The sequence below is a fragment of the Chrysemys picta genome, chromosome 1 (assembly GCF_011386835.1).
Source record: "Chrysemys picta bellii isolate R12L10 chromosome 1, ASM1138683v2, whole genome shotgun sequence".
In the NCBI taxonomy this organism is placed as follows: Eukaryota; Metazoa; Chordata; order Testudines; family Emydidae; genus Chrysemys; species Chrysemys picta.
The window spans coordinates 37,775,349-37,847,437 of NC_088791.1; the positions used below are offsets into that span (position 1 = coordinate 37,775,349).

Consider the following 72,089-nt stretch of genomic DNA (forward strand, 5'->3'; position numbering starts at 1 on the left):
TAAATAGCATCTTTTTGCTAAGGTGAAGAGTAACTGAGCAGAGTTAAAGCAAAATCAGTAATAAAGGTCAGAATATTTGCGTTGGCCTAATGTCAGGTTATTCTAATCGCAGAAATGTGGGACCAAATGAACAAACATACTGTATACTAAGAAGTATATAGACCCCAAATTTCCTTTTAACACTTTTATGGTTCTAGAAAAGTCATCTGTATTAATCAAAAATGTTTAACTTGACCATCTTAATTAATATCCAGGTTTTTCAGTTTTAACATCGCAGGCACAAGTATTGAATAGGTCAGTGGGCTAAGCTATATTCAGACCTCTATTCTTTTTCTTTAAAATGTCTTATTTGGATTTTGTTTCAGTCTCTTTACAATAATGCTGCTCTAACAGAAAATCAAGAGAAATATATGGCATTTATTATGTTCCACTTCCACAAAGTTAAACTGAGTGGGCTGTATTTTTAAATAAGGATTTCTATGCCAGAAGAATGCCATGTGATTTAATTTACCTTTTAAATATTGTTTTGTTGGTCTCGGTACAGACCACAGTTAGCTTTAGGGCAGAATTATGGATTATTTAAAGTAAATCTGAGAAAAGCATAAATTATTATTAGAAAAAAACCCTGGTTTTATATAAAAACATAATCCTATCAAAATATATTATTGATTTTTTTTGGATTCTGACACTGAAAAAAACCATCTAAAATTATGGAATTCATCTTTTTTTTTTTTTAAATTGTCTTGCTGATCAAGCAGCATGACCTGATTTAACTATTGCTGTCTCTTTTCCTGCTTATATGCTGCCACTGTCTAGACAAAGCTCTTCTGGTGAGAAGGTAGTTGCTTCTCATGAAGGAAGCTGTGTGTGGTAATACTACTGCCATTCAAAAACCTTGACCCTGGTACCTTTCTAAACATTCTGTGGTCTTCAGCATAATTGTACCTGAAATAGTGTAACTGATGTGTTCCATGTGACCTTGTCTGGGAACTAAAAGACGGTTACTCACCGTTGTAACTGTTGTTCTTCGAGATGTGTTGCTCATATCCATTCCAATTAGGTGTGCACGCGCCGCGTGCACAATCGTCGGAGAATTTTCTACCCTAGCAACACCGGCGGGTCGGCTGTGGAGTCCCCTAGAGTGGCGCCTTCATGGCGCTGGATATATACCCCAGCCGACCCGGCGCCCCCTCAGTTCCTTCTTGCCGGCTACTCCGACAGTGGGGAAGGGGGGCGGGTTTGGAATGGATATGAGCAACACATCTCGAAGAACAACAGTTACAACCGTGAGTAACCGTCTTTTCTTCTTCGAGTGCTTGCTCATATCAATTCCAATTAGGTGACTCCCAAGCCCAACTTAGGTGGTGGGGTCGGAGTGAGACATTGCTGTGTGCAAAACCGCTGATCCGAATGCAGCATCGTCCCTGGACTGCTGCACTAGTGCATAGTGAGCTGTAAATGTGTGGACTGATGACCAAACTGCAGCTCTACAAATGTCCTGGATCGGAACTTGAGCCAGGAAAGCAGTCGAGGAAGCTTGGGCCCTCGTGGAGTGAGCGGTGAGGTGCGGTGTTGAGACACCTGCCAGGTCATAGCAAGTCTGGATGCAAGACGTGATCCAGGAGGATTGGCGTTGTGAGGAGACCGGTGAGCCTTTCATTCGGTCGGCCACTGCAACAAAGAGTTGCGTCGTCTTTCTAAAGTGCCTTGTGCGATCAATATAGAAAGCTAGGGCCCTGCGTACGTCCAGAGAATGCAAACGCTGGTCATGGCGAGTAGCATGTAGTTTAGGATGGAAGACTGGAAGAAATATATCCTGATTGATGTGAAATGGAGAGACCACCTTAGGAAGAAAGGCAGGATGTGGACGAAGCTGCACTTTATCCTTATGGAAAACTGTGTAAGGGGGCTCGGATGTAAGCGCCCTGAGTTCAGAAACGCGCCTTGCTGAGGTGATGGCTACGAGGAAGGCTGTCTTCCAGGATAGGTACAGAAGTGAACAGGTGGCCAGTGGCTCGAATGGAGGACCTGTGAGCTTGGAAAGAACCAGGTTGAGATCCCACGTCGGAACGGGTTGACGCTGTTGTGGGTACATCCGGTCCAAGCCCTTGAGGAACCTAACCACCATCGGGTTAGAGAATACCGAGGACGCAAGTTCCCCTGGGTGAAAAGCCGATATAGCGGCCAGGTGAACTCTAATTGAAGATATCGCCAAACCCTGCTGTTTTAGGGAGAGGAGATATTCCAATATGAGAGGAATAGGTGCCTGTAACGGAGACGTGGCACGTTGTTCGCACCAACAGGAGAACCGCTTCCACTTGGCCAAGTACGTGGTCCGTGTTGAAGGCTTCCTACTGCTCAGCAGAATCTGTTGGACAGAGTGTGAGCATTGTTGCTCTGCCTGGGTGAACCATGGAGCAACCACGCCGTGAGATGGAGTGATTGCAGGTCGGGGTGACGCATTCGGCCGTGGTCCTGAGAGATGAGATCTGGACACAATGGGAGCGGGAGCGGTGTCTGAACCGAGAGCTCTAACAGTGTGGTGTACCAGTGTTGTCTCGGCCACGCTGGAGCGACCAGAATTACTTGTGCCTGGTCTCTGCGTAATTTGAGCAGCACCTTGTGGACCAGAGGAAATGGAGGGAAGGCATAAAACAGGTGGTCTTTCCAGGGGAGGAGAAACGCATCCGAGAGAGAGCCCGGAGCACGCCCTTGTAGGGAGCAGAACACGTGGCACTTCCTGTTGGCTCGAGATGCAAACAGGTCTACCCGGGGAAACCCCCACCTCTGGAAAACGGAATATATGATGTCCGGACGGATAGACCACTCGTGCGTCTGAAAGGACCTGCTGAGTCGGTCCGCTAAAGTGTTCTGGACTCCAGGGAGGAACGATGCCGTGAGATGGATTGAGTGGGCGATGCAGAAGTCCCATAGGCGAATCGCCTCTTGGCATAGAGTCGACGAACGTGCTCCTCCTTGCCTGTTGATATAAAACATGGCTGTGGTGTTGTCGATGAGAACTAACACACAGCGGCCACGTAGGAGGTTGAGAAATGCTTGGCACGCCAAACGCACCGCCATCAATTCCCGAACATTGATGTGCAGGGATAGCTGGGGTGCAGTCCACAGGTCCTGGGTATGGTGTTCGTTGAGATGGGCACCCCAACCCAGAGATGATGCGTCTGTGACCAGGTGCAGAGAGGGTTGTGGGGCGTGAAATGGCATCCCCTCGCAAACCACACTGTGATCTAGCCACCAGGTGAGGGAGGTCAGGACCGAGTTCGGGACCGTGACCACCATGTTCAGGCTGTCCCGATATGGGCGGTATACCGATGACACCCAGGTCTGGAGTGGGCGAAGCCGAAGTCTGGCATGCCTGGTTACGTACGTGCAAGAAGCCATGTGACCCAGCAGGGTAAGGCATGACCTCACCGTGGTAGTTGGGAAGGCCCTGAGCCCTTGAATGAGGCTCGTGATGGTATGAAAGCGATTGTCTGGTAGGATAGCTTGTGCACGTCCGTAGTCCAGGACTGCGCCGATAAATTCTATTCTCTGGGTAGGCTCTAGAGTGGATTTCTCCTTGTTGAGTAGGATGCCCAACTCGTTGAATGTGTGCACTATTATGTGGACGTGAGCTCGAACTTGCTCTTTGGTGCGACCGCGTACCAGCCAGTCGTCTAGGTACGGGAACACCTGTATCCCTTGTCGACGAAGGTATGCTGCCACGACAGTTTACATTTCGTAAACACTCTTGGGGCCGAGGATAGGCCGAAGGGAAGGACTGCAAATTGATAGTGCACCTTGCTTACCACGAATCGCAGGAAGCGTCTGTGAGGCGGGTAAATTGCAATATGAAAGTATGCGTCTTTCATGTCGAGGGCGGCGAACCAGTCTCCAGGATCGAGGGAAGGGATAATGGCCCCCAAAGAGACCATGCGGAACTTCAACTTTACTACGAATTTGTTGAGTCCGCGCAAGTCCAAGATGGGTCGCAGACCACCTTTGGACTTGGGGATCAGGAAGTAGCGGGAATAAAATCCCCTGCCCCTTAACTCTAATGGAACCTCCTCCATGGCCCCCATAGATAGGAGCGTGGAAACCTCCTGTATAAGAAGTTGCTCGTGAGAAGGGTCCCTGAAGAGGGACGGGGCGGGGGGGTGGGAGGGGGGGGATGAAGAAAACTGGATAGCGTATCCCCTCTCCACCGTGCGAAGGACCCAACGGTCCGAGGTTATAAGGGACCAAGCACGGTGGAAATGGGAGAGGCGATCCCGAAAGGAGGGGGCTGGATCCTGGGGGATGACTGGGGCGCCGTCCTCGACCGCACCTTCAAAAGTTCTGCCTGGGGCCTGAAGGTGGCCTTGGTGGCCCCTGGTTCTGACCGGGTTGTGGGCCGGTCCATCTTCTCCTACCACCTCGCCCCCGCCTTCTGGCAGAGTCCTGTCTCTGACGAGGTGGAGGGGGGTAGAAACGCTGAGGCTGGGGCCTAAATGGTCTGCGCTGGGGACCCGCAACATGTATCCCCAGGGAGCGCATGATTGTTCTCGAGTCCTTGAGGCTCTGCAGATGAGAGTCTGTCTTGTCCGAGAACAATCCGTGTCCCTCAAAGGGCAAATCCTGCAGGGTTTGCTGCAGTTCCGGAGGCAAACCCGAAACCTGGAGCCAGGAGATCCTCCGCATAGCGATACCTGAAGCCAGGGTTCTCGCAGCCGAGTCTGCTATGTCCAAGGAGGCCTGTAAGGAGGTCCGAGCCACCTTCTTACCCTCCTCCACCAAGGCCCCGAATTCTTCCCTGGAGTCTTGGGGAACCAATTCCTTGAACTTCCCCATAGAGTTCCAGGAATTAAAGTTATAGCGGCTCAGGAGCGCCTGCTGGTTAGCTGCTCTGAGTTGTAACCCTCCGGCTGAATAAACCTTACGGCCAAACAAATCGAGGCGCTTAGCTTCCTTTGATTTGGGCGCTGCGGCCTGTTGACCGTGGCGCTCCCTTGCATTCACTGATGACACCACCAGTGAACACGGCTGGGGATGAGTATACAAGTACTCATAGTCCTTTGAGGGGACAAAGTACTTCCTTTCCACCCCTCTGGCTGTGGGTGGGATAGAGGCAGGAGTTTGCCAAATCGTAGTGGCGTTAGCCTGGATCATGCGGATCAGGGGCAACACCTCTCTGGATGGGGCATCCGCAGAGAGGATGTTCACAATGGGGTCTTGCACCTCCACTATCTCCTCTGCCTGAAGGTCCATATTACGTGCCACCCTACGTAATAGGTCCTGGTGTGCCCGGAGATCTATCGGGGGTGGACCTGTGCTCGTTGTGCCCGCCACTGCCTCATCTGGGGAAGATGAGGAAGATGCCTCAGGTGGCAAGGGATCCAAGGGCGGGTCCTGGTCCAATGAGCCCTGGAGCGGAGCATCACCTGCCCCTGGGTCCAGGACGTCAGGTGGTGCGGGCACGGAAGCCTCCATGCCCCCTGGAGGAGGGCGAGAGATGGTGGACTCTGGGGCCCTTCGCTCAGAGTGCACCGAGCGAGAGGCTGATGGTGGTGGAGCCCCTTGTGCTTGGTGGTACGCCCACGGGGTCCAGAACGACCAGTGCGAAGGTCCCTGAGCGGGATCCTCCGCTACCTCCTGCCAGTGGCCCATGTCCAGTTCATCGGCCTGCCCCTGAGGGGGGTATGCCGATCTCGATGCCCCATCGGAGGAGCGGGACACTGATCTCGATGGCCATGGCGGTGCCGACCGCGCCGAGACGAGCTCCGGAAGGTACGGTGCCGTACGGTGCCGGTCCGGAGATGAACGGTCCCTATGCGGTGCCGGCGAGCGGTGCCGAGATCAGGATCGGTGCCGATGACCGCGTCGGTGCCGAGAGTCCGACCTGGACCTGGAAGGTGATCTCGAGTAGGCCCGGTGCCGGGAGCGGCCCCTCGATGTCGAGCGTCGCTCGTATCGGTGCCGGGAACTGCGTCTCGAGGTCGAACGGTACCGACGATCATAACGGTGCCGGGACGTAGAACGGTGCCGCGACGATGATCTTAGCCGCGAGTACGACCGGTGCCGAGGTGATATTCGGCGCCGGGACTGCGAGCGGCGTGGGGACCTGCTTCGGGACCTGGATCGGTGCCGTGGTTCCAGCCCTTGGGATGGTGGGCGCATCAAGGCAGGTTTCCCCCTGGATTGCACTGGACGAGGGCCCAACGGTGCCAACGGTGCCGGTGGTTGAGGCGGTGCCGGCTCCGTGAGAGCAATCAAGTCTCTCGCCGTCGCAAAGGTCTCTGGGGTCGACGGGAGCAACGGTACCACCGCTGGTCGTGGTGGTGAGCCCACCTGCACCGGACTCGACGGCCTCGGAGCCGGAGTCGACGGTGCCGGAGGCACCTGCTTCTGGTGCTCCGCCAGTGGACGCGGCTCTACCCCCGGCGCCGGGGGGGCCGGCGTCTTCAGGACGACAGTCTCCTGCGCCTTACGTGATTTCTTATGTCCCGGCGATAACGAACGGCGCCGAGGCACTTGCGGTGGGTGCGGTGCCGAAGGGGTGCGGTGCCGCGGAGGCTTGTCCGACGCCACTCGCGGTGCCGGAGCAGTCGGTGCCGCCGGGGCGCTGCGCACCGAGGCGCTTGGCGCTGGGGCTTGACGCGCCGATGGAGCGTCTGGGCTAAGTGCCGCCTCCATGAGGAGTTGACGAAGCCGAAAGTCCCGCTCCTTTTTTGTTCTCGGTCTGAAGGCCTTACAGATCTTGCACTTATCTGTTTGATGGGACTCTCCCAGGCACCTCAGACACGAGTCGTGCGGGTCGCTTGTGGGCATAGGCTTAGCACAGGACGCGCACTGCTTAAAGCCGGGAGCCTTGGGCATGAGCCCGGCTACACGCCGGCGGAAAAAGGGGGAAGAACAACCCCCTTAATCCCCTTTAACTATATAACAACTATTACTAGTGAACTAAACAACTATCTAAATATATACAACTACAACTATAACTACAACTATCTTCAACGGAATAAGCTAGGGAGAGTGGAGAACAGCTATGCCGCGCTCCACAGTTCCAACGACCGTCAGGGGCGGTAAGAAGGAACTGAGGGGGCGCCGGGTCGGCTGGGGTATATATCCAGCGCCATGAAGGCGCCACTCTAGGGGGCTCCACAGCCGACCCGCCGGTGTTGCTAGGGTAGAAAATTCTCCGACGATCGTGCACGCGGCGCGCGCACACCTAATTGGAATCGATATGAGCAAGCACTCGAAGAAGAACTGATTTTTTCTAAAGGTCTACAAATATTGTACAGATTGGCAGTTTTTTTTACATTAAAAACATGGATTCATTGGTAATTTTTCCTGGTTTTAAAACCTTTAATACAGGTGAAAGAGCTGGAGAGCATCCCTATCCTCTGAATTGGAAATAATTAAAATAATACTTATAAGTGAGTGAATCCGAGGCACATGTCAGGCTCCCTGCGCCACGCTTAATTAAGCAAATACACTAATGGGACATAAACTTTCCACAACAGTTTACCTGAAAATGGCACAACTCTTTTAGGGGGGAAAATAAGCAATCAAATGGTACAAATAACTAGAGAAAGGAAGTGGTTTTAAAATGAGGCTTTTATACATGAGACAGAGGACCTTACCACAGATCAAACAAGAATAACATAAAAATTAAAAACAAGTATGGTGGGGCAATAAAACTTTCTCTACTGCAGAATGAATGGTTTACAGTATGAAGAGAAAAAATAATCTGGATTAAACTACTTGTGTAAATTTAAGATCTTAATTTAGTGAAAATCAACACTGCTTTGAGATAGTAGTATTCAAATCACCACAGTCACTGTTAAAACAAGGTAATGCACTAATTTAGTGTTCATATTCTGTATAGCAAAACATCCCTAAATTATTAAAATGTACAGATGAAGGTTAATAAATGAAAATATTAAATTCTGCAGGCATAAGGGTTATTTATACTTACCTAGTGCCAAAGACATGTGTATACCATAGGGCACAACTGAACACAGTTTAGCTGCAAGTGTACACCTGAACAAATTGTTTAGCACTATTTAAAAAACAGTAGCTTAGAAGGGACCTCAGCAGATCATCTAGTCCCACCCCTTGCTCAAAGCGGGTCTAATCCCCAGACAAATTTTTGCTCTAGATCCCTAAATGGCCCCCTTAAGGATTGAACTCATGACTATGGGTCTAGCAGGCAAATGTTCAAACCACTGAGCTATCCCCCTCTATTGAGCTAACCCTCCCCCAAATAAATTCAAAGCTAAATTCTAAATTGCTTTTTTAAAGATCATTGATGCTGTTTCTTCATGTTGTCGCTATTACAGCTCCAGTGGCGGCAGCACTTGTGTGGACAAGCTACCAGAAGCCAATGGAGTTTTAACCATTGTATAATCTAGAGCTGCTCCATTACAGCATTTCCTTATCAGAACTAGCCCCTGGCAGTGTTGTGTGTTACAGCAGCTGTTCAGCCTCAGTTTCCAAGTGGGCTTTCTACTGCTCCACCAACCTTCCAATGTTTTCTGGGTTGCAAAGACTTAGTCTTCCTGCTAGGTCACTTAGAGTTCTACTCTCCTGAGGTATTCACGGTGTGTCTATGTTACGGACATTATACCGGCATAGCACTGACATAGTACCATAGTGCAGATGTGGCCTACACTGGCAGAAGGGGATTCTCTGTTGGTGTAGGAATGCCAGCTTCCAGAACAAATTAGCTATGTTGATATAAGTATTTTCCTTGGGTCCATAAGTGGCACTCCACTGTCTGCAGCTTCTCCATGAATGTTACCAGCAAGTGCAACCTTGAATTATTTTTGACTATGTCCATCAGCAAAGTGTCCTCGAAGATACTTCCTGTATTTGCAATTTGTCCTATATTTGCAACATACCTACTTGTAGTGCACCGTACTTTACATCGATGAAAGCAGCCAAGTATGCACTCACCTAAGTGATGTACCAATTGTGGTGGCTGCACACCAACGTAAATTGCGTTGACCATGATTGGTAGTGTGGACATGACCTGAGCAGGGCTCTGCTTTTTAAGCCCTTCCCTGGAAGCCATTATCTTTCTGAGTACTGAAGTTAAGCTGACTGGTCTGTAATTCCCAGGGTTGTCCTTATCCCCCTTTTTATAGATTAGCACTATATTTACCCTCTTCCAGTCTTCTGGTATCTCTTCCATCTTCCATGAGTTTTCAAAGAGAATCGCTAATGTCTCAGACATGAGCAGCAGATAGCATAGGCAGGGGAGGGCTGTGCTCCCCAAACAGCCCTGTGTGGCCTCGCCCACACTCCACCCTGCTCACTCCTAGTTGGCCCCAGCCCAGGCAGGCTGCGCCTCTTCCGGGAAGCCTGCTGGGGCTGGGGCAGGGGCTAGGGTGGCTGGGACTTCGTGTGGCTGGGGCCGCCCAGTGCTGGGGGGTGCCCCCGGTACTGGGGCTATGCTGCCCAGCTCTCCAGGGCTGGGGGGAAAGAGGGGGTGCACGCTGCCCTCCCAGTGCTCCAAGGCTGAGGGGAGGCACACACTGCCTGCTGGGCACTCTGGAGCTGGAGGCACTTGGGCAGCACGGGGCTGGGGGGTGGGTTGGCGGCCACAGGAGGGGGGCCTCTGGGCTTCTGCAGGGGAAGGGGGCCAGGAGGGACAGGGCCTCAGGCGGAAGGGGTGGGCCAGGCCAGGTGTTTGCTTCCCCGAGCCTGTGGTTCACCCACCGCCCATGGTCTCATATGGCTCCTCAGTCAGCTCCTTGAGTATTCTAGGATGTATTTCATCAGGCCCTGGAGACATGAAGACATCTAACTTGTGTAAGTAATTTTTAACTTGTTCTTTCTGTATTTTAGCCTCAGATCCTACCTTATTTTCATTGGCATTCACTACGTTAGATGTCTGATTGCTGCTAACTGTTTTGCTGAAAACTGAAACAAAAAAGGCATTTAGCACGTCAGCCATTTCCGTATTTCCAGTTATTGTCTTTCCCCCTCATTGAGTGAAGGGGCTACCTTGTCCTTGGTCTTCCTCTTGCTTCTAGTGTATTTGTAGAACGTTTTCTTGTTACCCGTTATGTCTCTAGCTAGTTTAATCTCATTTTGTTGCTTGGCCTTTCTAATTTTGTCCCTACATGCTTGTGTTGTTGTTGTTTTTATATATATTCATCCTTTGTAATTTGACCTAGTTTCCACTTTTTGTAGTAATCTTTTTTGAGTGTCAGATTATTGAAGATCTCCTGGTTAAATCAGTAGGTTAAAACCTACTTTCTATCTTTTCTATACAGTGGGCTAGTTTGCTCTTGTGCCCTTAATAATGTTTCTTTGAAAAACTGCCAACTCTCTTGAATTGTTTTTTGCCTTAGCTTGCTTCCCATGGGATTTTACCTACCAAATCCCTGAGTTTGCTAAAGTCTACCTTTTTGAAATCCATTATCTTTATTCTTCTGTTTTCCCTCCTACCATTCCTTAGAATCATTTATCTTTATCATTTCATGATCATTTCCCCCCAAACTGCCTTCCACTTTCAGATTTTCAGCTGGTTTCTCCCTATTTTTCAAAATCAAATCTAGAACAGGCTCTCCCCTAACTTTTTCCACCTTTTATAATGAAATAAATGTTTCCAATGCATTCAAAGAACTTGTTGGATAATCTGTGCCCTGTTGTATTATTTTCCCAACTGATGTCTGAGTAGTTGAAGATCAAGTATCAGGGGGTAGCCGTGTTAGTCTGTATCTACAAAAACAACAAGGAGTCTGGTGGCACCTTAAAGACTAACAGATTTATTTGGGCATAAGCTTTCGTGAGTTAAAAGTGAGGTTTTAACACTTACTCCTTGTTGTTTGAGTAGTTGAAGTCACCCATCACCACCAACTCCTGTGCTTTGGATGATTTTGCTAGTTGTTTAAAAAGGATAAAGCCTTTATTATTCTTTATAGCTACATCTTTCTCTGTAGGCCAACCCCAAAAGAGTGACAAAATCACAAATACTTGAGAAGGTCTGACATTCTGTCCAGGAGTCTGCTGTGGAACATACATGCCCTTAAATTTCCCACCATTGCAAACACTAATACAATGGGAAATTTTGGGTGTAAACAGAGCCATACACAATACCCAGTACATTACAGGTCTTTGCACCTTGCTGCAATAACACAGGAATCACTGCAGTTTTCCTGATTTTTTTTTCTTATTGACTTTTTACAAGAGTGCAACACAGCAACCTGGCTAAATTAACTCTGAACAAGTTTTATCAATACTTCCACAAAAACTCGTAAAAATATCTGTACAGGAAATTTCCTGATGGTGGAATTGACGCAGAAATTACTGTGTGAAACTCTATGGTCTGTATCATGCAGGAGGTCAGACTAGAAATCTGTGACTGCCCTTAAAATCTGTGACTGTGATTTTTTTTTCTCCTCCATTTTCCACCACACTGGTTTTAAACCCATTCAGTTTCATTGTTAGTCCATCTCTGTTTTTCTCAATCTGCATGATGATTTTGGAAGACATTTATTAAAAGAATACTTGACTGTTACAACTGTCACCCTTTGTACCATAATATAAACCCCAACAGAATGAATTTCTTAACGTCTGCATGTTGCAGGAAACATGAATTCTTAATGAATATAATGATACAAGTATAAACAGATGACAGTACTTTCCAGTCTGCCATGGAAACAATATGTTTTAATTAGGAATAAGGTTTTAATAAATTTCTCACTCCTTGTACAAAAATTAATGGTGATTAACAGACTATCAACAAGCCAACTCTAATAATTTCTGTTTAAATGTTTTTGTTTAGTGTTTGCAGTCACTCTCTACAGGGAATTAATTACTGGAAATGAAAAGGGGGGAGGGAGTTCATGCCAGTTAATATACTTGAGAAAGTGGAAGGTAATCAACTGTATAAATTACAGTGGTATATGCAGCCTTGACTGTGGTCAGAATATGCACAACAGGCCATGGTTATTTTTGAAATTGTTACATTGCAAGGGAGAAAACATAACTATCTTAAACTCCCCTGCACTATGATTAAAACTAGTCAGTGGTAATCTGTCATCAGAATAGCAGCAAGCCAATCTGATTTTTTGTTATTTTACCATAGTTCTGGCTGAATTTAGTTATTACAGTGGCCAGTGGAATGGTGCATGCTTGAATCAGTCACTTAAAATAAACCCTTTATGCTGCAAATAGCTTTTCAAATAAATAAAATATTCAGCTAAGGCCTCCTCTACATGGGGAAATTTGTTGGCATAATTATACCACTATAGCAGGGATCGTCACCTTTGGCACGCGGCCTGCCAGGGTAAGAACCCTGGTGGGCCGGGCCGGTTTGTTTACCTGCCGCGTCTGCTGGTTCAGCCGATTGCGGCTCCCACTGGCCGCGGTTCGCCACTCCAGGCCAGTGGGGGCTGCAGGAAGTGGCGCAGGCAGAGGGATGTGCTGGCCGCCCTTCCCGCAGCCCCCATTGGCCTGGAGCGGCAAACCGTGGCCAGTAGGAGCTGTGATCAGCCAAACCTGCATACGCAGCAGGTAAACAAACCGGCCCGGACCGCAAGGGGCTTTCCCTGAACAAGTGGCGGACCAGCTTTGAGAAGCACTGGTGTAGATGCTTCCTACATTAACAGAAGGGGTTTTTCCATTGATGCAGAAAACCCTCTCTGAGAGGTGGTAGCTAAAGGCTTGTCTACACTTAAAACACGACAGTGGCACAGCTACATCACTGCAGCTGTGCCACTGTAGTGCTTCAGTGTAGACACTGGCCACGCCGACGGGAAAGATTGTTCTGTTGGCATAGATAGTATGCCACCATGAGAGGCAGTAGCTAGGTCAATGTAAGAATTTTTCTGTTGACCTAGGGTTCTCGACACGGGGACTTAGGTCAGCTTAACTGTGTTGCTCAGGGGCATGGATTTTTCACACCCCTGACCAACATAGTTAAACTGACCTAATTTTCTAGAGTAGACCAGGCATAGGTTGACAGAAGAATAAAGTCATTGACCTACTGGTATCTACAGTATAGGTTAGGTTGACCTACCTACATCGCACAGGGTATGACATTTTTCACAGCCTTGAGTGATGTAGCTAAGTTTTAAGTGTAGACTAGGCCTTAGTGTCTTTTCACAGTAAAATTATACTGGTTTACTTTCCTCATGTAAGCAAGCCCTTACTTAGTTTTGCAGAAAACTCTGACAAATAATAGGAACAGCAAAAGTGGGAGTTACTATATATACTCCATTCATCTCAAAGAGGTGTTAACTTTAAAGGTAAGATGGGAAACTTTAAAAGGCAATACTCTGAAGGAAGGCAACTGAGAAAAAAAACATTCATCTGAAGTCTGTCTGGTTATGTCTAGAGTTTTGCTCCCGTTTTACAGTTAATTGATTGCCAGCTAATTTTTTATCTAATAGTTTTATGAGCAGTAATCTAGATACTTCACAACCAATTGAACATAACCATTTGTGGTTTATTCTAGGAATATGTCTACACTACAAAGCCAATACTGGCACAGCTATGCCAGCATAGCTCCCTGGTCTAGATGCAACCTACGCCAAAAGAAGAAGTTTTTCTGTCAGCGTAGGAACATAACCTATCCAAGCAACATTAGTTACACTGAGAGACGTACTCTTCCATCAACATAGCCGGGTTGGGGCTTTTGTCAGCATAGCTATTTTGTTCAGTGGAGTGATTTTTCACACACCATCTGATGTAGCTATGCCAAGATAACTTTTAAGTGTAGACAAAGCCTAGGTCGCTGCCAACTGGCAATCAATTAATTTGAGTTCCAACAGAAAGAAACACCCTCAGCCTGATCTACACTTAAAAATTTAGGCCAGTGTAGCTATGGTGCTCAGATGTGTCCCTGTAGTATTGAAGCAGAATGAGAACTGACCAGAGCTTCCCTCAGGCTCGCTAGAGCTGGACAGCTGGGAGTGGCTAGACTGCTCAGGAGTCAAAAGGAGGTCCTGGCTTGCCACGTCACCGGAACTCCCTCTAACCTGTCCTCCATCCTCATCCTCCTCTTCCTTGTCCAGCACTTCATCCTCAGGGTTCACTGCGGTGGCCAGTGACTTCAGTCCCCCCAAAGTACCCCTGGGGCTCTTGGTGGTGGAAGTGGGGTTGCCACCGAGGATGGCATGCAACTCCTTGTAGAAGTGGCATGTGGGCGGCTTCGCACCAAAGCGACTATTTGCCTCCTTTGCTTTCTGTTGCGTCCTGTTTTAGCCGTTCTCTCCATGCCCCGATTGATCTGGCCGAAGATGTCAAAGTTCCAGTGGCTGGATGGAGCAGAGCTGTGCTTGCACAGCCTCCTCTTCCCATAGACCTGAGAGATCCACCACCTCCGGTGTACTACAGGCAGGAGTGCGTTTGCTGTGTGCAATTTCAAAAGTTCCTGGGGCTTTAAAAGGAGAGGGACCTATGCCTGTGTACCTGGCTACAGGACAGTGTAGTTCAAAATGGTGACTAGTGCGATCAACGGTGGACATTGTGGGACACCTCTTGGAGGCCACTTAGGTTGCCATAAGCAACGCAGTGTCTACACTGAGACTGCATTGCCGAGATGATTTTATTAGGTTGACGTAGTAGGCGAGTTAAATTGCCAGGAAGAGCATTGTAGTGTAGATCCCCCAATAATTAGGTTGACATAAGCTGCTTTACCTCAACCTAACTCTGTAGTGTAGACTAGGGCTAAGGTGCTTTGCAATACATTTGGGGAAAAGATGCTATATATATGTAAGTTGGTTGTCATTGTAAAAAAACATAAATCAGTTTTCAAAATTGTTATTAAATAACAGACGTGTAAACTTGAAATACATGAAGCCAAAATCTATCCTGTTTGCTGAGCGGGCTCCTGGGCCTAAGTCTGCTCCCACTGAAGTTAGTAGACAGGGCCAGCTTTAGGCCAATTCAACCAATTCTCCTGAATCGGGCCCCACCTAAGAGGGCCCCGCGCCCAAGCCCCGGTACAGCTTCCCTAGGGGCAATTTAAAGGGCCTGGGGCTCCAGCACCTACTGGGAGCTTTAAATTGCCACCAGAGCCCCACTGCTGGAGCCCTGGGGTAGGGCTGCAGGGGCTATTTAAAAAGTCCGGGGCTCCCGCTGCCTTTACCGCCCCGGCCCTTTAAATAGCCCGCTGGAGCCCCGCCGCTTCCCCAGGGCTCCGTCAGCTATTGGGGGGGGGGGGGCGGTAGAAGCAGGGGAGCCCTGGGCCCTTTAAAATAGCCCCGAGCCCTGGAGTAGCAGGGGGCTCCAGGGGCTATTTAAAGGGCTCAGGGCTCCAGCTGCCTCTGCCATCCCAGTCCTTTAAATAGCTGCCGGAGCCCTGCCACTTCCCCAGGGCTCCCTCAGCTATTTAAAGGGCCGGGGCAGTAGAAGCAGGGGAGCCCCGGGCCCTTTAAATAGCCCCCAGAGCCCTGGGATGAAGCGGGGGGCTTGGGGGCTATTTAAAGGGCTGGGGCTCCAGCTGCCTCTGCTGCACCCCCTGCCCGCAGCCAGCCCCGCACCCCCTGCCCTGCCTGCAGCCAGCCCGTCTCCAGCCAGCCCCGCACCCCCTGCCCTGCCTCCAGCCCTGCACCCCCTGTCCTGCCCACAGCCAGCCCCTGCCGCACCCCCTGCCCTGTCTCCAGCCAACCCCTGCTGCACTCCCCCGCACTCCGTGCCCTGCCCGCACCAGGCCCGCACCCCCTGCCTGCAGCCAGCCCTGCCGAAAATGTTTGAATTGGGCCCCGCACTTCCTAAAGCCGACCCTGTTAGTAGATGCTTTGTCATTTATGTTAATCGGAAGCAGGATAGTGCCCTTAGTTTGTGACAAAGGAAACGTAGCTGAGGAGATGAATGAAAACAGAGAAGGACTGAATATATTTATAGAGGGCTAGATTATGAATCCTCTGCTCACACCGGTGAGCAGTTACTTTCTCAAGGAGTCCTACTGAAGTCAATAAGACTCCTCATTAGTAACAGCTCCTAGTGGGAGTAACAGGTTCCCAAGCTGGGCTGCAATTTATATGGTATGTTTTATTATGTTAGAATATTTTAAAAGTTACGTTGTATTCAAACTCAATAATTCAGTCATTTTTTATTTATTTTATATAGAGATTGCTGCTATGGAATTTTTAAAGAAAATAGAAGGGCTCTCCTCCCCTTTCTCTATAGAACTCCAGCACTACAATAAGGGGTTTTCATTACAATTTCAGCCTTTCTTATTCATTTTTCAGCTGAACAGCACTTCTTTTGTCACAAACCGAGGGATAATCCTGCAGTCATTACTCAGGCAAAACTCCCTTTGAAGTCAGTGGGAATTTTGCCTAAGAACTGCAGAATCAGGCCCTATGTCAGCACAAGCACTTTGACCGGGAATTGTCATGAAAATGATGACACTCATTTAGAGACATTCAAATGGTTCCCAACAATGGAAATAGTAAGTCAGTGAAATGTGTTTCTTTAAAGTGGTCTCGACATTCAGCTTTTTATTTAGATGGTCCTAGTTAATAAATGTATAATGAACCTACTCTGAGGACTAATTGCTGCAGTTTTCCTATATATTTTTTTTAATGGCTGCAGTTACTGTAAAAGGTGCTCAGTGGAGTATGTTGTGTGTGGGGGAGAGAGAGCTATATTTCCTGGAGACTCAGTGACACAGGAAGTTGGGAACTTCGGAAAAGAACCTTACACGCAAATTTGATCTTGAATCGCCTACTTTTCTGTATAATGATGTTACATCATTGTAACATTTCTTCTGTGTACAGAGCTGGAAAAGTGACATTATTTATTAGCAGTTCTACAGTGTTTCATACATTCTCTCATTTGCAAGTTTACCTGTGAGGTTGATTGAGAAGTAGGGCATCCTTTCAAACTTGCAACAATATGAATGATTTATGGCCTGATTTGGGGAGGTGCTGAGCAACCCAACTCTCATGTCAGGTGGGGTCCTCAGTACCTGCCAAGATGGTGCTCAGCATCTCTGGTGAAAAAACTCTGGTGAATAAGATAAACGAGGAGTGAAAAATCTCAGTAGACTCTGCTGACATTCTCAGGAAATTCTTTTGTCATGGACGTGGTAAACTAGTGTAACTCTTCTGCAAGGTGGTGTCGGCAGCAACAAGTGCTGGTTCACTATCCAGGGGTTCCGCTTAACAATACAAAATAGAAGCAGCTCAAACCTCCACGCAGTAATCTTGGAAAATTAAACACCATCCTTGGGCACCTCTAAGAGGCAATACTTCCCCACTCGCAAGCACTGCACCTGTGTATAACAAAAGAAAAATGTTATTAAAAGGGAAAAGGAGTCCAGCATTACCTTGCAAAAACACCACACCCACCACTCAAAAACATGTAACCATAAGCAAACGTCAATTCCACAGTACGTTGAGCAGTGAATTTTGTCTCGGTTTCCCACCTTGTGGTGTGAAAGTCCAACGACTCAATGTCCCTTTAACATACTGTTGCACCCTACTCACAGTTGGTTATCCTTGGTCAGTGAAGACCCCAAGTTCAGAGGCATGTTCACATGGGTTCATTTACCACCCCAGAAAGGGATGGGGGGAGAGTAATACATCTGCTGCTACCACCGACGCCTCTGCCATTGGCTCACAGCTGCTGCTATCTCTGCCACTGCTTCCTGCAGCTGCTTGTTTGCTGCTGCTGCTATCTTTGCCACCGCCTGCTGCCCCTGCCACCTCTGCCGCCACTCAGTTCTGCCACTGTTATCATTGCTGCTGCTCACTGCCACCTTTACAATGCAGCACTCTGAGGTTCTGTCACTTAACCAAGTTGTTAGTGATTTCAGCTCGTAGTGATTTCACTATGTAGTGGGGAACCCCACTGGTAGTGCAGTCTCTGCCTTGTCTGTCACTGCAGCATTGTCCTCACATCCAGGCTATGACTTAATCTCTAGCCCTGCTCATCAGTGATGATATCAGTTCTAGTACTCAAACAATGTTTCATACAATGGTGCACAAAAATAGGCAAAACCCCCTTCAGTTTTTTCGTAGCATTTTCTGTAATTTATCCCTACCCCTACTCACAGATTGAAAATAAAAGCTGTTATGAATCATTCAGAGTAAACCAAGAAGTGTACTGATCCACCACACACTGGGTTTTGCTTATGGCTTAATCTCAATTTGAAGGTTTAACACTGACTCACCTTAGAAAGAAGTGCAACATAAGAACATGTCCCACTAATTCCCCTATTGCTATGCTATAAGCAGCTTTTTAAATAATGGTTTATGTAGTCAATTAGCAGAGTATTAGCTATAATAGATAGAATTCTTACTAAGACCCTACTAATGGAGCTTAATCACAGCTTATCTGACACCAATATTGAACTTGTATTATTACGTACGCATTATACCTTTGTAGGCCAATTTTGATACAGTAGAACCTCAGAGTTACGAACACCTTGGGAATGGAGGTTGTTTGTAACTCCAAATTTTTTGTAACTCTGAACAAAATGTTATAGTTGTTCTTTCAAAAGTTTAAAACTGAACATTGATTTAATACATCTTTGAAACTTTACTATGTAAAAGAAAAGTACTTCTTTTCCTTTTTTTTAGTAGTTTATATTTAACTCAATACTCTACTGTATTTACCTTTTTTTTTTTTTGGTCTCTGCTGCTGCCTGATTGTGTGCTTCCGGTTCCAAATAAGTTGTGCGGTTGACTGGTCTGTTTGTAACTCTGGTCTTCATAACTCTGAGGCTGTACTGTAATTTTCTTTACAATGTATTTTAAGAAAATGTGCATTCCAAAATCTGAGATATAAAGTGTGCAATAGTTTTAACAAATACCTGGAAGTCACTTAAATTTCTTTGGACATTCAGCTGCAACCATGCCAGACTGCAATACAAATAAATAAATAGTAATAACAATGGATCCAAAAGTATCACATCTATTTTGCATTCTTTAATATGGAGGGACTGGTAGCTAAGAAAAGTTATGCATGAATCACCATATGGCTCTGTTATTGCACCTCACTTCTTCCGTGTAGCACTCACTTGTAATCCTAGTTCTAGAGCTTTCCTGGGCACTTACCTTAACCAAAGCAAAACCCATGGGCCATATGCAATAGAATGATACTTTATGCTCACCTTTCCCCTGGATCATATGGCTCTACCAGTTTTAAACCAAGTCTGTCTTGAAATTAATTAAGAGTTTTGTCTAAAAACAGATGGCAAATGTAGTTCCTTGTAACTTCAGCATGTGCACAAATCTGCTGATCTACAGAAGCCATGCAGGCCTTGTCTACATTAGGAAAACTGGGGCCAATAATTTGCTAGCAGAGTAGATTTGTCAGAGGTAGAGTCTAATGTAGACAAATAATTTTTATAATAATAATAAATGGAGATATTTTATCACCCAGAACTGGAAGGGACCTTGAAAGGTCATCAAGTCCAGCCCCCTGCCTTCACTAGCAGGACCAAGTACTGATTTTTGCCCCAGATCCCTAAGTGGCCCCCTCAAGGATTGAACTCACAACCCTGTGTTTAGCAGGCCAATGCTCAAACCACTGAGCTATCCCTCCCTTGGTCTTTGAAGGGCATGGTCTAAGACCTTCTTCTCTCCTGGGTATATCCTATTTGCTAGTTTAGGCAACTCCCCACTCAGCTTGTTGGGTTCTGTGGAACCCTTTCTTAGGCATCTAATCCTCCCCAGGCATTGTATTGGGAATCTGGATGCCTAACTTGAAGCTGAGGATTCCACTGGGCGGCAAGGCAACTAAAAGTTGTGTGTGGGAATGCTGAGCATTGCCATGCCTATGTCTATTTGTGGATCTAGCCCGAGTGCTTTCCATGTAAAATCAGGAAGACTAGTGAATGTTCTAGTTGGACCTTTGAGTCTCTGGCAGTGTGCACTTTTTGGGGGTACAAACTGTTTGGGTATCTTTTTTGTTTTTTTTCTGCTTAAAAATATGTGGCTCCAGATTTTTTGAACTGAACTCAAACAACATGCAATTTTTACTCCTGTGTCAAGGAAGAGAGTACAAGCAGATATATTCAAATTGGGTGCAGCCCTCTGCTCCTGATCAGGTGCCAGTGTAACACTTGGTGCCCCCAAAGTGTGGGCACCTTGCCTTTAGGTCTTAGTTTTAATTACATGACTTTGGGTCTCTCTTCGCTTAGTTCAACTGCTCTGCAGCACTAATAAAGCAGTCTGACCAAAGTTCAGTGTGTATTTGGTAAATCACCATTACCTAAGGGAAAGACTTAGGTCTGGTCTATACTACCTGCCTGAATCGGCGGGTAGAAATCGACCTCTCGGGGATCGATTTATCGCGTCCCGATGGGACGCGACAATCGATCCCCGAATCGGCGCTCTAACTCCACCAGCGGAGGTGGTAGTAAGCGCCGCCGACAAAAAGCGGCAGAAGTCGATTTTGCCGCCGTCCTCACAACGGGGTAAGTCGGTTGCAATACGTCGAATTCAGCTACGCTATTCACGTAGCTGAATTTGCGTATCTTAAATCGACTCCCCGCTGTAGTGTAGATGTACCCTTAGTCAAGTATATTAGTGGTTTAAAGCACCAGTAACCTTGCAGCTAACTAGTCAGTAATTTAGAACCACAGTGCAATACATATCTGCTTGGATACAGTAACATTAAAGGAACTTCTTTTTACTTGTACAGAGATGGTGACATCAACTGTGACGAAATTAAGCTGTAAACCTCCAGCTGCCCCGTAGGCAACTGATGGCCATGAGCTCATATTTCTGTAGTAGTTTTGTCATTCTATTCATGGGAAAATGAAACTAACAACAGTGTGAAATGGCCACAAAGCTCTGGCACAACTATTATCCCATTTAAAATACTATTATCATTTGTACGTTTGTGTGCTAGAGGAGAAGTTTCTCTCATGGTGATTGAAGCTGAAGTCTTCTCGGAGCAAAAGCCAGTACAGACTTTGAAACATGCCCAGATACTGTAATGATAAAGGCCATCTAAGAACCTGGATACATTATTCCAGCAACAATCTCAAATTTAATATAGAGGATGGCTAAATTGCACAGTTAAGAAACTAAGAACATAAGAACAGCCATACTGGACCACACTAAAGGTCCATCTAGCCCAGTGTCCTGTCTTTTGACAGTGGCCAATGCCAGGTGCCCCAGATGGAATGAACAGAACAGGTAATCATCAAGTGATCCATCCCATCGCCCATTCCCAGCTTCTGGCAAACAGAGGCAAGAGACATCATCCCTGCCCATCCTGGCTAATAGCCACTGATGGACCTATCTTCCATGAATGTATCTAGTTCTTTTTTGAACCCTGTTGTACTCTTGACCTTCACAACATCCTCTGGCAAGGAGTTCCACAGGTTGACTGAAAAAATACTTCCTTTTGTTTGTTTTAAACCTGCTGTGTATTAATTCATTTGGTGACTCCTAGTTAACCTCGACTCTTACCTTCATTTTAGACCAAACCCTCCCACCATCATCCACAAACAAAAATCTCTGACCCGGGTTTGGAGCTGCTTTAAACCGGTGCAAATTTACCACAGTGTGGGCATGGGTTAGCTTTAACTCAGACTAGAACCCACCCACTATACAGCAAGGACACATGCTAAAACATTTGAGTGTTGACTACCCTTTTCCCCCCTGAAGGACAGACAAATTCTCCTGCAGTTGACACAATTGACTGGGAAAGAATCGTAGAGAGTTTCAACACAAAAGAACATGGCATACGCCACCAGACACACATGAGCAAGTGCAGAAATAGTGAACTTACAGTAACATGGGTATGTCTTTGCAGTGAGTATGCTCACACCCAGGCTACGCTAACCTGGATGCACAGATGTGGGTGCCAATCACCTGCATTAAATGTACAGTGTAGACATAGCCATGCAGAGTTGACTATTTTTTAAATTCATGCTCAACACTTGTCCCTTTTTCAACTCATTTAATCAGATTGTTAACTTCCAAAATGGGGTAAAAGGTATGTTGTGTTTTTCTCCCAAGGACTGCACTGCAACAGCTAAACTTATTGTCTATCCTGCATTGCCTTATGAGGTTCTAGAGGTGAAAATGTGGCTCTGTATATGCTCTTAATTTGTCTACTATGAATTCTTTATAATGGAAACTTTTCAAACCTTATGAAATATTTAAGTCCAATTCTGCACCCCTCTTGACTAAAGCTACTTGTCAATGGACAGTATACCAAAAACCACTCTGCAGGACTCAGGCATCATATTTTTCAGAAGATATACTTTAGTTTCACCAACAGAGGTCACTAAACCACCACACGTTTAATGGTTTTCTTTCAACATTTTGGGAGAACGCACCCTGAACAAGTTTTCTGATGACAGTCTACTACATTTTTAAAAGAGCTCTCATTTGCACACTTAAATAAAAATCATTTTGGTTAAGTAACTGGAAAAAACAATACAATAGAATGATTATGCATACAGAATACCAAGGGTTGTTAGGAAAATGGTTATCAGTTGTATTGCAAAAAAGGTAAAATTGATTTATAAAAGTACATTTAGTACATGAAAAAGTTTGAAATCAGAGCTAAGCTAAAGGTGTACATAAATAGGCCTGCTTGCCAGCTAAATCAGAGTGTAAAACTCAAACAGGGTTCTGATGTTTAACAAGTAGAATCTCCCATGATCTAATTAATGCTACTTTCCAGATTTTGCAATGTCAAGATCCAGCCTCATATGCAGAGAGGAGGCAATAAGGAAAAGAGTCCTAGAACAATTAAATTTTAAAAATCAATGCTTAACAGGCAGCAGTCCTGGTAAAACCAAGAGCAGTCACAGATGTATTAGCACACTAAGCCAGTTAATAGAATTGTATTAACAAAGGTCATTTGCAAACCTACAGCTGTAGTATAAACCTGTTTTTGCGAAGAATTATTATTCACTCAGGATATGGTACTCTAGCCATTCAGCTCTCATTAGAACATAGGGGAGTTGCACAGCTAAAGCCTTGTGCATCATTTTGAGAATATACCTTTTATGTTGAACTAATCTCAGTGGGGAGTCAGCACTAACACTGGTGTCCTTTTGACCTTTTTCCCTTTTAATATATTTCGCCTCAGTAGCAAAAGGTGAGAATGTGTTTTTCAATTGCAAAACAGAACATTTCATCCGTGGTTTTCTACAAATGTAAGGCATGGCCTGTAAAATGTACACGTGGAAAATGTTGACAGTCCCCAATTCAGACATTCATTTGACACTTAATAGATTTACAGCTATGCTTTTAGGGTTGCTTTTCTGGTGTTCCTTTGAAACTTACTCATAATGGTAGGCCTCACTGACACCACTCTCAACAGCTGCTAGTATGTGTGAAGCTACTGGAGTGGAAATGTTAATTATCATCAGCTACTGGAATTTCTCTAGGGACTACTTGTGGCCGGACATGTGCTTCTCTAAAGCACTTCAATAGGCCTTTGGAACACCTCTTACAACTAAAAACAGTTGTCTGAACCATCGCAAAAGAGAAAACCCTCAGGTTTTTGCCTTAATGTTCTTTTCATAGTGTATGGTTTGTAAAGTCTCTCAGTTTCCCTGGATGTAAGTTATCTAAATCATGTTATATACTTTGTGTACAAACTACAAATTTAGTTACCTAGTTGGCATGCAAGGTCTGAATTTGCATCTAACAATTTTTTAGGAGCATCTAAATTGAAAGGCAAAATGTACACACATTAGATTATTGGAACAAGAGGTGATATTGAGGGATACACCTGATTTGATACTCTCCTTACTTGGATCAACTGAAATAATTAGAATATCCGCTTTATGGAGAAAGAGCTACTTAAACTCTTCTGATAGCCATTTCCATCACAAAACTGCAAGAAAATGGAGGTGTCCTTCCCACTTTTTCTTTACCTCCTGCTAGTCAGTGGCATTTTGAGTCTAACCTTATTAACCCTAAAGAGCTTGATCATATGCCCACAGGGAACCTAAATATCAGCAGATGAGCTGGCAGAAGATAGAGCTCCCAGGAAGGGAAAATAAAGCTTGCTTGGGGGGGGGGGGGGGGGGGGGAAAGAAAAAAAAAAAAGTAAGTGTTTAAGTCCTGACTTTCACTATTATCATAGGTATTGCATAGTAGTGCTTCAACACAGTAACCTATAACATGGCTTTTATAATGGTGGAATCTTGTAGTCAAACTTTGCAAGCTTCAAAAAGTGGGCATTTCTGCTTCTGTTCACCCCTAATTAACTGATTATCAAATTCAGCCTTCTAGTTTTATTGAATATTCATGTCTGTTTCCATGGCAATCACAACCCTAGGCTTGACTTCACTATAGGCCTACATAATGTGAAACTGGGCTGTCACATTTGATTCCAAACATAAAATTTGAAATAGTAAGGGGAATATTGTGAGTAGTTTGCTAGCTAACTTCTCTGAATCAAAAGCATTCATGTTTCTCAAAAGTGTTTTAATTGAAACTGCCATCATTGCTTGGACTCCTCATTGTACAGATTGATGCACAGGAAATTTTTCCTCCCCCCAAATGGGGTAAGTTTACTTTCCACTACATCCAATTGTGAAATAGTAACCCATAATTAAGTAGAAAAAGGCTTCTTTGTTATGTTTAGGAGGATGTTAACAATAGTTTACGTACCAGCATATTCAAAATCCACAAGTTCTATATAGTAGCACCATTTTTGTTTTTTTGAAGAAATTTCACATAGATGTAGTCAAAGTGAGTGTGCTTAAACAAATAGGAACAGTCTGAAAAGATAAGTTAGAGCCTATTAATTCTCTGGCTCAGCTGCTGGAGCCCCTTAAAATTATAGTATAAATATTTGAAGAATGTAACAGCTTTGTTCCCTGTGTGGTCTGAAATGTAATTCTGAGTACAAGTGAATACACAACACAGTACTGTTATATACAAAAAAAGTTTAATTGAAATACCTGTATAAAAAATATGATCTCCATACATTTCACACTGTTAAACAGAAGAAAAAAATCCAAATCCAAGCTGCACAAATGCAACCAGAACACAGAAACACAGCTATTAAAATAAATTAATGTTTATGACTCTGCCACCCTACCTTCCAGAGCCAATACACAAAGACTGTACAATGTCAATAATTTAAAACCCTTCCAAATAGCATTACTTTACATTACTGGTAGAATACCAGACAAAGGCATACTAAACTTTAAAGTCATTCTATTTCCCTTAAATTAGACTTTGTACAACATTTTCCATCTTCCAACAGAAACTGGTAAGGTCAGAAAAAAAATTGTTTTGTTTTTTTAAACAAAAGTTAACAGGAATGCAGAAAAGAGTGTCATGGGCAAACCACTAGAATTCCCATGGGGAAGGGGGAAAGCAGTGTTGAATATAACTCTAACCAAATAAATTAAGCAAATAAATAGCCACAGTTGAAACTGTGGGAGGTCTTCTAAAACTTCAAACAAATAAATAAAAAAAAATAAAAAAAAACAACTGTATAATACATGGGAAAACCAAATTTACATAAACACATTATACAGGTATGGAAAAAAGTAAAGTCCTTGAATATTGCATTGATTGTGCATTTAACATGCCCATACATACTGTAAGACTCGCAGGTTGACAAAAGGAGATGGGTGAAGGGAGGGCGGGATTGAGAAAGGGGCTTCGCATGCCCAGTGGTAGAGATGATAAAAGAAAACAAGAGTGAATGTTCCTGATTAAAAAAAAAAAAAAGCTGATATATCTGTTCATATTTGTATGCAGGCTATAGGAAATATTTTGGAGCAGCAGAGGTGGGTTTGGGGGAGGGACGGGGACTGGAAGGAGTGAAATGTCTGTGTTCAAGTATTCCATCGCCAGTGGATGGGACTACTTCATTCAATCACCGAACATGTTCTCCAATGCATCATAGGAGCTGCTTCCTCCAGCACTCAGTCTAAAGGGAGCAAAATCCTATAATGAACTGGATCTTCTTTGGACATACACAGCTCAAAAAAGAAAGTCCCACTGAAGCAGCTTTCAAAAAGGCACTCAAAAGCAAATAAAAATCTAGTCCAGGCTCTATGAGAGCAAAAAAGTTTACCATGTATTCAAGAGGTCACTGCTTTCTTAATAAGGTCAGTCTTTTGACTAAGTACTGGCCTGCAACTCCCAAACATCAGCGTTTCCAAAGGAAATTTCTCATTCCAAAGCAGAAACCAGCAAAAAGGGAAAATAAAATCAAGTCCCTCAGACAAAGATTCAACTACAGAATAATGAATGCATTTTTCTAGCCCCTCCTACGTATTGGCAGCAGCACTGTGGTCTTTCTGCTTGTAGCTCCCCTCCCATTGCAAGGTCCTTAGTGTTTCACAGACTCTCATTACTTGAACTTGTGCTAGATACATCAGTATCAAGGGTCCGAAGCCTTATGTCACAGTCCTCAGACTTCACTACTTCAGATTTGTGCAACCATGCATGGTCAAAAATTTGTTCGAGTGTTGGTCTGTCTGAAGGCCTCAGTGAAAGGCACCATTTGATCAGCTGCTGACATTCTGAAACAGATGAAGTAAACAGACAACATTAGACTACAAAGCAAAAAGAATCTCAAACAGAAAATCAGCCATTATCATAAATTAAGTGTTAGTAATTTTTTTGTTTGAACTCACCAGGTGATATTCGTCTCCTGAAGTATAACCGTCCTCTCAAGATCTCTTCATCTTGTTCAAAGGGAATGTCTCCACAAACCATATCAAACAGAAGCACTCCCAAGGACCACACTGTTGCTGACCTCCCATGGTATCTGTGGTATCGGATCCATTCTGGAGGACTGTACACTCTCGTTCCTACAATGAAAAAATAGCATCCCCCAACATCAGCAAACTAAGTTTTATTCTACCCCCCTAACATTTTAGTTGGGCTGCCCATGCATATCAAACCACACAAGAATAAAAAATTCTAAATATTTAAAAATCATAGTGGGCCAAATTCATCCCCCGTGAAAGTCCAGAGAAGCTGGCTACAATTACACCAGGCATACATTTAGGCCATTAGCTTGTGCTGTTCTGTTGTGATGAATAACATAGCTTCCATCAGCTGACTGTTTACTAAGGCATGGCTCCCTTTCACTGACCATGTGGCGTCTACAGCATCACACCAAAAATAGACACAAAAGGACAAAGGGAATGGGGAGGGGGCAGGGGGAGGAGAACGAGAAGAGAAACAGAAGGTGAAACTCAGGTCGATCTTATTACATACAGCTAATCGGCTTTATCCAATTCCAAGACAGTGTGAACAAAATACAGACTTGCTCACAAATTAATTTTTCAGAATAATCAAAAAAGGCTACTCCGGCTCTCTGAAAAGGCTCTTAGAAACCGCCCTCCCTTGGCACTAGGCTGTTCCTTGGATACCAAACAAAAACTGGAATTTGTGATGCTGACTGTCACATGGCCAGGAGGTTCGGGTTTCACAACAAAACAGATGTTAAGTGCAGCAGCTGACGACAGAGAAAGGGAGGGGGAAGTCCCTCATCTATATCAAGCACACTCACAGCTAGGGGAAAAAAATATTTATATCTATCATCTCTTCCTTCCTTTTCAAGAAGCATTTCAGTTTTCCTATATTCAAAAAACCCAAATTTAAGTCATTTAAGGGGCATATATAATTTACCCAGGATTTTAAATCTGCAATGCAGGCATCAGCTGGGTTGAGGGTAATTCATTAAATTAGAAATCAAAATATATGCATTGCACATAGCAAAGATGGGAACGCCTGGCGCTGGTGAAGCCTCAATGTAAACAGATCGCCCTCTAGGAAAAATGCCTTTTCCAAGGCAGGGAAATATAAACTGCTGCGTCACTGCCTGGAATCGCTTCTTTCCTACTCAACAGAACACCCCCCAAACGCCTCCGGTGCACAGGTTTAAATTACCCGCAGATCCATTACCAGCTACTGCAGCTGCAGAGCCACCTTGTTGTTGTTCTCAGGAGCTAAGAATGTGACTAAACCACGCAGGGAGAGCGCATCGGGTAAGCCCCGGCGCAGGGCTTTGCTGTCTCACCCGCACGGAGGCATTTTGGGGATGGGAGGGGCACATACCATCGAAGTCGGTGTAGACAGTGTCCTTAAGGATGGCTCCGGAGCCGAAGTCGATCAGCTTGAGCTCGCCTGTCCTGAGATCCACCAGCAGGTTCTCGTCCTTGATGTCCCTGTGCACCACGCCGCAGGTGTAGCAGTGGCGCACCGCCTCCAGAACCTGCCGGAAGAAGCCCCGGGCCGTCTCCTCGTCCAGGGCCCCCTTCTCGGTGATGAAGTCGAAAAGATCCTTCACCAGCTCGGGCCGCTCCATGATTATGAGGTAGCCGTCGGGCCGCTCGTACCAGTCCAGCAGCTTGATGACCCCTCTAAAGCCGGAACCCACCTTCTTCAGCAGCACGATCTCCAAGGGCACCATCGCTCCGCTCTGGGCAGCGCAAAGAGGCAAGGGCGGCGGTCACTCACCGTGCAGCCCAGGCGGGGAAGCCAACCTGCCTCCCCCCTTCCCCACACGCAGGCTCCGCCGGGCAGAGGCGCACACACCCCACGCGCTGTGCACGGAGTCTCCCGCAGCAGCGCGGGGGCTGGGGAAGTCCAGCGCCGCTCCGCTCCGCTGGGGGGGCTCCGCGACTGCCGCAGTCAGAGGGGGAGGGGCCAGGGGAAGAAACCCCGCCAAAATCCCCCCAATGTAAACAATAACACAGGGGCGGGAGGAGGGACCCAGCCCTCTCGCCACCCAAACAATAGCCAGCCTGGGTGACTGCCGGGCGGGGACAGCCGGCTCCCAGCTTCCCTCGGACCCACCGCGCGGTTACAGCCGCTCCCCAGCGAATACTTACAATGGTGCCCCACTCGGTGACCCGCTCCTTCACCACATGTTTCACGGCCACCTGGGGGAGAGAGAAGGCGCGGTCAGAGCGCGGTGGGGACGAGCCTTCCCCGCTCTGCAGCGGCGGAGAGGGCTGGGGCGGCTGCGACGCGCGACCCTGCAGCCACGCACACGCCGCCCCGAGTAGACAGCAAGACACAACTACGCAGCCATGAATAGCCCCCCTTCTCCTTACCGGCAAGCCGTCTGCTATCCTGGTCCCCGCGTACACCGTGCCGAAGCCCCCGCTGCCCAGCACGGAGCCCACCTGGTAGACTTTATCGAAGGGCTCCTTCTCCGATTTCGCTAGAAACGGAAAGAAATTAAGAGAGGTTGGAGGCGCCCTATTAAGAAGGCAGGACACGAGGCAGGCGAGAGGAAGCCCCGCCAGGGGAGCCGCATGGCTGTTCACACCGGCACATGCGGCTCTTCATCCTAAGCTCAGCGAGCAATGGGAAGCCAGGCGGTTTTTTGTGCTGTACGCCGGCAGCGATCCGACAAGCCGCCGCCCAGAGCCAAAATATCCAAACACGCCCCACTGGAGGGGGGGACGCGGACGCCGCGCACTCTCCCATAACAACCCAGCTAACCGGGGAGCTGTGCCCATCCCTACGCGGCGACACGCTAGCAGGGAATGTGACAGCCGAGAAATCCTCGGAGCTTGCAAACTCCCCATTAAAAAGCGACGGGCACCGCACCGCGGCTGGGTCACAACCAGCGAGTCGCTCACTGCGTACCTGGCTGGAGGATTTTCACCGGCAAGTGATCCATGCTGGTGGGGTTGCAAATGTGAGCGAGGGAGCCAAACTTAGAGAGCAACATCTTCCAGAGGAGCCGGGGAAAGGGGGAGGAAAGAGATCCTGCAGCGAAACGTAGAGTGTGTCCTCCGGGCTAATTATTCAATTAACGAGCTGCTGGGGAGGAGCGCCGCGCTCTCCTTCCCGACCCGGGAGGGGAGCTGCGAAGCGGCTGCCTGGCTCCCGCTCTGCTCTCCCCGGTCCACCAGCAGCAGTTGATGTTGTAGCAGAGGGGGGCAGACGCCTCCAGAAATAAACAGCCACAAAGAATCCAAGCTAAAGCGGCGTGGAGCCCTTCGACAAAAAGCAATCAATAACGGGGGCGATGCTCTGCTTCTCCCACCGCCCAGCGCAGCTCAACGCAACCCTAGATGCCAGCAGGGCTGCGGAGAAAGTGGGTAAAATCCGCCCCGGCTAGAAGGACGCTTGCTCGGGGCCGCTGAGTGACTGCGAATTCAATCCAGCGCCGCAGTAAAGCCGTCACCCCTGGTGCAATAGCAGCAGCAGCGCAGCCTCCTCGGTGCCTGCTCACTTCTGAGCTCAATTACAGCAGGAGCTGCCTCTTAACTCTCAATGTTTTGGTGCGGAGAAGAGACACAAAATATCCCTCCGCGGGGGAGTGGGAAAATACCTCGCTGTGCCTGTCGGATTACTTCCCCTCCCGTAGAGCACACCGCGCTGGGATGTCTTCGTGCGGTCTACGGCTCCGGCGGGGACTGCAAAGTCCCAGCCCGCAGTAAATACAAGGGAGGGGGAACTGGAACTACTTATTTGTAGTAATAGACGCGCAGAGTTACACTGTCTGAAATTTTCACCACACACTAGCAAAAAGAGGGGGGGAGAGCGAGCAAGCAAGATTCTCCAATTTGCATTACTTTATCAGTCAGCCAATGAAGGGCCACCTTTTCAAAGGGGGTATCGAGCGGTGGCCAATCAGGAAGAGGGTCTGTTTGCATATGCTAAAATGGGGCCAGGCGCGCAGGGCGGGAATTCCTAGACGCGCCTTTCCCCTCATTTCTCCCGGCTGCGCTGGGGAAAGGTCACTCTGCGCCGAGCTGAGACACTGCGTCTGGCGCTGGGGTGGGAGGGAGATAAGGGGAAAGAGCAGCAGCAGCTGCCGCCATGATCACCGTTGTGGGGACACCGGGAAGGGGAGGGCTGTATGCATGCTGCTCCTTTGATGAAGCCACCCAAACCGTTTAGAAACCGGCTTATTTATAGCGCAGCGTTCACCGGAATAACACATCCTGCTCCCTTGCCTATTATAGCTTCATTTGTGCCTGCCCTTTCTCTGCTGTGATTTCTTACTCCGCTCCCTCCCGGGCCGGCTGAACTGCACCCCGCTTGGCGGTGCAGTTTGCTCCACAGAGCCTGGGTCCGAGCCCTTCAGCCTGCACCCCGGGTCTTAGCTGCAGCGAGTCTTTGTATGGCCGCATCTGCCGTATGAACGCGCACGTGCGTTAGGGGGAGCTAATGGGATTCCCTGATACACGCTGGGAGACTTCAGTATGTTAAACCTGAGCCTGCCCTTGAGCGGCGAAGAGCCCCTTCGTAGTTAGGCGTCAGTTAAGAACTGCAAGAAGCGCTTGTTTCCTCCCCCCGGCGAGCCCGTCCATTGGGTTCGCTGGGCTGGAAATCCGCACAGACGCTGCAATGTCACACGCTGGATCCCGTGCGTGGGTCTGAGGCACCTCTTGACGTCTGGCGCCGGCTGAGATTGAAAGGCAGCTCCTCTCTCATTAGAGTCCATAGAGGGCGCTGAGGCAATAAGAAATCATCCGAGGGAAAGCCGCATGGCGTCCTCAGGCGAGGTAGGCGCTCAGAGCTCAGTCTCTCAGCTGGGAGGCAAGTCTAGATTAATTTTAAGGCAGTTTTTAGAACCACCTCTCTCGTGAAGAAGGAATTTACAACTTGTTTCAATGGAACTAACTTCACTCAGTTTCTGCCATTTCCACTGAAACTGGAAGGGCTTGAGCTGGCCCTGCCTACACCGCTCAGGTTGGCTTAGGGCTTGTTCACCAGTTCTGTCCTTATTGTATTTGGTGGGTAGAGACAACTGGATAACAGTTTTAGGGAATACTTAAACTCAGCTTTCCAGTTACTGGTAACGGGGCTAGAGGTGCAGCAGCTGTAGTCTAAGGACTTGTCTTCATTGACATCACTGCAACAGTTAGCTGGAGTTAGTACAATTGAGTTACTGCACTTCAAAACAACACTGGAATTACACACAGAGGGATTTGATTAGCAGCAGAGAGTGATTGGATTACCAGAATGATTGGATTAGTTGATGAGCAGTTTTAACCCAAGCTGCTGCTTCCCCTCAGCATTACTAGGGCCTTGTCTATGACTCAGTTCCATCACTCAGGGGTGTGAAAAATCCACACCTGAGCGACATAGGACCTAACCCCTGTTGTAGATGCCATTGGATCAAACAAAGAATTCTTCTGTTGACCTAGCTACCCCTTTTTAGGGAGGTGGACTAACTGTGCAGGCGGTGTAGGTAGTGTCACACTGAAGTGCTACAATGCAGTGCTATAGCTGTGCCACTGTAGCGTTTCAAGTGTAGACAAGCCCTAGCTCAAGCATTAGCATCACTCAACTTTCAAAGACCCCAGTTCCCCCACCCTTGACAGAAAAATTCACACCCCTGAACAATGTTGTTAAACTGACTTAACCCCAGTGTAGAAAGCACTAGGTCAATGGGAGAATTCTCCCGTTGACCTAACTACCGTCTCTTGCAGAGGCGCAGGGCTGTCCCTATCCATACGCAAACTACGCAGCTGCATAGGGCACTAGGAAACTTGGGGCACCAAATTGCCCCAAATTTCCTGGTGCCCTACGCAGCTGCGGGTTGCATCCAGCTCCAGCAGCCAGCCCAATCCCCCAGACGGCTGAGCCGGCCCCTCGTGGGCTGCGTACAGCAGGGCCCAGGAAAGCTGCCCCTGCCCCATCCCTTCCCCTCTGCCCCTGCTCCGCCCCGTCCCTTCCCACCCCTGCTCTACCCCAGCCTTGACCCCCCACTCCACCTCTTTCCCCCCCTCCAAACCCCATCCCCTGAGCTATGCATCTCGGGGGACTGCAGCAGGGAACCGGGTTGGACCCTCCCTGCACTCACTGGGCAGGCGTCGGGAAGTGGAGTGACCTGGCCCCAGCCGTGCCACCGGTGAGTGCTGCGGGGCGGTTCCCCCCCTTCCCCCAAGCCTGGGAGCTGCGGGAGCAGAGCAGTGCAGGCTGGGGCCAGGTTGCTCCACTTCCCGCCGCCCCGTGAGTGCGGGGGCAGGCCCGACTCCTGCTGCCTTCCTTCACTGGCTGTTCCTGCCTCCCAAAGCCCTTGGACATAGCCCCCCTCTCTGCCCTCCAGAGTCCTTAGATGCACCCCCCTCCCCACTTGGAGGCCCTGGGCCAGCCCCCCTGCAGGGGGGCTGCGTAGGGCACCACAATCTCTAGGGACGGCCCTGGAGAGGGGGATTACCTATGCCGATGGGAGGACTTCTCCTGTTGGAGTAGGTAGTGTCTTCACTGAAGCTGCTTGTGGTTCATGAACCTGGGGAAGATAAGGGCACCTCTTCACTACCCGCCAGATCGGCGGGTAGCGATCGATCTATTGGGGATCGATTTATCGTGTCTAGTGCAGACGCGATAAAATCGATCCCTGATCACTCTGCTGTCAACTCCGGAACTCCACCGCAGTGAGAGGCGGAAGCGGAGTCGGCGGGGGAGCGGCAGCGGTCGACTCGCCGCCGTCCTCACAGCCAGGTAAGTCGACCTCCTCCCCCCCGTTCCCCCCACCCCGTAGTGTAGATCTAGCCTAAGTGTCTGAATGTCTAAATTGAGTGCGAGGCCTGAAACAAAACAAGTGGGGAGGGGGGGAGAAGGCCTTCTCTTATGACTTTTAGCCTAGTGCAGTGGTCCCCAACCTTTTTGTGGCCAGTAGCACATTCCTGTTTTCAGAAGAGTGTGGCGGGCGCCAACAATTTTTCAAGGCTTACTTTGTATTTGTACATTAAATAATACGAAAAACATCATATTTAATATTACATAATATATGAATCCAGAGAGAAGAGAGAAGCCGGAGAGAAGCCGCGAGGACAGAGAACACCGCGCCCGCAGCCTGAGTTCTCTGTCCCCGTCAGGCGCGGGGCTGCGGCTTCTCTCCCCTGTTGGGCACTAGACGGGCACACATAAATGCCCTGTCGGGCGCCATGGCACCCGTGGACACCGCGTTGGGGACCACTGGCCTAGTGGATAGGATGCTCAACTGGGATGTGGGAGTCCCCTGGTTCAAGTCCTCCCTACTACTACTGAAGAAGTACAGAGAAGAGAAACAAAAATAATTAGGAGTCCAGAAGAGCTTCCATATGAGGAGAGATTAAAAAGATGGGGACTGTTCATCTTAGAAAAGAGATGACTAAAGGGAGATATGTTAGAGGCACAGTTGCCAACTTTCACATGTTAAATAAGCACCCTGACTTTCACAATAAGCCAAAATCAATCTAATCCCATTTCAAAACAAGCCAATCCCTAAGACCCCCAAAACTCTATTTGACTAGATCCCCGCGGCGTGCAGTCTGGGACTGTGGTGGGCCCACTGTGCACCTCTGACTCTCTCCCCCTCTTGCCCCTGCTTACCCCTTGTCCCTGCTTGCCCCCCTCCCCCCCCCACTGCTTTCCAGGAGCTGATCAAAAAAAAGAAGCAACAAGCTACAAGCCAAAAACTAGCCAACAAGCAACTCACAAGCCAATTAAGCTAAAACCAAGCCCAACTTCTGAATTTTTTTTTTGGCGGGTTTGGCATGTTTGGTTAGAGGTCTATATAATCGTGAATGGTGTGGAGAAAGTGTATAAGGAACTGTTACTTATCCCTTCACGTAGCACAAGAACTGGGGGTCACCCAATGAAATTAATAGGCAACAGGATTAAAACAGACATAAGGAAGCACTTCTTCACACACTGCACAGTCAACCTGTGGAACTCGTTGTCGGGGATGTTGTGAAGACCACAGGCACCAATTTTCCAAAGTGCTGGGGCGGGGGGGTGCTCAACCCCTGGCTCTGCCCCCAGCCCCGCCCCCACCTCACCCCTTCACTCAAGGCCCCACATCTACCCCACCTCTTCCCGCCCAGTTCCAGCCCTTCACCCGAGCATGCCACATCCTCTCTCCTCCCTCCCAGCCTCTTGCACGCTGCGAAACAGCTGATCGTGGTGGGAGGGAGGGAGGGGGAGGTGCTGATCCGTGGGGCCTGCCGGCCGTCGGGAGGCATTGGAGAGATGGGGGGGAAGTTAGTAGGGGGGTGAGGTGGCTCGGAGCCACAGCCGGGCCACAATAAGACCCAGGCAGACAGTTGTGGGGAGCCGCGGTGGATCCTCCACCTGCCTGCAGTGCAGAGGGATGGGACTGAGAGCAGCCCCCGTCCGTGTCCCCACCCTCCAGGGTCCTTGCCCGGACGAGAGCATGTGGAGGGTCCACGATGCTGCCCGCACGGATCTCCCTGACTGGGCTCTGGCGGGGGGGTGCCTCGGAGCCTAAGCCCGACCAGGTAAGTAGAGCCCTGCAATTCATGGATATCTGCGGCTATCTGCATCCGTGGAGCGGATATCTGCAGATTATTTTTGCGGAGCGTGGTCTGATGCGAATACACATTTTTGTATCTGCACAGGGCCCTGTAAACCTTCCATACTGTTTATGCTGCTCCTTCTGGTCTGCCTCAGAAAATTCATTTCTAGAGCCCTGAACAATTGCAACTGTAGGACACATATAAACTATTTTTGCCTTATTTGAATGTTGTTTTTCAACTGTAAATGGGAAGCAATTAAATGGTATTATGCTAATCTGTTCTTTGATGTACAAATAATTTTTTATGCACAAGGGTCCCTGACAAGCGTCAGTTGTGGTATACAGCAATATGGGAACACCATACAAGGTTCTGCCTGCTGCCTAGGAATAATGACTGACTCGAACTTTGTCCTTAGTTATTACAGGGTATCTAGGTTCAATTTGCTGTGCCACAGCATCAGGTATGTCTATTAAAATTGCCATAATAGCTGTCAATTGGACTCCAATAGCAATAGGGCAGCCAAAGTGTTCTGGGTTACAAACCTTTTTGGCAGTTACATAGTGTATTTAGATGGAGTGATGGTGTAGTCATAACCGTTGATAATTCTTCCAGTTTCTTCCTTCTCTTGACCATCATTGCTTCCATTTTATTTAGACTGAACTTCAGTCATTTAATTGTTGCCTAGGTCCCTTTCCTCATCATGCACATGGCAAAATAAAATAAAACTCACCACCTTCAGATGAAGAGGATATATGGAGCTGAGTATCATTAGCAGTAGACTGATGTCAGCAAGGCAGTGATGCCTCACAATCTCCCCATGTGACCTCAGATATACATTTAGCAAGAAAAGTGTCAATGAAATCTTGCAGAATCCTGCATGATAGGGCCTTTATGGTAGATGAACAACCTCTCAAACTTGCCATTTGAGATTTCTCAGAAAGGAAAAACATGGTCTTACGGGAGAATAACACCTTCCATCTCTGTCTGTGAGATCTGGCAGGTCACCAACACTTTGTAGTTAATGATGTCAAGGTCAGCTGATAGAATTCACTGAAAGTCACTGTGAATACTTTTATAGGAATCTGGGAGGGAAAATGACATCAGAATTGCCACATTACAATCTTCCCAATAATCTTCTCTAAAAATGATAAGTTTGAGAAAGCTCAGTGATTGACAAGGAAATAACTTTTTCACCTGAATGACCTTGTCAGTTACTGATCAAGAAGCCATCATTTGGCTTTAACAACTGTGACCTTTTGGGAGGTTATTAAGAAGGTTGTAGTAGGGCAGGTCCAGATTCTTTTGGTTTCTTATCAGTCTACTTTTAGGCCTGGATACAGACACTGCATTAGCTACCTTGGTAAGTTATCTTTTGGCAATAGACAAAGGTCAGAGGTCCATGTCCCTTTGATTAACCTTATTAGACTCTGATACTGTTGACAGGTGTGGCTGATCTGCCTGCAAGATCTGGCAGAGGTGGATGGGCTGTTCTTCTGTAATGTCATTATTTCCTTTCTGAGAAGTGAGTCTAAAGGGCCTGCTCAATTTTTTTGTGTTATTGGAATCGTGTCTGTCCAGATGGAGACATTAACAACTCCATTCACAATGGCGCTTAAACCTCCACATTGTTTTTTCCCCAACTATGAGAGAATCTTGCAGGTTGTAACCCCTCTTTCCTCTATTCATCCAGAGCATCTGTGAATGAAACAGCTGAAACTACTAGTGAAGATGGCACCTCTTCCACAACATGAGTCTCAGTCTCTTCTTTGAATCACATTTTACATTGATGAACACTATTTTCCTGGTGCATATTTAACCAGGTGGAATATTCCTGCTTGGAAAACAAAACAATACAAAGCAAAACCAAACTTATGATACTTATATTTATATATCATTGACAGTATTTCCACTTTTGTACATACATGCGTGTTATTGGATTCACCATATGCAATTAGAAATCTGACTAAATGTTTAATTTGCTTTATCTGATATAATTCCAACTGCTGCTTTTAAGATGTTGTTATGTACACAATATACAGCCTCTCTACAGTATTTTCCACTCTATGCATCTGATGAAGTGGATTTTAGCCCACGAAAGCTTATGCCCAAATAAATTTGTTAGTCTCTAAGGTGCCACAAGGACTCCTCGTTGTTTTTGCTGATACAGACTAACGTGGCTACCACTCTGAAACCAGAGAAATATTAATGTCAGTAATCTAATTAGCTGTTTGAGACAAGGGCTTCATGAATACAATCATAATTTGAATGCTACAGAAGCAACTCTCCTTTGAGACTGACAAGAATTAGTAATCTGCCGAATCAGCAAATAAAATTTCCAGAATTATATGACCTGATTGCAAAAGATGTATGTTTTAGCTAAGCTGGATCTTTGGGAGTTATCTTAGTACACCAATCAATGATTCTACAAAACAATCTGATATATACAAATGTCATCATTTACAGTGTGGGTAGTGGGGAGCACAAATACACTTTTACATGGAGGCAGAGTTATGTTCAGTGCATGACCAGAGAGGGGTGGGCAGAGGTGACAGATAAGCCCAGTACATTACCTTCATTGCACCTAGCCTCTGTCCCCTCAAGAATTAAATCCTAGGGAGTAGCATCTGAAGTCAAGAATCAGACTTTTAAGATGATATTCTTTATGGTCACGCAGTTGTTATTAATTGTCCCTTGCATAGTGACAGATGATTAAAGTAATTGTAAATAAGGAATCATTATCCTGGGAGGGTGTTTCTAGCAGAGTTCCATGGGGTTCTGTTCTTGGTCCAGTGCTATTCAATACCTTCACCAATGATATGGAAGAGAATATAACATCCTTGCTTGCTAGTAAAATTTGCAGGTGACACAAATATCAATGGAGTGGTAAATAATGATGGGGTTTGGGTGAGTTATATGGACCTCTCAGGATCTCTTTGTAAGGTGGTCTTATTTGAACAACGTACACTTTAACGCTGCCAAATGCAAAATTGTATATCTAAGAACAAAGAATGTAGATTAGTCTTAAAATATGAGAGTTAGTGTCCTGAAATGCAGTGACAATACAAAGGACTTGGGGGTCATGGTATATAACCAACTGAACATAAGCTCCCAATGTGGTGATATAGCTAAGAGGGAGAACATGATCCTTGGATGTACAAGCAGGAGGCTATCAAGTAGGAGTAGGGAAGTGGTATTACCCCTGTATACAGCATTAGTGAGACCACTGCTGGAATAATGTGTCCAAAATGGATGTTGAACATTGGAAAATATTCAAAAAAGAGATCCAAGAATGATTCAAAGTCTGGAAATCATACCTTATGGTGACAGTCTTAAGATTATTTAGTTTATCCAAGAGAAGGTTAAGCAGTGACTTAACTGATATCTATAAATATCTGTATGGGGAAGAGTTTTCTGATATTGGGGAGCACTTTAATCTAGCAGAACAAAGTGCATCAAGATTCAGTGGTTGGAAGCTGAAGCCAAACTCACACTAGAAATAAGGCACCTTTTTTTTTTTTTAAATGGTGAGAGTAATTAACCATTGGAACAATTTACCTAGGGATGGGTGAATTCTCTATCATTTGAAGTCTTAAATCAAGAGTGGATGTCTTTCTAAAAGGTACACTCAAAGATACAGCTCAAATAGAAGTTATGGGTGTGATGCAGAAATGTAATGGGTGAGGTTCAATGGCATATCGTATGCAAGAGGTCAGGTTAGATGAACCTAATGGTCCCTTTTGGTATTAATGTCTGTGACATGTCCGTTTATAAAACTGATCAAGTCTGATGGCCTAATTCTCCACTGTTTTACATCTGTGTTAGTGTAATACCAGTGCTGGAATAATGTGTGCAGTATTCGTCACCCCATCCAAAAAGATTATTGCAGAACTATAGGGGGCTCAGAAAAGGGTGATGAGAATGATTAGGGACATGGAAAAATCTCACATATAAAAAGAGATTATTTACCTTAAAAAGAAGAATAACAAGAGGGGAAGTGGGAAAAGTATAAATAAAATAATCAATGTTCTAAAGAAGGTAGATCAGAATATTCTGTTCTTTGTCCCACAACACATGAGCAAGGAGACATTGAGTGAAGTTGGCAGATTTGAAACTAATAAAGGGATATAATTTTTTCACACAACATGTAATTAGACTAGAACTTTCTCCCAGCAGGCAGCTGACCTGCCAGGAAATGTCTGTACCTACTGCGGGTGGATCTGTGGTTCCAGGATCGGACTCCTGAGTCATTTCAGGACCCATATGAAAATCTGCGGTGGAGATCATCCTCAAATTGCCCACAGCTCCCACTGTAATTTCCAGCCAATGGGAGCTGCGGGAAGCAGTGCAGGCCGCAGCGACGTGCTGGCCACCGCTTCCTGCAGCTCCCATTGGCCGGGAACGGCAAACCACAGCCACTGGGAGCCATGGACAGCCGTGCAAATGTAAACAAACTGCCTGGTGGCCCACCAGCGGATTACCCTGATGGGCTGTGTGTGGCCCGCGGGCCGTAGGTTGCTCACCACTGAATAAGACTGTGGAGCTCATTGCCATTGGAAGTCATTGAGGCGAAGAACTTAGAAAGATTCATAGAATATCCAGAGTTGTCATAATTAATGTCAATTTTTGGAAGGTCTATTAAACCTCACTCTTCAGGGTTTAAGTCAATCTCTAACTATTAGAAAACAGGTTGAGACCAAATGTGGCGGCAGATTATCCCATATCTACCTACTGTGGGGTTCTTATTCATTTCTCTGAAGCATCTGATACTGGCCACTGTCAGAGACAGAATACCTAGATTGACTTCAGGTCTGATCCAGTATGGAAGTTCCTAGGTTCCTGTATTAGCCAGTGTAACTCTCTTGACTTCAATGGAGTTATACCCAAAGTGGTGTAATGCAATGAAGACTCAGCCCAGAATCTTTAGTCCAAAGAGATTGTGTCTAACATAATGGGTATGAGGAGTAAAAGACTGTCTTTACGTCCAGAGCTGATCCGAAGATGCTAAAATAAGGCTCAAAATCTGATTCTGTTCCACCTTCATTTTGTACATTTTCAAACATTAGAACACTGTGAACTATTAAAGTCAAATTTTACCTGAAATTTGGACAGTAATCCCATATTATTTAAATCATTCCAGTTTATTTATATAACTTATTGATTACCAATAACCAAATGCATTTGGATATGCTCTCCATTAAATAATTCAATAACTTGCTAATCATAAGCTGGTTCCAAAAGCCCTGCTACAGACCCACATCACCTCTACTTTCAGCAAAGGATAGATGGAAATAGAAATTAATAGGCTGTATAAAACAAACAATGAAGGCTCTCACAGAAATTGAGAGAGAGTTCCACAGATGAGGGCCTACCATACAAAGATCTGTGCCTGCTCCAGATTGAACCTTGAGACTGCAATTTAGTCAACCCCACAATATTCCACTTGCAGAATACAGCATCAGCTGGTACCTTAGTACTATGTTATTACTTTCCATTTTGGCCTTCATAGGGCTATGTTTCCAAATTTAAAGGCACAGTGGGTCACCTTAAGTAGGATGAGAGTTGTTTTTATCAGGAACTGTTAAAAGGATGCATTTGTTGTCATACAGTCATGGTGAAATAATTCACAATTGTAGGTGTGATAGAAGGATACATTTTCAGGATAGTGGTTAGGATTTTATATGCACTTTTACCGGTAGAGGGGCTCATAATTGGGGCTGGGTGGAACAATCCAAACTGATTGACATAAGAGGGTCCATATTTCCCCTACATCCCTTTACAACACCATCTCCTTTTATATGTGCCAGACTCCAATTCCATTTCTGAACAACAGGTCAATCCCTCTACATGCATTCACATAATGAGAATTAAGTTAGAGTTTCACACTTCAGATTTCCAGTAACTGCCTGAATAAAATGTATCCCTTTGAGCCAAGTAGAGGAAGAAGCCACCAAATGACTTTGAACTGTGACCCAGGGTTCCCATGATAGACTACTAATGGGCCCAATGCTTTAGGTCTAAAGGGCACACGCCTGCACATAGACCTCTTGTCTGATTTGGGATGCTGCCAGCCTATAATTATCTGCGTCAATCCTTGAAAACGTTGGAATATAATTATTAACTGGCTAGGGCCCCAAACCCGCAGGAGACTGCCACTTGCGTGGAGACAATTGCAAGTTTGGGCCTTAGTCCACATCACAAGCTAACTAGATTGTGTGTTATATATTTTAATATCATCTTATCAGATAAAAGGCCCTCCAAACTATACTAAAGTATTTAACCTACAACAGAAGTTTCACATTTTTCTCCAAAGGCAGAGAGTTTCTGGCTATGTATGCTATTCTGTAAGGCTGGCATGAGGACAAACATTTTATGTAGTTCTTTTTGTGGTCCATTTTTTTAGATGGATATTAAATTAAAGATCAAGTCTGTTTAAAAACAGTTCCATTTTGTATAAGGAGAGCTGAGAGCTTGTTTATTTAATGTATTTGTAAAATTTAAAACTCATGGGTAAGAATTGGTTAATATTGCTTACTAATCTTTGATCAAGGTTCAGCCAATTGTACTGCAATCTTAAGCTACAATTAGAAAGTATGAATATGTAACTGTCCTTGCTCAAAGTTTCATTCATAGATAGCGAAGGTATGTGTTCTAAACACCATGTGACTATACAATCAAAGGAAAAGGTTCTTGTCTACCTTATCAAAAGTTTCTTGGAGCTTATATTGACTTTATGATCATAACTTCTGCATTTTTTTCACAAACTTTGTTAGTATTGTCCTTGTCTATATTATATTAATATATCTATCTATAGGGCTTTTAAAATTATTTCCTAAATATTAAAAGCCAACAACAAATGTTCTAGGGCTATACTCTCCCTAACTAAGCTTTCCGTTGCATTCTCTGTGTTAACTAGATGACTTTGTTTATGTTTATATTCACAGCTAATAAGTCTCTCTCTCCCATCCCACAAACTAATCATTTTGTGTACCTCAGGTTTCAAGGCCCAATTTGAAACACTTCAAAGGGGCCTGATTTTCAGAAGGGGGGAAAGGCGGTTCAGTGTTCTGTGGACCATACTTTAAATATGTTAAGTCAAGGCACATGTTCAATTGTGCATAGTTTCCCGCTTCAGATAACCAGCTTCTTTTCCTTAGTCTAGCTGTGGCACTCTCCCTCCAACAAGCGCAAACACCTTCTCTTCTCCTTATCTATGTCTTCATGGGACTCAGTGGCCTATCCCTTTTCTCCTGTTCTTCTGCCTTCCTGGGTCTTCAATGGGCACTAGAAGGGAATTCTATCCCAGCAGACTAATCATTCCTAAAAGAGTCCTATAGAATGGAGTAGGAAGCAGCTTAATGCCTCTCCCTGTTGACGTCTCTTTATTGAGTGAAGGTAGGTATGGTGAGTACTTTCTTTTCTACATTTTTGAGGAACCCAGAGGGGCATTCAAGTACCCTATTGTACTTACGACAGGTCAGCAAAGATATTATTAAATAGCTTTCTAAACTTTGGTCTTTCTATGCAAAGTTGCTGTAGCCATGTTGGTTGCAGGATATTAGAGACAAAACTGGTGAGGTAATATCTTTTATTGGACCAACTTCTGTTGGTCAGAGAGAGAGAAGCTTTTGAGCTTACACAAAGCTCTTCTGTGTAAGCTTGAAAGCTTGTCTCTCTCACCAACAGAAGTTAGTCCAATAAAAGATATTACCTTACCCATCTTGTCTTTCAGTCTTTCTAATCTAGACAGTACTACTAAGTACTCACAGTTCCTTGGATAGGTTTTCACTTTGTGCCTGTTTTCTTTTAAAGTTTAAATAATAGGTTTAAATTTGGGATCATATTTACCAAAACCCTGCCCCTGCCTCCTCCTCTTTAATGGAGACAGGGGTTGGAGTCACTTTGCTAATTCCCTTGGAGACAGACCATAGCACATGAACAAACATGTTGAAAGAAAGCCAGAGCTAATGGGGGAATCCCCCTTTGCTCCTTCTATGACCCCAGTCTCCCAGCAGCTAGGATGTTATCCTGTGCAGGGTTGAGCACTTTTGGAGATGTACTAAGCACTCTCAACTCTCACTGACTATAAGCAAACCAGCATTAATAGGCCTTACAGTCTGGCCCAGTACCACTTTGCACAGTCACCAGTTTGTTATGAGTGGATCCAGTTGTTTGGTCCTGTGTGCTTCCAAGTTAACTGGATCTGGATAGAGTCTAGTAATTGTTTTTGGGTCCATAGGACACAGTCCTAGACATAGAGCTCTCATCTGATACCTTCCTTGGTACTTGGGTTGCTGCCAGACTAGATTACTTAAGTCATCACATTTGTCCTTGTTAAACATTAGCGCAGCATTGGCTTTTCTTCCAACTCTTTGGATCTTCCTCAGTTAGTAAGATTTTATTAAAACTAACATCAGTGGGCTAGGTACCTCTTTGGCAACTCTTTATAAACCTTTGGGTGCAAGTTATTCAAACCTGCTGATTTAAAAATGTTTAACTTTAACTGATGTTTAGCATCTGTATCGTTGGAAAAAGTATTTCATCATGGTGTAGCTACATCTAGCTTTGTTCCAAATACTGAACATATGTCTTTTCTGCATAATTGACAATTTTACCATTTCCATCCAGTAACATATAACAGTCTTAGGATTTTTTTGTTTTTGATATTTTATAAAACCTATTTATCGCCTTAGCCCAGTTGACCATAATTTTTTCATTGATACATTTAGTATGTCTTATTAATTCTCTGCATTTATCACCTAATTATATTCCTTAATTCAATTTACCTCCTTGCCATCTGCCTAAAGGGAAGTTGGATATCATCATATTTAATGTTATTAGTATTTCAGAAAAATGAATGTGAACCTTAGTAGCAAATTCCAACATTTTAGAAATGTGGGGAAAAGATGAGGTTAATAATGGAATTCTTATCTCTATCTTGTATTTAGAAATGTCAAGGAATTAGATTTAATGTGACCTGGAGTAAAAACTGTAGCGGCAGGGTCAGTGCTATATTAAATACATTTGTGAACATAATTTTTAAGTGTGAGCATGTAAATAGGATATCTAGGTCCTGCACATGGATGCTCAAATCGGCAGTTAGGTACCAAAATGCCAGTTTTAAGTATTTGAATATTTAACTCTGGAATCTGTATGTTTCTTTAAAATGCCCATTTTAAAAGTCTGACCCCGAATCTATGTTCATGGAAGAATAAATCTCATGGTCACTATCCAGATATTTGGGCACAATTCTCCAGTACTTCGAATGAAATTCTGACTGTTGCTTTGGCCCCTCTATGGGTTAAAGAGCCAAAGTACCATAAAGAGGCTCTAAAAGCCCCGAAACTGGCCAGGGAGACCTTCCTTGTTGCAGAAACTGAGGAAGACAGCCACAGGGTTGTCTTCAGAGGGCTTCCTTGCAAATCCTAGAGGGTCCTGCCAGGGCAGGAGAGACATGTCAAGGGTGGGTCAACATGTGCTGCTGCAGATATTCTAGGCCGTGCTGGCTGCCCATAAGCAGCTAGGGCCAGGCTTCCATAAGGTAGGCATACTCCAGGGCGCTGTTTAAGGTATGCTGGATGCTGCTCCGGCCCTGGAACAGGCCAGAATTTGGAAAGCAGGTGGTTTAAAGTCACTGTAATCCCTCTCCCCCATGCTGTGAGTTTGTGCTGTACCTCTTAAAGGTGCAGAACAGAATCTCACCCTTATTCTGATACATAGGGGTCAAATGTTTGAGAGCTGCATGAGTCCTGCACAAGGGGCTAATAGTATTGAATGCCACTTGCAGGACTCCGCAAACCTATGTATATCAGAGAATGCTACTGTTCATGGTAGCTCACTGTTTGTGATGTGGGCGAATGTGAATATCTGAAAAACATTGGTGCAGAATAGATCCACATGGACACAAATCTGATAGAAGGGTAGCGGTCAGGCACATGTTTTACTTCCTGTTCCCCATACTCAATATTCGCTATACAAGTGCATTAGAGACATTTCTTCTCAAGTGAGGATTCCATCTGTCCTCCCTCATGGTGTCTGTGATCAAAGCTGTTTTGCTCTTGCATTTGGGTCTGTATCCGTTGTTAGTGAAATTACCATTATGACATTTAGTAGGTTGAAATTAAAATTGGACACTTGTTCATTACATTGACAACTTATCTAAGAAAAAAGCTTTTCCATTCACTTCGAGTGAATTCAGTGGTTTCTTATCACACTCTTAAATAATATTATGCCTGTTTATATAATGTTCTGCAGCAGACCACACTGTGTTGATACATTGTGGTCTATAACATGTAATTCTAAACTCAGAACATACAACCAAAATTCATTCGTCTAAGATTTTATTCCTAAATTAACTCTTTCACTAGTTCATTATGTCCTTTCAAAATGCAGAAATGTGAATAATCATGAACCAGTGTAAAAAAGTGTGTATGAGAAGTTCAATATAATTCAAAGAATGCAATTAAAAATGAAGCAAAGTATATATTTCGGGGAGGGAGAGACATCTACCAGATACTAAGAAGTTGTTGTGTTGTCTGTAACCTTTGATTTAAATATTTTCACTTCGTATTTTAAATATAAATACTAATACTAGTGATCAACTTAAAGCCTCTAGGTTTGAGTCACCAGGCTGGTTACAGATAAATTTAATTTGGTAGAGGATTATGAATGATAGATTTAGTCTTTATTTAAAATAAAATAATTAGTTAAAGCAAACAAGCATTACAGTATAACCATACACTGTATTTTAAATTCAGACTGGGAATAAGGCCTACATTTTTAACAGTGAGAGTAATTAATTATTGGAACAACCTACAAAGGGTCATAGTGGATTCTCCATCATTGACTATTTTAAAATGATTGGATGTTTTTCTAAAAGATATGCCCTAGAAATTATTTTGGGGACATTCTATGGCCTGTGTTATGCAGGAGGTCAGGCTAGATTATCATAGTAGTGATCCTTCTGACCTTAGCATCTATGAATCTATGAAAGTTGCATCCAGGGACAATCAGTCCCTGGATGAACAGAGTGAGTATATGATCCTTCCTCTAATGGTACCTTGATGGTGGATGAGTGTGCTAATCTATAATTTTTATATGTAAATTATATTGTAAATGATTTTTATAATCATTTACAATACCACCTCTTAATTAATCAGCATTAAGCCTGCCTTTTACTGTATCTATTTTTCCACTACCATAATTAAAATACTTTCTACTCCCTCATTGGCTATTTAATATAAAACATCACGTTTAATTAATATCTGTGTAAATGCCATTCCAGTAACTATTAGTATAGGTAGGATTCTTCCAAAACATTCACATTACATCCAAAACTCTTGTTAAAATCAGGTAGAACCAAACATGTTTACAAAATGATCTGGGGTTATGTCCTCACTTATCTTTAACTTGCCTCTGATCTGTCTCATTTTATTTCATCCATAGTGTACCAGACTTCGTTATCATCAAGCCTAAATTTAGGCCCAAAAATATGTTTTCTACTTAAATTTCAGGACATTTCTATTACATTTTTATTTAACATAAACATCATTTTTATACGTTTACATGTCTACCTCATTGCTTAGTTTTGTGAAACTTAGTTACACATACTCTGTAGAGCAGTTCTATAATGTCAGTTCATAGGCACTGATTCTCTCAATGATAATGGATGAATGGGTGCACATGAATCTAACATACATAAGTTTCAAATGGCCTGACTTTAATTCCCCTTACAACAGTGTAGATCAGGAATAAGTTGATTTGAATTCAATGAATTTACACCAGTGCATGCAAGATCAGACTCAGGTCCCAAATCTTTGCTAGGCAGTGTGAGAATGCATAAGAAAATATCCAAAACATGGGACACCTTTTTGCTGTGGTAAGAAAACAGTTTCTCTTGTCATGAACTGTATTCATATAAATTCATAAGACAATTCAATTTTTAACAGCAAGCACCTCACCTGGGTGAAGAACTTTGGGTGTGAATGAGAGCTACTTAGAACCTATGATGAGGTTTTTAAGAATAGGTTAGACAAACACCTGTCAGGAATGGTCTAGTTATCACGTAGTCCTGCCTTGAGTGCAGGGAACTGGACTAGCGATCTCTCAGGGTCTCTTTCAGTCCTACACTTCTATGATTCTATGAGGATCATATACATAGCTAGACAGAGAACCCAAGGGTTTGACAGCTAAGAGGGTGGGGTTAGGGTTTTTGAATTTGTTTTTCTTCCCAAATTTCTCTCACTTTTTCTTAGAGAAGAAAACGATAACATAGTTTTTCTCTAAAATGGTGAGTGAGATGGGGAGGAAATGTATTCCTGGCTTTCTCTCTCCCTTCCGTTGGCAGTGATAGGGTTAAGACTCACTTGGATATATCTCTTTCATGGACTCCGCATCTTCCACACCAGCAGACCTATTTACTTAGCACTCCCTAGTTTACCTAACCAAGGGTGCACCTACACTGACGCTGGGAGATGTAAATCCTAGCTTGGGTAGACATATGCACAGTAGCTCTGCTCAAGCTAGTGCCAAAAAAAAAATAGCTATGTAGCCACACAGGGTATGTCTACACAAAGAAAAAGCCACATCTGGCCTGTACCAGCCATCTCAGGCTCACAGAGCCCAGCCTAAAGGGCTGTTTCATTGCTGTGTAGACTTCTGGACTCAGGCTGGAGCCCAGGCTATATGACCCTGTTGTGTGGGAGGGTCCCAGAGCTAAGGCTGTAGCCCAAGCTTGGAAGTCTATACAGCCTGAATGCCATGAGCCTGAGTATAATCCTTCCCGATCCCATTCTTGGGAGGTTAGCCTGAGCCACTGTCCGTGCCACCATGGCCACACTGCAGTTTTTAGGCACTAGCTCAAGCAGAGCTAGTGTATCTACCTGTGTTGGAAATTACATCTCCCAGCTGCAGTTTAGACACACCATGAGTGGGGAGCTCAGCTCAGGCCTATACAGAATGGGGTCCCAGTCTGTAAGAGGCAGAGCTGGGAGATGGGTGAAATGGATGCTCTATGACAGTTAAGAAATATGAATGTCCCATTGATTCCATTGGGAGCTGCGGACACTGACTAGATCACAGTAGATCCACAGCGCCTTGCACAAGTAGGACCTGTGTAAGCACCTATACTTAATGTGCCATATAATTTCCCCCACACTTCCTGTCTACTCAGTTCTGTTCTTTGAAGCAGGCAAATTACTAAAATGTACAAGAATCCACTTGTGTGCCTGCAAACCAAAACACAGCTGGTAGATCTAATTTTAGGTTTGCCAGCCTTGTCAGTGTCCCTTTGAAAGCAAAGTACATATTGTTCTGTGTTTCACACAAAAACTGAAGGGATATATTCCCCTCTCAACATGCATGTTCTGTTAACACAAACAGAAATGACGCACACACCTCAAGGACAGCAATCTATCCCCTAATCCTGCATTTTAAGTTTCGACTCTTTTCAGTGATGTTCCAGCACAAATGATACATATACTATACCATTCTGCATTCAGATGAAACATCAGAAGTCGTAACACAGCTGAGAAGAGGGCTAGCCAGCTAAGAGCCCCTGTTATTCCTCCCTGTTATTCCACACAAAATAAATAGGGACCTGATTTTCAGACCCCCACAACTACTTGAAATCAATGGGAGTTGCAGATGTTCAGCAACTCGGACAATCAGATTCTAGGTCTTTGGTTGTTCATGGTTCTTTAATTTTGTTGTTGTTGTTGGTTAGTATTACACTTGTAACCCTTCTTCCAGGTGCAGCCAGCAGCAACCAGGGGCGGGTCAATGTCTAGGGGTTCCTGTTCAACATTACAACACAGGACCAGCTTGAGACCCCACCTAGTAACCTGGAAAAATTACACACCACCCCTGGGCTCCTCTAACAGAGAATACTTTCCCAATCACAAGCACAGAGTTTGAGTGTAAAAAAGAAACTTTTCATGAAAGGAGGGAAGTCACCCCACATTAATTAGAGAAAATGCTGCAAGCAGGATTCAACTGTGAGCAAAACACCCACCCCAGAGTACGTTGGGCAGTGTCTTTTGATGCAGGTTTTTGAATTCTACAACCAAAAGTTCCTTTAACGTGCCCTTCTCTGCTCTTTCACCATACCTCACTCACAGTGGTTGTCCTTGGTCAGTGAAGACCCAGAGTTCAGGGGTGCATCTGTGTGAGTTCACCTCCCACCCGGGGGACGGGGCAGAAAGCACCTTGCTTGCTCCATCATCCAAACATTTGCTCTGGTGTCGCAACCCTGCAGGCCAGCCACTGCTCCACTCCGCTGGCCACCCTGCCAGCCAATGCGCTGCACACTGTCACCTTCTGCTGCTACCTGCTTCTCTACTGTGACCTCTGCAGGTCAGTCTCTTGAGGTTCCACCCAGCTCTCAGTGATTGTCAGCTCCTAGTGGGGGAACTTCATTGCTGAAGCAGGCTGGACAGAAATGCTGTCCCACAACAAGTGATTTTAGCTCTAGTGATCTCTCAATAAAACAAAAGACTCCCAATGGAGCCTTCATTATTTCTATCTTTGAACAGGGGGGAGGGGCAGGTTAAACCATGCCTAGGACTCTCAGCTGGAGTCCACACCTCCTAGCAGTGACATCTATCCCCATCCCCTCTTCACAGTGGTCTGGTCTGGCATCCAATACCCCCACTTAGCAAGTTCATTTCAGTTGAGGGTGACCCCTTCAGTCAGGAAAGGCTAAGCATAGTTCTACTGCCCTTTACTCATACAATAAGGATAACATTGCATTAGCCTTCCATTCAGTACTAAAGTGATTTATAACCCAACACCAGCCAAAGTTGATCACTCAAAGGATGGATCTTGAGTGGGATCAGCTGTGAGTGTTAAGTGACAGTCTCTCTGTTGGTTGGGTTCATAGGGACCTGGACCTGCAACTGTACACCCAGTGGTTACTGGGGAAAGGAGGAGCTCAGGACCTTCAGTGCATTGGAACCAGGAGACCGTTGGTGTTGGCAATCACTGGAACTAGGAACAAGGTAAGTGGATTCAGGTGGAGGATACCCGGATCGGTGGGGTAGATCAGGTAAGATGGTGCAGGAAGTCCTCAATGCCCACGCAAACATGACAATCACTGGGTGTCTCTCAGATGGGCAGCCCCACTGATAGGGTGTGCAGCCCTTTTATGCCTTCGGTGTCGCAAAAGTTCTAGTCCAGACCGGTTTGATCCAGTCTCCTCAGAGGCAGTTTGTGCCAAATCCTATTTTCCGCCAAACGAAAAGGTGCGAAAGTGAGTTGTAAACAACCAAAACTGGACTCCATTTTAAAAGATGGATTCTATTGTCCAAAATGCCTTATAACCAATTATTTTAATACAAATACAATAAATTCAAATGTGAACAGTGAAACAAGCATAAGTAAGCATGAACAAACATATATCTGGAACTCCGCCCTACAAAATAGTGGAGAAGGGGAACAATGGCAGAGTAGGCCATGAAGAAGGGTGGATGAAGAGTAGATCTTGATGGTGAAAGAGAAAACATAAGAATGAAAACATAGGAGGAGGAAAGAAGTCATAAATAAGGAAAGACACATTGCTAATTGGGTTGAGGAATATTATGTACATCAAGCAGAGGAGTATAGGGGTATGGTGAAAACACACAAAATAGTCTGGGTGGCAGGGAAATTATAATGGCTGAAAGAGACAAACACTAAATAAAAGGTGTGTTGTAGAGGACATAGTGACAGGAGGAAACAGCAGGGTGTCCTGATTTTAAGGACTAGAAATATGGACTGTATTAGTGAATGAATGTCTGGAACATTATAACCTGGAATTTTTTATTAGGCATGGACAGTTTTTGTTAATGCATTTAATTTTCCTGTTCAAGATGCTCCACTCATCAAGTCATATGGTTTATAAATGCTTTATGTTGCTCTTTGCTAAGTTAAGTAAAACCCGTGTGTGTGGGTGTAAACTCTCTCATAGTTTGGTTGAAACTGGCATTTTTTCACTTGAACCAGGTAAAGGTGGAGTCAGGGTGTTTTCTTCCAGGCATTTATTTATCATGGCATAGTTTGCTTTGTTGTTCAAATAATGTATGACTCCACCCTCTTTCATTTATTACTAAGAAAGGGCATAAGGCTGTTTAAAAGAGTTTCTAAGGTAGGGCTAATGAAGCCAGGTATCAGATCATTTCACAATGCTTTTATGACCAAAGCTTTGTAGAGGAGTGTTAGAATGTAGATATATCTGAGGTTGCAAAACAAAACAAAAAAAAGTCCACAAAGCTTAAGGAAATTTGGACACTGAAGTACCCATTATTTATTTGGGGCTAGATAGTGCCCCTGCCTCATGAAAGAGGGAGTAAGAAGCTTATTCCACCTTTTTGTGTGGTCTGCATAAGGGGAGCCCAGAACTGCAGTTCCTGTGTTTGACAGAGCTCAGGGTTTTGCTACCCAAATGGTCTCCTGGTAGGGTGACCATCCGTCCTGTTTTTAAAGGGACAGTCCCGGTTTTTTGGGACTTTTTCTTATATAGGCGCCTATTACCCCCCCCCCCCCCCAACCCCTTGTCCTCTGTTTTTTCACAGTTGCTATCTGGTAACCCTATATCCCAGGATTATTTCATGGAAAGGGGGGAGTATGCACAACAATGGCTCTGCCTCCTTCATGTACTGGCTAGCAAAGCTTGCTGACCACATGGGAGGGAGGACATTGCATCCTGTAAAGGGGTGTTATGAACTGAACCCACCCCCTGGTGCAAATGAGAAGCTGCAGGAGGCATTGCTCTTCCTTGAGGTAGAATCCTTCGGCATGCTCCCCAAGGGGTGGTGCAGCACCATGCTGCCTCTAATGCAGGGCTATGGCTAAAAGCCATGATGTAGCCCTTCGCAATTTTCTTATATTGCATGTGAAAAAATAATGTCATTCCTGTTGAGTAGCTTTACATTTTAAAAAATCTGTTCAAATACTTTCATATGAAATTGCTGGGCCACAAGTTCCGATGAATTTGATGGTGTCATTCAGGTCTCTGGGAGGCACTTTTTGGCAGTCTCTTCTCAAGGGGCTTAGCGATAGAATAGCAGGGGTGTTGCTGAGTAGGACTGAGGTAAATTGGCAAAACACTTTGGGCAAGCTTGCACAGCATCTGCTCAAATATCTGCCTCAAGCCAATGGTAATTTGTTTCTCACTTTTATAGATATCAAAACTCAATGGAAAAGAGTTTTTAAAATACTTGGCTAATTCCTATTTCAGCAGGGCTGCTTGAGAGTAACAGAGATCAGGATTTGTTCCATGGAGCTATCATATCTGGAGTCCAGGAAGGAGACTGGCTATGATATCGTACCTTGATACACTTAAGCTACTTTTTGTGAGCTCTATTAGGAATTTTCAGTTCCTCTAAATATAACCATCATCCTTTGTCAGTTGGTTGATAGCTCCAGCATCTTTGTTTTCTGATGACAGTTTTCCTGGATCCCTTCAACAAATTATTATTCCCAGTTTCACTTAATAGACCACAGAACCAATATACCTCAAAATAAGTTTGTGCAGCACCTTTGTGTTGAGCACAATATAATCTGAAAGCAAAAGGTACAATTACAAAGGGGAAAGGATTTCCCAGAAAGGTCAGGGAGGAATATTTCTTTTAGATGACTAATATAGTTAGGGTTGGGCAAACCTTGTGCTGTTTCAGGTTTTGTGAACCTTGTGAACTGTAGTTTCAGGTCACAGGGTTTTGCAGATACAAACTAGCTTTGCAATGTTTTTTTCCCCTCTGTAATATTATTTTCATAGATTGTTCTTTTAACCTTAATACATAGAGAAGCAGGGACTTCTCTTTAGCTGGAAAAAGAATAATCTCCAAAAGTTAGGCTGGCACAAGCTGGTTGCCTGTATACAACTTCTCTCCCTGTTAACTTTGTTGTTCTCACTATGTCCATATTTGACTGTTCTTTTCAATATTCGACATTGCTATGGTATTTTGGGGTTCCCCTCCCTTCTCCTTTTTTCACAATCTCTAGGCAGATAAAGGTGCAAATCAGAATCAGGGTCCCATTGTGTTTAGCAGTGTACTTTGGAACCCATGGCATTCAAGCGGGTTTGAAATTAGGCAAAATGTTTCCCTCAATCACTACTAATAATGTAGTGTGTGTCTCAATAAAAGTCCTAACGCTTGCATGAAACAGTTCAAAAAAAAAAAAAAAGCTATTTTATGTTACTGTTTTCACATTATAAAATACTTTTGTACCATGCATGACTGTTCCACATTTAAAATAGGTTAATTTATCCTACATGATACTACTCTATTGCATTTATATTTAAAATGTAATGTTGAATTGTAGGTACATGGAAATCTTCACACATTGCATGGTGATTACCTTCAGGGCACTAGTCTATAATTAAGGAACATTGTTTAATGAACCATCATCTGAATATTTTTGTCTTAGAAATGGAACCAAAAAGTTTTCTTTTGGTTTTTAGATAATGCTTAAACAGATCATTGCTGTGTTCTGAATTTTGCCTTTAGCTTATGTCAGTTGTGTTAAATAAATGTAGGTGGGCAACCAGTAAGAAAATAAAAGCTATTTTTTTATTTTAAAATACACTAATTGGGATTTCCATATGCAGTTTAATTGCCCTAGTAAATACTATAATTCAAATTAAAAACAGTCAATCTTTTAAAAGAGTAGGAGTAGTGGGTAACTATGAAAATTATCAAAGATGAAGGCATATTTTTAATTATTCAAATTAATCATTAACATCAGTTCTTACAAAGAATTCCCTCAGGCATAGGTATAGATGTGTGTGCGTGTGTGTGTAAGTAAAATATAAAAATAATATGGGTGGGAGTGAAGCTTTTCTTTAAAATAGAACTTAAAACACCATTAAGCCAACTTTGATGAAAGCTTTTTTTACAGTTTTAAGCTGACTCTGGGGTATAAACCAAATCAAAGTGGAATTTTAGTAAACTAGAATGTTAAAGCAATAGAGCACAATCTGTACACTGCCAAGATGTAGAAGAATTCTCCAAAAACCCTTGGTGTAATTATAATAAATTAAGTATGTAAAATATGCTATGTGGAATTTCTGCTCTGTTTACTATTCTGCCATGAAAAGATTTCTCAATGGAATGAATGACTTTTACAAAACATGTGCCTCTGAGTATGTCGTTTGGGAGGACATTCATTTTTATATGAATTCAGTCCTTTTATGCAATAATACCCTTTTCATTTGCATTATTGCATCAAAATTTAATATTAGGGCTACTGGTAGAGATGTTGTTTACTACAGGTAAAAGGATGGATTGACAGTTTTCAGTTCCCCAAGCAGTTTCCCACAACAGCTCTTCTGCTGATGAGTCAGTATGGCAAGTTTTGGCTCGCAGTTTCAGTGGTTTGCAAATTATTTAATCTTGAAAATATGGGAGTTACTCAACAACTGGGGCCAGATTATGATCTGATTTACTCTGGAGATGCACCAGAATAAATCCATTGATTCTACCAAAGTTATTCTTAATTGATACCACAGTGTTATTTCAATCAGAATCTGGTGCAGTTTCCTATCCAGTATAGAAACCGTTGATAAAGAGAAGCAATGCTAGGCCAGTCAGCTGGAAAGGAAAAGTACATTCGGTGCAGCTAGAAGAAACGATTGATTATTCTACTTGTAAAGACACCTCATGCTGTCTTTATAGCCTAGATTTCTATCAAGGCCATCCCTACTAAATTACAGAAGCCTATATAAATGTAGAGCTCATCTATGCTGGGAAGGCTTGTAAATATTTTTCTGCTTGGATGCAAGCTCCATCAGTGCTATTAATGGTGAAAGTTGCAGTGTTAGTGTAACGCGGACAGACCTGGTTGTTGGTGGGTGGGATTGAACCTGGGATCTCTGGAGCTTAGTGCATGAGCCTCTACCACATGAGCTAAAAGCCAACTGCCTGTTAGCTAAGGCTGTAGAGTAGACTCATTTAACTCTCTCTTTCTAAGTGGTCTTGGTGCCACTAGATGGGACAGAACATCACACCCAGGAGGTGTGTGGGTTACATTAGCAAGGTGCAAGAAAACACTTTTTTAAAAACTCCAAAAAAAATCCTGCACCCCATCTATGCTGGAGCCTCCACCACTGGTAGCAGTGCTGGAGTTGCATCAGCGCACAAAAATATGTAGTGGAGAGAAGACTTCAGAGGAGTCTTACTACTGCCTAGTCAAGAACTACAATTCACAAACAGTGTAATTAGTTATTTCAGGAGCGAATCAGTGTCCCGTTATGGTATTGTGGCACTACTGATGTAAAATGAGCAGTCCTGAACACTTGTTAAACAGAAGTCTGTTTTTGAAAGCATAGTGGGGCTAACCTCAGTGTCAGCCATATTCCAGCTAAAATAAGTATATTCTGTTTAAATTTGCCCTGTAATTTAAATGAACATTATACTGCTTTTCTTATCCTACACTACTGTATAATGCTGTGCAATGTTGAACTGCTTTTTTATTCCAGAGATGAGCGAAGTCATTAATATATATGCTATTAAAATCTAAGATACTGAGACTGTATTTCAGAAGCTTAATTGTATGATAAAAAACACTGAAAACTATTGGAAAACCCTCAGAATTATTTTACGATTCTATGTGTGAGGAATCTGAAGAGGGAATGTTTTGTGGCTTGATCATAGAATCATAGAATATCAGGGTTGGAAGGGACCTCAGGAGGTCATCTAGTCCAACCCCCTGCTCAAAGCAGGACCAATTCCCAAATAAATCATCTCAGCCAGGGCTTTGTCAAGCTGGGCCTTAAAAGCCTCCAAGGAAGGAGATTCCACCACCTCCCTAGGTAACGCATTCCAGTGCTTCACCACCCTCCTAGTGAAATAGTGTTTCCTAATATCCAGCCTGGACCTCCCGCACTGCAACTTGAGACCATTGCTCCTTGTTCTGTCATCTGCCACCACTGAGAACAGCTGAGCTCCATCCTCTTTGGAACCCTCCTTCAGTAGTTGAAAGCAGCTATCAAATCCCCCCTCATTCTTCTCTTCTGGAGACTAGACAATCCCAGTTCCCTCAGCCTCTCCTCATAAGTCATGTGCTCCAGACCCCTAATCATTTTTGTTGCCCTCCGCTGGACTCTTCCCAATTTTTCCACATCCTTCTTGTAGTGTGGGGCCCAAAACTGGACACAGTACTCCAGATGAGGCCTCACCAATGTTGAATAAAGGGGAACGATCACGTTCCTTGATCTGCTGGCAATGCCCCTACTTATACAGCCCAAAATGCCGTTAGCCTTCTTGGCAACAAGAGCACACTGTTGACTCATATCCAGCTTCTCGTCCACTGTGACCCGTAGGTCCTTTTCTGCAGAACTGCTACCTAGCCATTCGGTCCCTAGTCTGTAGCAGTGCAAAGGATTCTTCCGTCCTAAGTGCAGGACTCTGCACTTGTCCTTGTTGAACCTCATCAGGTTTTTTTTGTCCCAATCCTCTAATTTGTCTAGGTCCCTCTGTATCCGATCCCTACCCTTCAGTGTATCTACCACGCCTACCAGTTTAGTGTCATCTGCAAACTTGCTGAGAGTGCAGTCCACACCATCCTCCAGATCATTAATAAAGATATTAAACAAAACCGGCTCCAGGACCGACCCTTGGGACACTCCGCTTGAAACCAGCTGCCAACTAGACATGGAGCCATTGATCACTACCCGTTGAGCCTGACAATCTAGCCAGCTTTCTATCCACCTTACAGTCCATTCATCCAGCCCATACTTCTTCAATTTGGTGGCAAGAATACTGTGGGAGACCGTATCAAAAGCTTTGCTAAAGTCAAGGAATAACACGTCCACTGTTGGAGGAGGAGGAGGTGGGTGGTGGTGGTTGGGGATTCCCTCCTCAGGGGGACTGAGTCATCTATCTGCCGCCCCGACCGGGAAAACCGAGAGGTCTGCTGCCAATGATACTGCCAAGAATGACCTTGAGCGGATCACTGCAGACTATGTGGCTCTGGGAAGAAGGATAAAAGAGTTTGAGGTGCAAGTGGTGTTCTCGTCCATCCTCCCTGTGCAAGGAAAAGGCCTGGGTAGAGACCGTCAAATCGTGGAAGTCAACGAATGGCTACGCAGGTGGTGTCGGAGAGAAGGCTTTGGATTCTTCGACCATGGGATGGTGTTCCAAGAAGGAGGAGTGCCAGGCAAAGATGGGCTCCACCTAACGAAGAGAGGGAAGAGCATCTTCGCAAGCAGGCTGGCTAACCTAGTGAGGAGGGCTTTAAACTAGGTTCACTGGGGGAAGGAGACCAAAGCCCTGAGGTAAGTGGGGAAATGGGATCCTGGGAGGAAGCATGAGCAGGAAAGCGCAAGAGGGGAGGACTCCTGTCTCATACTGAGAAAGAGGGATGATCAATGAGTTATCTTAAGTGCTTATACACAAATGCAAGAAGCCTGGGAAACAAGCAGGGAGAACTGGAAGTCCTGGCACAGTCAGGGAACTATGATGCGATTGGAATAACAGAGACTTGGTGGGATAACTCACATGACTGGAGTACTGTCATGGATGGATATAAACTGTTCAGGAAGGACAGGCAGGGCAGAAAAGGTGGGGGAGTTGCGTTGTATGCAAGAGAGGAGTACGACTGCTCAGAGCTCCGGTATGAAACTGCAGAAAAACCTGAGAGTCTCTGGATAAAGTTGAGAAGTGTGAGCAACAAGGGTGATGTCGTGGTCGGAGTCTGCTATAGACCACCAGACCAGGGGGATGAGGTGGACGAGGCTTTCTTCCGGCAACTAACAGGAGTTGCTAGATCGCAGGCCCTGGTTCTCATGGGAGACTTTAATCACCCTGATATCTGCTGGGAGAGCAATACAGTGGTGCACAGACAATCCAGGAAGGTTTTGGAAAGTGTAGGGGACAATTTCCTGGTGCAAGTGCTGGAGGAACCAACTAGGGGCAGAGCTTTTCTTGACCTGCTGCTCACAAACAGGGAAGAATTAGTAGGGAAGCAAAAGTGTATGGGAACCTGGGAGGCAGTGACCATGAGATGGTCGAGTTCAGGATCCTGACACAAGGAAGAAAGGAGAGCAGCAGAATATGGACCCTGGACTTCAGAAAGCAGACTTTGACTCCCTCAGGGAACAGATGGGCAGGATCCCCTGGGAGAATAACATGAAGGGCAAAGGGGTCCAGGAGAGCTGGCTGTATTTTAAAGAATCCTTATCGTGGTTGCAGGAACAAACCATCCCGATGTGTAGAAAGAATAGTAAATATGGCAGGCGACCAGCTTGGCTAAAAAGTGAAATCCTTGCTGATCTTAAACGCAAAAAAGAAGCTTACAAGAAGTGGAAGATTGGACAAATGACCAGGGAGGAGTATAAAAATATTGCTCAGGCATGCAGGAGTGAAATCAGGAAGGCCAAATCACACTTGGAGTTGCAGCTAGCAAGAGATGCTAAGAGTAACAAGAAGGGTTTCTTCAGGTATGTTAGCAACAAGAAGAAAGTCAAGGAAAGTGTGGGTCCCTTACTGAATGAGGGAGGCAACCTAGTGACCGAGGATGTGGAAAAAGCTAATGTACTCAATGATTTTTTTGCCTCTGTCTTCACAAACAAGGTCAGCTCCCAGACTGCTGCACTGGGCAGCACAGTATGGGGAGAAGGTGACCATCCCTCTGTGGAGAAAGAAGTGGTTCGGGACTATTTAGAAAAACTGGATGAGCACAAGTCCATGGGGCCAGATGCGCTGCATCCAAAGATGCTAAAGGAGTTGGTGGATGTGATTGCAGAGCCATTGGCCATTATCTTTGAAAACTCATGGCGATTGGGGGAGGTCCCGGGTGACTGGAAAAAGGCTAATGTAGTGCCCATCTTTAAAAAAGGGAAGAAGGAGGATCCAGGGAACTACAGGCCAGTCAGCCTAACCTCAGTCCCTGGAAAAATCATGGAGCAGGTCCTCAAGGAATCAATTATGAAATACTTAGAGGAGAGGAAAGTGATCAGGGACAGTCAGCATGGATTCACCAAGGGGAAGTCGTGCCTGACTAACCTAATTGCCTTCTATGATGAGATAACTGTCTCTGTGGATGAGGGGAAAGCAGTGGATGTGTTATTGATGGTGAAAACAAACAAGAGGCCAAGATACTAAGACTTTATCTACACTAGGAAATAGAGCTATCTGTTTTTTCAGCACTGATTCAACTGGACCCATACTGTCAATGATATAAACTCTGGTGTACATCAAGCACAGGTGTCTTTACCACTGTGTCGTCTAACCCTGCAAATATCCCAATTAACATTAAAATCAAGCAGGGGATTCTTCATGTTTGAACAATCAGGTCAGACCCTCTTGCTGTGCTATTGTCCTGAAGCCTAATTGTTAGGGGCCTACCAAATTCATGGCCATGAAAAACACATAACCGACAGTGAAATATTGTCCCACCATTTAATCTGGTCTTGTGTGCTTTAACCCTATACTATAGGGATTTCACGGTGGAGACCAGTGTTTCTCAAATTGGGGGTCCTGACCCAAAAGGGAGTTGCAGGAGGGTCACAAGGTTATTTTAGGGGGGTGTGGTATTGCCACCCTTGCTTCCGCGCTGACTTCAGAGATGGGCAGCTGGAGAGCAGTGACTGCGGGCTGGGAGCCCAGCTCTGAAAGCAGAGCCACCACCAGCAGCAGCACAGAAGGAAGGATGGCTGGTATGGTATTGCCACCCTTACGTTTGCACTGCTACCTTCAGAGCTGGGTGGCAGACAGTGGCAGCTGCTGACTGAGGGCCCAGAAGTAAGGGCAGCTGTATCACAACCACCCTTATAATAACCTTGCGACTCCCTCCCCCATTCTTTTTTGGGTCAGGACCCCCTACAATTACAACACCATGACATTTCATATTTAAATAGCTGAAATCATGAAGTTTACCATTTTAAAAATCCTATGACCATGAAATTGACCAAAATGGACTGTGAATTTGGTAAGGCCCTACTAATTGTGAAGGGTCCTGTGTACAAGTGGAGGGCGAGGGGGTGATGTTGAAGTTTGAGAGAGAGCACTCTTTCCAAATGATTTTGCCTAGGAAAAGGAGTTTTGAGACCAGGAGGTAATTTGAAATCATGATGTAGCTTAAGGCAGAATTTGGTGCAATATGTTAGACTTTAACCTATAATTAAATGGAAAGATTGCTGTAATGTTCTCAAATGGAAAAGAACATGTATTTGGACACACATTTATATACCAAAGCCCTATCAGTTAAATGTAAAGGGGTGACATAAAGCCACAAGTGCAAGGACATTCAGAGAATACTCATAGTTTGTCCTTAACAAACTCTGTGGTTCATAAATGGTCCAATTCAAAGCACATTTACATCAGTAAACTTGGGACAGGCTTGGGTACTGTAGATCAGAGGCCCTTTCTGTACTAGACCTGATCAGCATGTTTGAAAATAGTTTCCATCCACAGGTACCATTGTATCACAGCTTGTATTCATGCTGGAGAGTTATACATCATGTTACTACCACAACAAGAAACAGCACTAGAACCCTGCTACAAGGGACAATCATAGTTCAACTTTTAGACTATAAACTCTGGGAGGCAGAGACAGTCATTCTGTTTGCATGATGCAGCCCCTAGGTCAACTGGGCTAGTTCAGTCGTAGGAAAAATATTCCTGACCACACTGCAGCATCCTCTTCAAACACAATTGTAGCTGCCATGATTTGTACTTCACTCTGAACAGTGTCTCAGTAATGTAGGATCAGCACCTGGTACATTGGTGCTGTCATGACATCAACCAAATATGAGTTAGGTGAATAATGCAAAAAAGTTTCCTGTGAATATTCTTTAGACTTTTTAAATGAATCTGCTTAGGCCATGTTCAGTTTAGGAATATTTGACTGATTGAGCTTTACTGGCAAAAATGTTCATGGGAAGGGACTTGCAAAGATCCACGTGTGCATATTTTCAGAAACTAAACTTTAAATCCCCATGCACCAAAATTACTTGCATGTGTCTCCAAACAGTGAGCCAAAGCAATATCATGAAATTTATTTGACCAATCACAACTAAGCAACATAACTCAAATTTTGAATATTTGGGAACATTCTATAACAAGATATTTTTAAAGGTATTTGTAGAATAAATTTGAATAGAGAATACATTTAATGAAGTTATGACAGATTCATGGCACAGCTGTCAGGATAGAACCTGGTCACATTAGCTTGGTGTAGCAAAGTGAGACTCACCGGTGCAGCACCTCCTGTTGGTCATCCTGGGAATTAGCTCTTTTCCAGTTTACGGAGCACCCTCTGCAGGCCAATGTCTCGCCTGCCACTGGTCCCATGTTGCTCCCAGACCCTGGTGCCCTTTTCCTCAGAGTGCTTCCCCAGCAGTACCCCCACACTCTGGGTCTCCTTTCCCAGAGGAACCCCCCACCCCTCTAAACCCACCTTGCTTCAGTGGCTACTGCCAGTCATCATCTAGCTTCCACTCACTGGGGCAAACTGCAGTCTGTCATGGCCGCTCATCATTGGCAAGGAGGTTGGACCAGCTGCCTTAAGGTGACCACATGTCCCGATTTTTGGATCTTTTTCTTATATTACCTATTACCCTCCACCCCCTGTCCCGATTTTTCACATTTGTTGTCTGGTCACCATAAGCTGCCTCTGCCTAAGCCTGGGCTGCACCTCTGCAACCCCAATATCTGTGTAGGCCTTCACCAAGGCCTGCAGCCTGGGGATTTCCCAGGCTGGAGCTCCCCAGCTCCCTTTGCCCTTCCCCAGCATTGCTTAGCCTCTGGTACCTTGCTCCCAGGCAGCTAGACCTTCCTACTCCAGGGCTAGAGTGAGATTCCTTCAGCTCCTGACCCCCAGCCCTCTTATCAGGGCCAGCTGGGCCCTAATTGAGCTGGCCACAGCTGTGGCTGCTTCCCCAATCAGCCTAGCTTTGCTGCTTTTAACCCCTGCTTATTGGAGTGGGGAAGCTGCCCCACTACACTTGGGTTACTCGTGCTCCACACCCTTCACTTTCTCACCCTCGTGTCCTGCCCCAACACAAAGTGGCGGGACCTTCTGCCACCTCTAGAGGGTGAGAAGCCCCGGTGGGCCAGCCTCTATTCCACTCTGGTCCCGAGGCCCGCCGGGGATATCAGCTGGCGGCTCCTTCATGGGGCCGTGAGCACGGGCGTGTACTTGGCGCGGTTTACCCCTGTCCCGGACACCTGTCCTTTCTGCGGCGTGAGGGAGACCCTGGCTCACGTTTACTTAGAGTGTGCCAGGTTGCAGCCCCTACACCGGCTCCTCACTGATATTATGTTACGTTTTTGGTTACACTTTTCCCCTCACCTTCTCATTTATGCACTCCCTATCCGTGGCCCCACAAAGTCGCGGGACCTCCTGGTCAACTTCCTCTTGGCACTGGCTAAACAGGCCATCTATAAAACCAGGGAGAGGAGGTTGGCCGATGGAGGTTCCTGTGACTGTGGGGCCTGTTTCCGATCCTCTGTCCGTTCACGTATCCGGGCAGAGTTCCTCTGGGCGGTGTCCACTGGCTCCCTTGACGCCTTTGAGGAGCAGTGGGCGCTGTCCGGGGTTCTCTGCTCGGTGTCCCCGTCAGGTTCCCTTCTTTTGACCCTTTGACCGCACTCCTGTCCCTGTTTTTACATTAGTTGTCCCCCGTAATTATTTGAGTTCCAGGCCCTGTGGATCCTCCCCTTAGGCTGGGGGGGGATCCTTTAGCAGTGGGCGGGCTTACGCCCGCCCACTTCCCGGAACCCAATATGTACACTTGGGTTACTCGTGCTCCACACCCTTCACTTTCTCACCCTCGTGTCCTGCCCCAACACAAAGTGGCGGGACCTTCTGCCACCTCTAGAGGGTGAGAAGCCCTGGTGGGCCAGCCTGGTCCTGAGGCCCACCGGGGATATCAGCTGGCGGCTCCTTCATGGGGCCATGAGCACGGGCGTGTATTTGGCGCGGTTTACCCCTGTCCCGGACACCTGCCCCTTCTGCGGCGTCAGGGAGCCTTGGCGCACATTTACTTGGAGTGCACCAGGTTGCAGCCCCTATACCGGCTCCTCACGAATATTCTGTTACATTTCTGGCTGCACTTTTCCCCTCACCTCCTTCTCTATACACTCCCTATCCGTGGCCCCACAAAGTCACGGGACCTCCTGGTCAACCTCCTCCTGGCCCTGGCTAAAACAGCCATCTATAAAACCAGGGAGAGGAGGTTGGCCAATGGAGACTCCTGTGACTGTGGGGCCTGTTTCCGATCCTCTGTCCATTCACGTATCCGGGCAGAGTTCCTCTGGGCGGCGTCCACTGGCTCCCTTGACACATTTGAGGAGCAGTGGGTGCTGTCCGGGGTTCTCTGCTCAGTGTCCCCGTCAGGGTCCCTTCTTTTGACCCTCTGACCGCACTCCTGTCCCCGTTATTTCATTAGTTGTCCCCCGAAATCAGTTGGGTTTCAGGTCCTGTAGATCCTCCCCTTAGGCTCGGGGGGGATCCTTTAGCACTTCCCGAAACCCAGTAGGTACACTTGGGTTACTGTGGAATTATAACAGTATTGTTCATGGAGGTATATTGTTATTACTCCAAAATAATCACCATTATTTTCTGCTGACTTTGCAGTTAATTTCTATTATTGCTTTAGACTTCAAGCTTAGAATTAAAAGAAAATTTAGGCTGAAAAGTGACTTTCAATATGGATTAATTCTGAGAATCTGCCCTACTTTAGGTCACACTGTCAACCCAGAGGACAAAGGTTTTTCAGTAGATACCTCAACTTCAGTCAGAGTTTCTTATATAAAAGCACAGACTCACTCTTCCTAGCACAGTGGGGTAAACTGCAGTTCCTGTGCTGTGGGGCTGCAGTTCACCAGGAGACAGGCCAAGTGGTATTGCAAGATTTCACAAAGGGAAGGCAGTTTTAAAAACTGTGCAGGGTGCCCTGTTGTGTGACCGCTCCCCATACTAGCTGAGGATGAAGTCAGCCCATGGAGTTCACAGAAGCAATGTGCAACAAATTTCTTTTAGCTCTTGCACTCTGTGAGGTTGCCCAGGTATAACTGGGGAAGAAGGTAGCCTCTCTTGTCTCTTTCTTATGCTATGTCATAATTCGAGTTATGTGACAGATATTCCCTAAATTGATTCTAGTCTCCAATTTTAAAAATAGATAAAAAACCTAGACAACATTTTCAAGCTTGGTGCCTGAATCTGGGCACAGAAATTAGAGGCCTGATTTTTCAGCTATTAGTATTTATTTTATTTCATAATGCCCAAAATGTTCGTTGGAAGTCTTCCAGTGCAGATATGATAACAAGATTCATGTCCTGATGATCTGACAATCCAGTCTCAAATATGACACAACAAAAGGGGTGGGGAAGCCACAAAACATTGCCGGGGGTGAGGGAACAGGAAGGACAGGGTTTGCAGCCAGATTACATGGTTGTTTATCAGTCACATGCTCAGCTTGGTAAGGCAATTCTTTTTAATATCATCTTATAGATTCATAGATACTAAGGGCAGAAGAGACCATTATTATCATATAGCCTGGCCTCATGCGTAACACAGGCCTCAGATCCTCACACAATAATTTCTACATCAAGCTCATATCTTCTGTTTGAGCTTTAGCATATCTTTTAATATAAAAATAAATATGATAATTGATTTTTTTGAAGTGAAACTTTAGGAAGGATTTAAATGAGAAGAGGGTTGTGGCCTTTTGAGCCAGCTCAGGGGGCTTTTAGTGTGAGTTGTTATGCACAGGACACTTATTTAGATGCCTATTTTGAGACACCCAACTTCGCAGAATATGTTGCCAAAATTTTCCAATAGTTGTTTCAAAATTAGCATTAACTGAAAACATAAAGAGATTGATCCAAAGTCCATTGAAATTAATATGAGAGTCTTTCCATAGATTTCAATGGGTGTTGCTTAGGATTCAAAATGACGCATTCTGAACTCTTGGAACAGAATTTTCTAATTAATCCTGAAATTAAAGCTTCCCCATTTGATTAGCTATTTTGTTGTATTAGTTAAATGTATAATGTAAGAGGATGATTTTAAAGCAAACAAAAATACCTGTAGTAAATTCAGAGCTTGAGCATTGTCTTAAAGAGAATCCTTCATTTCAGCTGCAGCTCTGAAACCTTGTCAGAGCTACCTTCTGAGAAGTACACAAAGTGCCTGTGATACACAATAAGCTCTTGGCTACAAAATTTTTCTGAACTGATCAATAGCTGCATATGTGCTCTGCTTAAAAATTATACCCCATTGATTCTGTAGAAAACACCTCAGTATGAAACAGAACCACAGTCTTGAAAAACTGAATAAAAAGACTCAAACCAAAGCAAATTTAAAACATTTTTGAGGCAAAAGAAGTAAAATGTACTAGGTATTACATCTTTTCTAATTAGATCCTATTAACCCTTGCAACACCAAACGCCAATATAGGTGTGATTTAGACACCCAAATCAGCAATTGCAGTAGGTATCTCCAACAAGTATGTAGCTGCCTGAATAAGACTTTAGGTATTTAGATTTGAGAATGTGGCTTGTAATGGGTATCACTAAACAATATAGGTCCTTGGCCTTCTCCCCTACTGGCTTTGATAGCAGGAAGATTGGTAAAATTGGCTTCTTAGTGATTTCTTTAGTAGAGGGGACTCTCCAGAGGGTGTAGAGCCACTGTAGCCAATCCTAAACCATCCCCTTCACAACTTGTAGCATAAGTGGTATGTTGGGGATGTGTCCAGGGAAAAGGAACATGGCTGGATTACTACTTTGCTCTGGCTATCCTTGGCTTTCAGAGCAGCTCTCAAAGGCTTTCACAACTGGGTGCAAAGTGGAGCAGCCTTGTGGAAGGGAAGAGGAAGGGGAAAGGGCAGAGTGACAAGAAGCCAGCTATGGCTCCCTGATTTTTTGAGGTCAGCCCCAGAGATGCCAACAGCTGCTTCTGGGCCACTCTAAATTCTACTACTTTCTGAGGATCCTTGATGGATCCCATGCCAGTGGACATGGCAGAGCATGGGCATGGCAGAGCACTGCTTCTTCCTGCCTCCTCTCTCTCCCTATGCTGTGGTGGTGGAGGGCAGAGGCTCAGGGCTTGACTGTGGATTAAATATGCCAGCATGGAGTTCCCTATGTAGCAGGGGCAGGGGATGCTGAGGCAGTACTCTATCCTTCTTCCTGCATCTCAGCTTAACTCTTTGCTGAAGCTTTTGTCTTTTCATGACTCTTCAGAGTTAAACCTCAGGACTGGTATATGTAAAATCCTGATAAATGGATGTTAATAGTTCCCAGTCAATTTCAAAGAAAACGTACCGCACACTCTCTTAATAAAACAAACATTTAGTGCACACAGAAAACATTGTAAATAGTATTCCAAATTCTATTTACAATATTTTCCATGGTTAATAACTTTTAAACAGCTATTATGTCATAACTCTACTGATGTTCCTTATACAGACTTTCCCACTTTGTTTGTGATACAGATATTCAAATACTAACATAAGAACATAAGAATGGCAATACTGGGTCAGACCAAAGGTCCATCTATCCTGTCTTCCAACAGTGGCCAAGGCCAAGTTCCCTAGAGGGAATAAACAGAACAGGTAATCATTAAGTGATCTATCTTCTGTCACCCATTCCCAGCTTCTGGCAAACAAAGGCTAGGGACACCATCCCTGTCCATCCTGGCTAATAGCCATTGATGGACGTATCCTCCATGAATTTATCTAGTTCTTTTTTGAACCCTGTTATAGTCTTGGCCTTCACAACATCCTCTGGCAGGGCGTTCCACAGGTTGACTGTGCATTGTGTGAAAAATACTTCCTTTTGTTTCTTTTGAACCTGATGCCTATTAATGTAATTTAGTTACCCCTAGTTCTTGTGTTATGAGAAGGAGTAAATAACACTTCCTTATTTACTTTCTCCACACCAGTCATGATTTTATAGACCTTTATCATATCCCTGCTTAGTCCTCTCTTTTTCAAGCTGAAAAGTGCCAGTCTTATTAATCTCTCCTCATACAGAAGCCATTCCATACCCCTAATCATTTTTGTTGCCCTTTTCTAAACCTTTTCCAATTCCAATATATCTTTTTTGAGATGGGGTGACCACATCTACACGCAGTATTCAAGATGTGGGCATACCATGGATTTATATAGAGGCAATATGATATTTTCTGTTTTATTATCTATCCATTTCCTAACGGGTCTTAATGTTCTGTTAGCTTTTTTGATTTCTGCTGCACATTGAGTGGATGTTTTCAGAGAATTATCGGTCCCTCACCAAAGGCTCTTAAGCAAAGTAAGCTGTCATGGGATGAGAGGGAAGGTCCTCTCATGGATTATTAACTGGTTAAAAGATAGGGAACAAAGGGTAGGAATAAATGGTCAGTTTTCAGAATGAAGAGAGGTAAATAGTGGTGTCCTCCAGGGTTATGTACTGGGACCAGTCCTATTTAACATATTCATACATGATCTGGAAAAAGGAGTAAATTTTGAGGTGGCAAAATTTGCAGATGATACAAAACTACTCAAGATAGTTAAGTCCCAAGCAGACTGCGAAGAGCTACAAAAGGATCTCACAAAACTGGGTGACTGTGCAACAAAATGGCAGATGAAATTCAATGTTGATAAATGCAAAGTAATGCAGATTGGAAAACATAATCCCAACTATACATATAAAATGATGGGGTGGGTCTAAATTAGCTGTTACCACTCAAAAAAGAGATCTTGGAGTCATTGTTTGTCAAAGGCTTTCTGGAAACCTAAGTACACTATATCCAATGGATTCCCCCTGGTCCACATGCTTGTTGATCCCCTCAAAGAATTCTAGTAGATTGGTGAGGCATGATTTCCCTTTACAAAAACCATGTTGACTCTTTCCCAACAAACTATGTTCATCTATGTGTCTGACAATTTTGTTGTTTGCTATGGTTTCAACCAGTTTGCCCGGTACTGAAGTCAGGCTTACTGGCCTGTAATTGCTGGGATCATCTCTGGAGCCCTTTTTAAAAATTGGCGTCACATTAGCTATCCTCCAGTCATTTGGTACTGAAGCTGATTTAAATGATAGATTACAAACCACAGTACAAAGGTTTCAGCATAACATTTCTTATACTTCAGAACACACACATAAAAACACATTCCCTTTGCATCATTTCTCAAAGATGATTTCTCAGTCTTTATAGTGTGGTGATGGTATGCAGGTGTGTCACCTGGACCTTTTAGAGCTAGAGAAATGGCAATGTCTCAGTCCTTTCAAACACTTCAGAACCTTATCAGCAAACAAACAGTCTGGGAATCTCCACAGCTAGCAGCATTCCAGCCTTAGTTAATAGCTGACTGGTCCTCTCAGTTGCTGGTGAAACAGAAATCTGCAGCCTGTATTCAAAGTGGTACAGGCCTTGGGATCAACATATAAAATATCCATTCTCTGAATCTCTGTAAGGCTCTCACTCTTCAGGGCACTATGGTCTCCCGATAAGTTCAGCTAAGTCAGGCAAGAATTTACAAACCTCACCTCACTATGTGCTGCACCATTCTCTTTCTTTAACTGAGGTAGAATCCCAGTTTCAAGCAGTTAGCTGATAGCTTAATGTAAGTTCCACAGTCTCTGTAGCCTCTAAGACAGTGGTGGGCAAACTACAGCCCATCAGCGTAATCTGCTGGTGGGCCGCGAGACAGTTTGTTTACATTGACCATCTGCAGTGGCCATGGTTCACCGTTCCCAGCCAATGGGAGCTGCAGGAAGCAGCGTCGGCCGCAGGTGGCCCACCACTGCTCTAAGAGGTAAGCTCCCCTCCTAGCTTTTCCATTGTCCATAATACACACCACAGTGGACCAAAGACTATCCTAGTGGAGGGCTTCTCTGGTAAGTAAAGCTGGAATAGCACTAACAAAGTACTACAGGGATTGGGACCCAGCCCTCATAGCAGCTACATCTCTTGGTCCTGCATAGATCAACCACTGAGTCCAAAGGGTTGTTTTCAATTCCTCTATTAAGAACTGTTACCCGTTTCCTGTCTGACTGGCTCAACTTTCTGAGGATGACTAGGGTGTGACCTGCTGTGGTGTTTAGATGCTGCATGTGATTATTGGAACTGGGAGCACTGGCTGTTGGGAGTCTGAAAGCACAGGAAACAGGAAGGAGGGGGAGGAGTTGAGGAGGCTGGGAGAGTTACAGAGTGTGCAGCTACAGCTTGGAAAAAAGACTTCCACTGTAAATAAAGTTCTGTTGAAGTTGTTAATACTTTGCTTGGTGGATACAACACCTGCCAGGTGGGTTGACCACAATAAAAACTTCTCACATAGCCTCAGTAATAGCTATTGAGCACATAAAGTCTCTGTCACGCCTTGTTCTGGATGTTTCTGAGTCCTAGCTGAGCTGCCCTGCCCTGCTCTCTGCATGTGAGACTCAAAGTATCCAACTAAAATCCATGTCTCCTCCCCCTGCTTCCCTCCCTTTCTCTGGGTCTGTAGTTGGCCAACCTCCCTAACCTCAAGTTGGGTTCTGCCATAGTCTCTTTCAGTCTCTTGCCTGTACATCCCTATGGGAGTTCCCACTCCGTGGCAATCTCACTGTTCCCAGCAGGAGTTCAGCTTCTGAGTCCAACTACATATAGTCCCTGGTGGCGGTCCCCAGATCCTGTCCCAGGTTGTTGGCTGGGAAGGGAACAGCCTTACATGGTCTCTTGCCCGTAGCAGGCTTGCAGTGTCAGTCTGCCCCCCAGACAAGGGGTGTGTGAAGAGGGGTAATGTTAAGGTTGAGCTGTCTTTGCTACTAGAGCACACTAACAATCCTTAGCAGCCTCTTCTCCTGGACAAGCTTCTCTCCCTCCCCATTCTGTGGAGAGCTTTGTATTTTTAAGATCTCCTGCTGCAGGTGGAGCATGTTCTACAGGTGCTCCTAATCGGTGCTGCCTGAGTGTATGAATGCTTGTTAATCTTTCTTTAGTGGGATGTGGGTGTGTCCCATCACATACCAACCCCTCAAGACCAGAATGATTTCTTGCTCAAGGGTCAACCCAGTCCCAATCTCCCTGGGGGAAAAAACGGCATTTACATGCTCTTTCCCTGCTTGGTGCTGCCCCCGGAAGCTGTAGGGTTGGAGCACTAGATACCTGTGCATAATCCGGAGGTTCGAGTCCTTAATAGATAGCCACAGCAAGGACATGTGATCTGTCACTAGGGAAAAGGGATTACTTAGTAGGTAATACCTGAGGGACTCCAAAGCCCACTAGATAATCAGAGCTTCCTTCTCAATAACTGATTACGATTTCTCCCTGGGGAACAATTTCCTGCTTTAATATAGGATTGGGTGCTCTTCTCCTCCAATGTCCTGGGAGAGCACCACTCACAGGCCAACATGAGAAGCATTTGTATAGATAATAAACTCCCAGGTAAAGTCTGAGTTGATGAATGAGGGCTGGTGTCTGTCTCAGTCATGCCTTCGAGGTATTAAAAGGTTCATTGCACCAGTCATCCCACCGGATCTTCTAGGTGTTTTTGACTTTTAGCAGATCAGTCAGGAGAGCTGCTACCAATGCAAAGTTGGGGATGAACCAGCGATATTATCCTGCCAGGCCCAGGAAGTGGCATATCTGGCTCCTAGTCTGGGGTATGGGGTATGAGTTTAACATGTGGACTTTGTCTAACACAGGTTTCACAAGGCCTTCTCCAACCTGATACTCTAAATACGTTTCTTCTGTCATGGCCAGCTTACACTTTGCTGGGTTAGCTATGAGGCCAGCCTCCTGTAAGGATGTCAGTACTGCCCTTAGGTGCCACAAGTGGTCTTCCCAAGTATAGCTATAGATGACAATGTTGTCAAGCTAAGCCATGTCATATTGCTAGTGGTGCCCAAGGATTCAGTTCATAAGGTGCTGGAAAGTTACTGCTGCCCCTTGCAGCCAGAATGTCATAGTTTTAAAATGGAAATGGCCAAAGTGAGTTGAGAATGCCATCGTCACCTGGGAGGATGGAGACAAGAGAATTTGCCAATAGCCCTTTGTAAGGTCAATGGTACTGAGGTATTGCACCAAACCCAACTGCTCTAACAGCTTGTCTACCCTCGTCATTGCGTAGACATCAAATTTCACAATGGCATTGACTTTAAGAACATCTATATAAAAACGAACTGTACCATCCACTTTGAGGACCAGGACAGTAAGGCTCCTCCAGTGACTCTTAGACTATTCACAAGTTTCAGAGTAACAGCCGTGTTAGTCTGTATCCGCAAAAAGAAGAACAGGAGTACTTGTGGCACCTTAGAGACTAACAAATTTATTAGAGCATAAGCTTTCGTGGACTACAGCCCACTTCTTCGGATGCATATAGAATGGAACATATAATGAGGAGATATATATACACACATACAGAGAGCATAAACAGGTGGGAGTTGTCTTACCAACTCCGAGAGGCCAATTAATTAAGAGAAAAAAAAAACTTTTGAAGTGATAATCAAGCTAGCCGAGTACAGACAGTGTGATAAGAAGTGTGAGAGTACTTACAAGGTACTTACACCTTGTAAGTACTCTCACACTTCTTATCACACTGTCTGTACTCGGCTAGCTTGATTATCACTTCAAAAGTTTTTTTTTTTTCTCTTAATTAATTGGCCTCTCGGAGTTGGTAAGACAACTCCCACCTGTTTATGCTCTCTGTATGTGTGTATATATATCTCCTCATTATATGTTCCATTCTATATGCATCCGAAGAAGTGGGCTGTAGTCCACGAAAGCTTATGCTCTAATAAATTTGTTAGTCTCTAAGGTGCCACAAGTACTCCTGTTCTTCTTTAGACTATTCAATAACTCCCATTCTCATCATTACCTGCTCTCTTATCTTACTGTGTCCCACATTCTTTTTGGTAAAGGTCTAGGATTCTCCCTAATCAGTTGCCCTGGTACAGTTTCCAAATGATATTTTATTGTGGGTGTTCTTCCCAGAACCTTAGGGAGAATACATAGCAAAGTCTTAGATCATTTGCACCAGTTGGATCTTCTGATCTGTGAAAAGACATTGCTTAATGGTTCAGGT

The 72,089-nt window shown here is 45.0% G+C and overlaps 1 protein-coding gene across 2 annotated transcripts; it reads right to left on the reverse strand.

The window, feature by feature from the left end:
- Positions 1-24,803: 24,803 nt before the first annotated feature.
- Positions 24,804-31,262, reverse strand: PIM3 (Pim-3 proto-oncogene, serine/threonine kinase). 2 transcript variants are annotated; one of them, XM_005286095.5, is made up of 6 exons: positions 29,505-31,262; positions 28,964-29,073; positions 28,739-28,789; positions 27,963-28,326; positions 26,531-26,707; positions 24,804-26,416 (listed from the first exon to the last, which is right to left on the reverse strand). In XM_005286095.5, exons 1-6 carry the CDS (start codon positions 29,587-29,589, stop codon positions 26,232-26,234), a joined length of 972 nt encoding a protein of 323 aa, XP_005286152.1. In that variant the 5' UTR covers positions 29,590-31,262; the 3' UTR covers positions 24,804-26,231. The 2 variants fall into 2 exon arrangements, with proteins under 2 accessions (XP_005286152.1, XP_042700288.1); XM_042844354.2 differs by lacking the exon at positions 28,739-28,789 and having other exon boundaries at positions 29,505-30,294.
- Positions 31,263-72,089: the final 40,827 nt, after the last annotated feature.

Excerpts from the sequence above, each read along its gene's own strand:
- PIM3 (XM_005286095.5), bottom strand. The coding sequence starts at position 29,589 with ATGTTGCTCTCTAAGTTTGGCTCCCTCGCTCACATTTGCAACCCCACC. Across the intron at positions 28,790-28,963 it reads GGATAGCAGACGGCTTGCCG|GTGGCCGTGAAACATGTGGT; the intron begins GTAAGGAGAAGG and ends TCTCTCCCCCAG. Across the intron at positions 28,327-28,738 it reads TCACCGAGTGGGGCACCATT|AGCGGAGCGATGGTGCCCTT; the intron begins GTAAGTATTCGC and ends TGCGCTGCCCAG.